Genomic DNA, 72089 nt, shown 5'->3' on the forward strand with positions numbered 1-72089 from the left:
CTTTTTAAAAAAAATAGCCAGAAGACCTAGACAGATGTTTCTCCAAAGAAGACATACAGATGGCCATATGTGAAATGGATCATCAGTCAAACTTCAATTCATGAAACAGGGCACTCAAAGCTGGTGCACTGGGAAAACCCTGAGGGATGGAATGGTGGGGGGGAATTGGGAGGGGGTGTTCAGGATGGGGAACACATGTACACCAATGGCTGATTCAAGTCAATGTATGCAAAAGCCATCACATATTGCAAAGTAATTACCCTCTAATGAAAATAAATTAATTAAACATAAAAGACCCATATATATGCTGTCTACAGAAAGCCAACTTCAGACCTAAATACACAAAATGACAGAAAATGGGATGATGGAAAAATATATTCCATGCAAATGGGAAACAAAAGAAAGATGGAATAGCATTCCTCGTATCAGAAAATATAGACATCAAACTAAAAAAAATTGCAAGAGATAAGGACAGACACTACATAATGATCAAGGAATTAATCCAAGAGGAAGATCCAACAATTGTAAATATCTATGCACCCAACATAGGACCTACTCAGTACATGAGAAAAACACTAACAGACATAAAAGAAGAAATTGACAGACAGTAATACAATCATAGCAGGAGGCATTAACACCCCATTCACACCAAAGGACAGATCAAAATCAGAAAATTAATAAGGAAACACAATTCTTAAATGATTATATAATATGAGATATATCTCATTGATATCTTAAGGCATTCTATCGGAATACAGAGTAAACCCTCTTCTTAAGTGCACTGGGAACATTTTCCTGGATAGACCACATCTTAGGTCAAAAATAAAACATCAGTAAAATTAAGAAACTTGAAATTGTATCAGGTATCTTCTCTGGCCACAACACTATGAAACTAAATGTCAGTTACAAGAAGGGTGCAGCATGCTTGGGGCTGGTGCATGGGGATGACCCAGAGAGATGTTGTGGGGAGGGAGGTGGGAGGGGAGTTCATGTTTGGGAACGCCTGTAAGAATTAAAGATTTTAAAATTTAAAAAATAAAAAAAAATTAAAAAAAAATAAAATAAAGCTCAACATTCAGAAAATGAAAAAAAAAAAAAAGAATAAAACTGCAAGAAGCACAAATACATTGATATAAAACAACATGTTTCTAAATAACCAACAGGTTATTGAGAAATCAAAAGGGAAATTTAAAAAAATTCTAGAAATAAATGACAATGAAAACACAACTCAAACCTATGGGATACAGAAAAAGTGGTTCTAAGAGGGAAGTTTATAGCCATAAATTCCTAACTCAAGAAAGAAGACAAGCATCAAATTGACAACCTCAATTTACACTTAACTGGAAATGAAGAACAAAACAAACCCAAAATTAGTAGAAGGAAAGGAATCATAAAAATCAGAGGAGAAATAAATGAAAATGAAAGGAAAGAAACAATAGTAAAGATTAATATAACTAAAAGCTGATTCTTTGAGAAGATAAACAAAGTTAACAAACCTTTAGCTGATTCATGAAGAAAAAAGGAGAAAAGAATAAAATTAACAGTTAGAAATGAAAATGAGGGGTTGCAACAGCTAATGCAGAAATACAAAGGAGTACAAGAGACTGGATAGATGGACTGAAGGGATGTAAGGGAGGAGATTGTGGTGGGGAATGACTATGTAGGTAAACCAGGCTGTCATGGAAGCAAAACGATACAACTGAGTCATATGTAGGATTGGCGCCATCACCATTGCCTCTCTCTCCCCACAGGCCAACATCAGCAGCTGATCAATAGAGGAGCTGGCCCATCAAGTGTCTGACTCACCTAACTACAGAGTAGGACTCCACTTAGGGTCCCCCTTCAAGTGCCTCATGCACCGAAATACAGAAGGACCTCAGTATTTGGTGCTCCTCTAAATGTCTGACTTGTTGAACAAGAAAGGACCCCAGACAAGGGAGACCTCTAACTATCTGAATAGGTGAAGTTACAGAGAAAGGCTAGGCATAGAGGCCTCCTGATTGCCAGATACTAGAGGGTGGAGAAGAGACTATGATAGGGCCATAACTCCTGTGACAGAGGCAGTCTGAGTCCCTGCACACATGGTGATGCCAGGGTCCCCACAAGCCAAGAAGCTGCAGCAATTTCATGCTCAACTCTTACTGGGAAAAACTTGCCACAATCAAAAAAATCTTGCATCTGTGTGCCCAAGGTTGCATCAGTAGTGTCCAACTCTATCCTACCCAAGTAGGCTGTTGCCTGCCAGGCTTCTCTATCAGGGAGAGTGGTTCTCCAGGCAAGAAAACTGGAGTGTATTTGCCAATATTGAATGTCATACCACTAGGAGCACCATATATCCTTCTGCCCTGTTCACCAAACCCCTGAGTACCTGCCAGAGCACCTATGATCCCACCAGGTGCACCACCTCAACACCTGGCCCTCACAGGGGCAAACCCATGTCCTCCAGATCAGCTTCAGTAGCAAACCCAAGTGGATGAACCACATACAGACATGGAAATAAAATGACAATTGAAACCCAAGGGCAGTGTGGCTAAGGAAGAAGGCCCAAAACCTTCCTACCAGCTGTACATGTTGCACATTAAATCTACACAACTAGCTAGGCAAACTTACATTGAAAGTTCCAACAAAAGAAAATGCACTGGTTCTGATATCTGTGGACTTTGGAGGCAAGAACAAGCAGGAGTAGGACCAGATTAGAATCTGATCTGACCCCAGAGCAGGTCTAGAGATCAGCACAACATTGGAGAGTATCATCCTAGGGAGGTGAGGTGGACTGTTACTCAAGGTGAGGGAAAGGACTCTGACAGCAGTGACTCAAGAGAAATATGTATTATTATTATGCTTTGACTAGCTCTGTAGATTCTTTTTGATACCCTTTACCCTGCTCCTGTTGTAGCTGTCAATTTTATTGACACTATGAACTGTAATGAAGTTGTTGATCTTTTTCTTTTTTTCTTAGTCATACTTTTTATCGCTATTATAAACCTCTGCTTCTCCATTGGGCTTTTGCAGTTCTGTGGAGTTTTACTTTTATATTTTTCTAATTATAATTTTTAAAACTTATTATTTTTTCTACATGTATTCCATTGTTTGGTTTCCCTACTGTATTTTCCCCTTGCAGTTAATCTTTTATATATATATAAAAATCTTCTTTATCTAACTATGTTTAACTTTGCATATCTGTTCTTCTTCTTTTTTTTTTTTTTTCTTTCCTTTCCTCCCAAAATTTTTGTTAGTTTGATTTTCATTGCTTTATTCCCTAATTGGCACCTTGTTTCAGTTTTGTTTTCCAGTTTGTGCTTTAGTTAGTTTTCTTCTGGTAGACACAACTTTTGTTTTCCTGTGTTTGACGGGTCAATCTATTGTACCCTATTTTTTGTTGGATTATTTTGATTTGGCTTATGGATTATATGTTAATGTGTATATTCAGTCATAATTTTTATAGTTGCTATATATCTCTACCTCTATTTTGGGCTTTTGGAGTTCTGTGGAGATTCCCCACATTTTTTTTTCTTTTTTCTTTCTTCTTCACTCTTTTTCTATTTTTTTATATAATTTAAGCTAAAATTAGTTTTTAGCCTATTTTATTTTTCTATATTTATTCTTTTGTTTGTCTTTCCTACTGTTCTTTTCACCTTGCAGATAATTTTTAATGCATATGTCATCTTCATTTACCTCTATTTAACTTTGGTGTCTATTATTTCTTTCCTTTCCTTATTTCATTTTCTCTCAATATATTTGTTAGTTTTGCTTTCATTTCTCTATTACTCACATGGCACCTTGCTTTAGTTTTGTTTTCCAGTTTGTACTATACTTAGTTTATTCTTAACTGGTAAATTATATATATATATATATGTGTGTGTGTGTGTGTGTGTGTGTGTGTATGTGTATATATATATATATGTATATATATTTATTTATTTATTATTTGCTTTGTTTGCCACCAAATCTACTGCACTTAATTATGTTGGACTCTTTTCATTTATACATATTCCATTATTTTAATATTTACCTACCTGATTTTGTCTGGGTTTGGTTTATTATTTTCAGAGATTTCTTAGAATCTCACTTAATCCTATAACAATCCACTTGTGGAATCTTTGTTTCTGACCAGAGATCAAGCCCTGAGCCTTTGGTTCCAGTTTCATCCACTTCATTAGAACTAGTTCAAATGCATTCTTTCGAATAGCTGAGTCATAATCCATTCTGTATAAATACCAAATATTTCTTATTCATTCGTCTTCTCATGGACATCTAGGTTGCTTCCATGTCCTATCAACTGTAAACAGTGCTGCGATGAACATTGGGGTAGATGTGTCTCTTTAAGTTTTGGTTTCCTTGGTACATATGCCCAGCAGTGGGATTGCTGCTCATTATATGACATTTCTATTTCCAGCTTTTTAAGGAATCTCCACAGTGTTATATGACACTTCTATTGGGTCATATGACATTTCTATTTCCAAATTTTTAAGGAATCTCCAGTTTTATCCATACTGATTGTACTAGTTTGCACTCCCATCACTTTGGAGTCTCTTCAGCATTTATTGTTTGCAGGATTTTTGATAGCAGCCATTCCAAGGGGCATGAGATGGTATGTCATGATGGTTTGATATGCATTTCTGTGATCATGAGTGATGATGAGCATCTTGTGTTTGTTAACCTTCCGTATGTCGTCTTTGTAGAAATGTCTGTTTAGTTCTCTGGCCCATTTTTTGAATGGGTAATTTATTTTTCCTGAGCTTCCTGAGCTTCTTGTATATTTTTGAGATTCACTGTTTGTCAGTTGCTTTGTTTGCTATTATTTTCTCCCATTCTGATGGCTGTCTTCTCATCTTCCTTATTGATTTCTTCATTGCACACAAGTTTTTAAGTTTAATTAGTTTCTATTTGTTTATTTTTGCTTTTATTTGCATTTCTATTGGAGGGGGATCATAGAGGGTCCTGCTGCTATTTATGTTAAAGTATGTTCTGCCTATATTTTCCTCTAAGTTTTATAGTTGACAGCCTTTCATTTAGAAAGTGTTCTAGAGTCATTCTTTTCCAGGCGGCTGGGCAATTTTCCAGCACCACTTCTTAAAGAGATTTGTCTTTTCTCCATTGTATATTCTTCCCTCTTTTGTCAAAAATAAGTTATCCATAAGTGTATGGATATATCTCTGGACTTTCTATTTTGTTCAATTTTTCTATCTTTCTGTCTTTGTGTCAGTAACACACTGTGTTGAAGACTGGAGCTTTGCAGCATAGCCTGAAATCAGAAAGGTTGATTCCTCCAGTTCCATTCTTCTTTCTCAAGGTTTCTCTGGCTATTTGAGTTTTTTTTTTTTTTTTTTTTTTTTGATTTGTTTGTATTTCCGTACAAATTTTGAAATTATTTGTTCTAGTTCTGTGGAAATTACCTTTGGTAGGTTGATAATTACTTTAAGTGGAAATTATTAAATGTTTCAACCAAAACACACAGACTGGCTGCATGAATAAAAACAAGACCCATTTATATTCTGTCTACAAGAAACCCACTTCAGATGCAAAGACACATATAGACTGAAAGTGAGAGAACAGAAAATTAAAGTCTATGCAAATGGAGAGCAAAATAAAACTGGAACAGCAATCCTCATATCAGAAAAAAAAAAAATCCCTTAAAAAGAAGAATATAAAATATATGGAAAGACACTACATTATGATCAAAGGATCAGTAGAAGAAGAAGACATAATAATCTTAAATATCTATGCAATGAATATCATATTACCAACTTGTAACTTAAACTGAAGAAGAAACTATTGAATACGACTAGATGATTCAGGTATAAACTAAATCAAATCCTTTACAGTTATAGAGTTGAGGTGACAAATAGACTTAAGATAGCATTTTGAAGATTCAAGACAGACTCGAGATTTACAGAATGCCTGAAAAACTATGAACGGAGATCTGTGACATTGTACAGGAGGCAGTGAACAAGATCATCCCCAAGAAAACCAAATGCAAAAACGCAAAATGGTTCTCTGAGGAGGCCTTACAAATAGCTGAGAAAAGAAAAGAAGCGAAGCAAATGCAAAGGGGAAAAGGAAAGACATACCCATTTGAATGCAGAGTTTCAAAGAATTGCAAGAGAGATAAGAAAGCCTTCTTCAGCAATCAATGCAAATAAACAGAGAAAACAAGAGGCTAGGAAAGACAAGACATCACTTCAAGAAAATTAGAGATAAAGGAGCATTTCATGTGAAGCTGGGCACAACAATGGACATAAATAATATGGACCAAAGAGAAGCAAAATATATTAAGAAGTGATGGCAATAATGCACAGAAGTATACCACCATCCTCCCCGCCCCCCCCCCAAAATGATGCAGGTAAAAAGGGTGATGTGGTCACTCACCTAGAGCCAGACATCCTAGAATGTGAAGTCAAGTGGGCCTTAGGAAGCATCACTATGAACAAAGCTAGTGAAGAAGATAGAATTCCAATTAAACTATTTCAAATCCTAAGAGAATATGCTGTTAAAGTGCTGTACTAAATATGCCAACAAAATTTGGAAAACTCAGCAGTGACCACAGGATTGGAAAAGATCAGTTTCCATTCCAATTCCAAAGAAAGGCAACGTCAAAGAATGCACAAACTACTGTGAAATTGCACTCATCTCACACGCTAGCAAAGTAATGCTCAAAATTCTCCAAGTCAGCCTTCAGCAATATGTGAACAAATGTTCATGCTAGATTTAGAAAAGTCACAGGAACCAAAGATCAAATTACAAACATCTGCTGGATCAACAAAAAAGCAAGCGAGTTCCATAAAAATATATCCATCTTCTTTTTTGACTAGGCCAAAGAGTTTGACTCTGTGGATCACAACAAACTGTGGAAAATTCTTAAAGAGATTTGAGTACTAGACCAGCTGACCGCCTCCTGAGAAATTTGTATGCAGGTCAAGAAGCAACAGTTAAAACTGGACATGGAACAACAGACCGGTTGCAATTTGGGAAAGGAGTACATAAAAGCTGTATTTCATCACCCTGTTTATTTAATTAATGAACAAAGGACACGATGTGAAATTCTGGGCTGAGTCAAGCACAAGCTGGAATCAAGACTGTCAAGAGAAATATCAATAGCTTCAGATATGCATATGACAATACTCTTATGGCAAAAAGTGAGGCACTAAAGAGCGTCTTGATGAAAATGAAAGAGCAGAGTGAAAATGTTGGCTTTAAACTCAACATTCAGGAAACAAAGACCATGGCAACCAGTCTCATTACTTCATGGTAAATAGATTAGGAAACAATGGAAACATTGTCAGACATTTTTTCGGGGTGGGGGGTTTGGAAAATCACTGAAAACAGTAAATTCAATCAAAAAGTAAAAGATGCCTACTCCTTGGAGGAAAAGCTATGACTTACCAAGACAGCTGAGTAAAGAGGAGAGACATGACTTTGCCAACCAATAGCTAACTTGTCAAAGCAATGTTTTTTTTTCCCAGTAGTCATGTATGGATGTGATAGCTGGAGTATAAAGAAAGCTGAATGCCTAAGAATTGATGCTTTTGAACTGTGGTGTGGTTTTGAATTCTGCATCAGAGGTAAGGAGTAGTTGCTACGCTTTGCTGGAGTTGCTGTGAAGAGAGACCCCATGCCCAAGGTGAGAGAAACCCAGGTAAGACAGTTCACACTGAGAAAAGGGATCAGAGGGCAGACAGACTGAAACTACAATCACAGACAAATAGCCAATCTGTTTACACAGACTACACCCTTGCTAACTCAATGAAACTAAGCCATGCCTTATGGGGCCACCTAAGACAGCCAGGTCATGATGGAGAGTTCAGACAGAATGTGGTCCACTGGAGAAGGAAATGGCAAACAATGTCAGTATTCTTGCCTTGAGAAATTCATGGACAGTATGAAAAGGCAAACAGATAGGACACTGAAAGACGAACTTCCAGGTCAGTAGGTTTCTCTATATGCTGGACTTCTCTGGTGGCTCAGGTGGTAAAGTGTCTGTCTACAATGCGGGAGACCCAGGTTCAAGCCCTGGGATGGGAAGATTCCCTGGAGAAGGACATGGCAATCCACTCCAGTACTATTGCCTGGAAAATCCCATGGACAGAGGAGCCTGGTAGGCTACATGGATCACAGAGTCTGGAGATCAATGGAGAAATAACTCCAGAAAGAATGAAGAGATGGAGCCAAAGCAAAAACAATGCACAATTGTAAATGGAAATGGTGATGGAACCAGGGTTTGATGCTGCAAACTGCATTATTGCATAGGAACCTGGAATTTATGTTCATGAATCAAGGCAAAGCGGAATTGGTCAAACAGGAGATGACAAGAGTGAACATCAACATTCTATGAACCAGCGAACTAAGATGGACTGGAATGGGTGAATTTAACTCATATGACCATTAGATCTACCATTGTGGGCAGGAATCCCTTGGAAGAAATGGAGTAGCCATTATAGTCAACTAGAGTCCGAAATGCATTACTTCAAAAATGACAATGCTCTCAGCTCATTTCCAAGGCAAATCATTCAATATCACGATAATCCAAGTCTGTGCTCTGACCAGGAACACTGAAAAAGCTGAAGTTGAACAGTTCTATGAAGACATACATGATATCTTCAAGACACACAAAAGATGTCCTTTTCGTTATAGGGTACTCGAATGCAAAAGTAGGAAGTAAAGAAACACCTGGAATAACAAGAAAATTTAGCCTTGGAATATAGAATGAAGCAGGGAAAGAGTTGTTAGAGTTCTGCAAAGAGAACACACAAGTCATAGAAAACACCCTCTTCCAACAACATAAGAGAAGACTCTACACAAGGACATCACCACATGGTCGACACTGAAATCAGACTGATTATAGTCTTAGCAGTCAAAATGCATAGGCTCCATACAGTTAGCAAAAACAAGACGAAAAGCTGACTGTGGCTCGGATCATGAACTCCTTATTGCCAAATTCAGACTGAAATTGAAGAAAGTGGAGAAAACCACTAGATCCTTCAGGTATAACCTAAATCAAATCCCTTATTACTATACAGTGGTAGTGAGAAATAGATTTAAGGGACTATATCTTATAGACAGAGTGCCTGATGAACTATAGATGGAGGTTCTTGACATTGTACAGGAGATAGGAATCAAGACTATCTCCAAGAAAAAGAAATGCAGAAAAGCAAAATGGCTGTCTGAAGAGGTATTTCAAATAGCTGAGAAAAGAAAAGAAGGGAAAAGCAAAGGAGAAAGTAAAGATATACCAACTTGAATTCAGAGTTCCAAAGAATATCAAGGAGAGATAAGAAAGCCTTCCTCAGCAAACAATGCAAAGAAATAGTGGAAACTAATAGAATGGGAAAGACTAGAGATCTCTTCAAGAAAATCAGAGATACCAAGGGAACATTTCATGCAAAGATGGGCTCAATAAAATGGCAGGGACCTAACAAGCAGAAGATATTAAGAAGAGGTGGCAGAAATACACAGAAGAACTATACAAAAAATATTTTCACAACCCAGACAATCATGATGGTGTGATCTCTTACCTAGAATCAGGTATCCTGGAATGTGAAGTTAATTGAGCCTTAGGAAGCATCTCTATGAACAAAGTTAGTGGAAGTGATGGAATACCAACTGAGCTATTTCAAATCCTGAAAGATGATGCTGTGAAAGTGCTGCACTCAATATCCCAACAAATTTGGAAAACTCAGTAGTGGCCACAGGACAGGAAAAAGGTCAGTTTTCATTCCAGTCCCAAAGACAGGCAATGCCAAAGAATGCTCAAACTACAGCACAATTGCACTCATCTCACATGCTTGTAAAGCAATGCTCAAAATTGTCCAAACCAGGCTTCAGCAATATGTGAACCATGAACTTCCACATGTTCAAGCTGGTTTTAGGAAAGGCAGAGGAACCAGAGATCAAATTGCCAACATTCTCTGGGTCATTAAAAAAGCAAGAGGTTTCCAGAAAAAAAAAAAATATATATATATATATATATATATATATATATATATATATATATATATATATATTTCTGCTTTGTTTGCTATGCCAAAGCCTTTGACTGTATGGGTCACATTAAACTGCGGAGAATTCTGAAAGAAATGGGAATACCAGACCACCTGACATGCCTCTTGAGAACCCTGTATGCAGTTCAGGAAGCATCAGTTAGAACTGGACATGAAAAAACAGACTGGTTCCAAATAGGAAAAGTAGTACACTAAGGCTGTATATTGTCACCATGCATATTTAACTTATATGCAGAGTACATCATGAGAAAACCTGGGCTGGAGGAAGCACAGCTGAAATCATGATTGCTGGGAGAAATTTCAATAAGCTCATATACGCAGATGACACCAACCTTATGGCAGAAGGTGAAGAAGAACTAAAGAGCCTCTTGTTGAAAGTGAAAGTGGAGAGTGAAAAATTTGGCTTCTAGCTCAACCTTCAGAAAAGTAAGATCACAGTAATCAGTTCCATCACTTCATGGGAAATAGATTGGGAAACAGCGGAAACAGTGTCATACTTTATTTTTCTGGGCTCCGATATCATTGCAGGTGGCAATTGCAGCCATGAAATTAAAAGACACTTACTCCTTGGAAGGAAAGTTGTAACCATCCTAGTTGCATATTAAAAAGCAAGGACATTAATTAGCCAACAAAGGTCTTACTAACATGGCCATAGTTTTTCCAGTAGTTATATATGGATATGAGAGTTGAACTATAAAGAAAGCTGAGCAGCAAAGAATTGATGCTTTTGAATGTCTTGTTGGATAAGATATTTTACAGTCCCTTGGACTGTAAGGAGATCCAACCCCTCCATCTTAAAGGAGATCAATCCTGGATGTTTATTGGAAGGACTGATGTTGAAGCTGAATCTCCAATACTTTGACCACCTGACTCATTTGAAAAGACCATGATGCTGGGAAAGATTGAGAGCAAGAGGAGAAGGGGTCAACAGTGGATGAGATGTTTGGATGGCATCAGTGACTCGATGGACTTGAGTTTGTGTGGACTCCAGGAATAATGATGGACAGGGAGGCCTAGCATGCTGCTGTTTATGGGGTTGCAAAGAGTCGGACATGACTGAGGGACTGAACTGAACTGAACTGAACTGAACTGCGGTTTTGGAGAAAACTCTTGAGATTCCCTTGGACTGCAAGGATCTTTTGTTCATCAAGAAAATCAGTCCTGAATATATATTGAAAGAACTCACACTGAAGCTGAAGCTCCAATACTTTGGCCACCTAATGCAAATAACTAACTCATTTGAAAAGGCCCTGATGCTGGGAAAGATTGAATGCCAGAAGAGAAGGTGATAACAGAAAATGAGATGATTCAATGGCGTCACCAACTCCATTCAAATGAGTTTTAGCAAGCTCCAGGAGTGGTGATGGACAGGGACGGGGAAACATGATGTTCTGTACTACCGTAAAGTTATACAGTTTATTATCATCATTCCGTTGATGAACTTTTCTATTTCTCATTTGCGTAGGGTTTTTATACAGAATGTGCCCAGTTGCTCAGTTGTGTCCAGCTCATTGTGTCTCCATAGAGTGTAAGCCCAACAGGCTCCTCTGGCTTTGGTGATTCTCCAGGCAAGAATACTGGAGTGGGTTGCCATGCCCACCTCCAGGGGATCTTCTCAAACCAGTTATAGATATTAGATTTTATCAAATTATTTTTCAGCCTTTATCTAGATGACCTCGCTGTGTTTCATTTTTAGCTGTTTAGTAATTTGAATTGCTCTGATTGATTTTCAAAAGTTTCACCAATGCTGCATGTTTAGGGGACACAAACTAATAGGTTATGCTGTGTCATCTTATATATATTGGTGTAGTCTTTGGTTCATTCTGAAAAGTTTGTATTGCTACCTCATCAAGCAAACAATTTTCTCCTATTGCTCTGTCTAATCTGTCATTTACTCTATCCACTTTGTTTGTCATCTGACAGTATAGTTTTCATACGTTTAAGAAGAAAATGAGTCTATTTTATCATTTACATGTCTCTACTTAATTTTATAAAAATGGAAAACACATTTATTCCAAGTATTTTAATGTCTCTGTCTGCAGTTTTTAAAACCTATGTCACATTTGGGTCAGTTTGATTTCTCAAGGGAATTTTAGTATTTTCTTTCTTACCTTAGTGAGATTAAATATATATTTTTAGGTGTTTAGGGTCTAGTCCTATATCTTTCTTGTCAATGGCTGCTCATGTCCTCTAAACATCTCTTAATAAGTCAATGACCAGTGCTACATCTTTCTTAGAAACTGTTGATTCATGTCTTTTTCAAATTTTTTCATCAGGTTTTCAGTTCAGTTCAGTTCAGTTCAGTCGCTCAGTCATATCCGACTCTTTGCGACCCCATGAATCGCAGCACTCCAGGACTCCCTGTCCATCACCAAGTCCCAGAGTTCACTCACACTCGCGTCCATCGAGTCAGTGAAGCCATCCAGTCATCTCGACCTCTGTCATCCCTTTCTCCTCCTCCTCCCAATCCCTCCCTGCATCAGAGTCTTCTCCAATGAGTGAACTCTTCGCATGAGGTGGCCAAAGTACTGGAGTTTCAGCTTTAGCATCATTCTTTCCAAATAAATTCCATGGCTGATCTCCTTCAGAATGGACTGGTTAGAACTCCTTGCAGCTCAAGGGACTCTCAAGAGTCTTCTCCAACACCACAGCTCAAAAGCACAATTATTCGGCACTCAGCTTTCTTTACAGGGCAACTCTCACATCCATACATGAATGCAGGAAAAACCATAGTCTTGACTAGACAGACCTTTGTTGGCAAAGTAATGTCTCTGCTTTCCAACATGCTATCAGGTTTTTGGTTCTTCTAAAAATTTCAGGAGTCATCTTTTGTGTTTGTTGATGGTGTGCTTACTTCTACCTCTTAAAATCTAAGCAGTGTGATGCATCCTAGGTGAATAAGCAACCAGTGGACATCAGTTCAGTTAACTTCAGTCTCTCAGTTGTGCCTGATTCTTTGCGACCCCATGAATCACAGCATGCCAGGCCTCCCTGTCCACCACCAACTCCCAGAGTTCATCAGACTCACGTCCATCGAGTCAGTGATGCCATCCAGCCATCTCGTCCTCTGTCATCCCCTTCTTCTGCTACCCCCTATCCCTCTCTGCATCAGAGTCTTCTCCAATGACTCAACTCTTCGCATGAGGTGGCCAAAGTACTGGAGTTTCAGCTTTAGCATCATTCCTTCCTAAGAAATCCCAGCGCTGATCTCCTTCAGAATGGACTGGTTGGATCTCCTTGCAGTCCAAGGGACTCTCAAGAGTCTTCCCCAACACCACAGTTCAAAAGCATCAATTCTTTGGGGCTCAGCCTTCTTCACAGTCCAACTCTCACATCCATACATGACTACTGGAAAAACCATAGCCTTGACTAGACAGACCTTAGTAGGCAAAGTAATGTCTCTGCTTTTGAATATGCTATCTAGGTTGGTCATAACTTTTCTTCCAAGGAGTAAGCGTCCTTTAATTTCATGGCTGCAGTCACCATCTGCAGTGATTTTGGAGCCCCAAAAAGTAAAGTCTGACACTGTTTCCACTCTTTCCCCATCTATTTCCCATGAAGTGATGGGACTAAATCTTTAATTTATTTGGGAATGAAAGTTTATAATGATGTTTCCTAGGTTTGCTTTCACATTCATTTCAGTGGCTTTTCATCAAACTTTACTTTAGCCTGTGTGTGTGTTTTTAATTGAGCTAGAATTCCAAGCGCTGTATATCTTTTTGTTGTTGTTGTTGTTATTTTCCAAAGATCAAGTTCTTTTTTAAAAAATAAACTTTATTTTAAAAATTTATTAATTTTGCTTTTTTTTGCATTATTCAGCAAGTTTATTGATTCTATTTCCCATTTGTAATAAATGTACATTCTATCTTCCCATTTTGCTTCATTTTAATTTTTAAAAATTATGTTTCTCTTATGACTTCCCTTATTTATTTAACTTGTTGAAGGTGGTGGTAGGAATTATGGCTTTTAAAATTTAACATGTGGCCTTTTTTAACCTTCTTTTCTTTCCTTCTTCTTTTCCTTCCTCCCTTCCTCCTTTCTTTTTCTCTTACCATTTCTAACAATATGTTTTTTCCATTAGTATAGCTTGTTGTAGCCTATAATAATAATAATATTCTCTTTTTTGTTATCCGTTAATTATATATATATGTGTATATATATATACATATATATATATACACATGTTGAATGTCCCCTTTGAACTAATGATAATTTATAGTAATTTATAGAAATATTTTATTTCTCAGCACTTGCATTTTTACTTAAAATTTTTCTTGATGACACTGTTAGAATGCGGTCTCCAGAATGTCTGTGCTAGGAGTACTGACGTCTCTTCCTAGTTAGTATTTGATCAATATTTATAAATATTCCATGGACACTGGAAAAGGTTGTGTATTTTTGTAAAATACAGCATTCAATAGATACCTTTTGATTAAATCTTATGTGCTTCAAATTATCAATTACCATGACATTCACTGAGTTATAGAAAAATTCTTCTTCAGTGTGTTTGAGATTACTTTTTCTTACAATTCTAGAAAGCTACTTTTTATATTTCAGAGATATGGCATTTATCACAGAGACTTTTATGATTCATATCTTTGTTTTGTGGACACCAGGAAGTAAGAACTTCACTGGAAAGCGAGAAAGTCTCACTAAGACAAAAAACTGTGTACCCAGGTGGACACCTCATGGTCGCTGACCCTGCTTGTCAATTAAGAACACAAGGACAGAAATGATGCCCACAGTTCTTTCCCCTTTCCTCCAGAGCCAACCACCTCATTGGGAGACATTGGGAACTAGATGGACATGACACGATTACTCAGTGTTTCTTCCCAGAAGCTGGAAGCTTGTGGTAGATCTTCATGAAGATGAATTCCACCATGGTCTTAATTCTGAGGTAAGCTTCAATGGAGCTGCCAAGGAAAACCAGATGAGAAAATAGATTTGTTAGGGCACATGTTGAGGAGACCTTTGCACACCAGGCTCACACACCTCTGGGAAAGCACCAAACCTTTCTGGGAGTATCAATGAGTAACAGGTGGTCATTTACTTCTTGGGATCATGTCACAATCTTTGTAGACTGGGATCTGGGGACTGGAGTCGATGAGAAGCAGGACTCAGGGGACCCAATTCTTGAGTGAAACAAGGATGCTTTATTTGCAGAAATGCACATTTATATATCTCAATACAAGGCAGCTTTAGGCAGTAAAAAATTTGAGCAAAAACAAAGCCAAGCAAATAACAAATTTTAAAGGGCCAAAAAGCATTCTACATCCTGAGTAGAAGGGGCATAACTGAATAGATTGCATTTAAGTAAGGTCACTGAAGGGAGTCACTGAAAGGAGTCAGTGGGAGTCATTGAAAGGAATCCAAGCAGGTGCCCCTTCTCATGATCTCAGTCCTGAGAACTGCGTGCAGCTCTGCTTCCTCCTGTTTTCCAGGAACTGATAAGGAATAGAGAGTCCTTGAGAAACAGCACACAAAAGAAGGATCCCTTAAACTTATACATATAGGATCCCTTAAACTTACTTATACATCCCCTGACAATCCCCCATTTTTATTTTTCATAATTGGAGGTGACTGTAGATACTTTTGTGAAAAAGGCTCTGACCAATTGAGTTGGTTTAGTTTGAACGATTTTAGTTGAAGGCATCAATATACTACAAATATAATCACCAGGACAATTATCAGCATTACAGTTTCATATCCAATGCTATGTATAATGTTATGAAACCATCTTTGAGGGTCCAGTCCAGATAATTGATCAGTTAGTTGATCAGCTAAGGTTTCCGAATTGTTGGAAGAGGGTAGACTCTTAGAGAAGGTTTCAAAAATTTTCTTTTGCAACAATTATACATTTAAGAAAGCATTATTATGTATATCTTGTAGATGAAATTTTATTTGCTCCCAATTGAAAGCACTATGGTTGAGTTGAAAAGGAGTGCTACAAAATTGAGTAGAATTCTAATCACAATGTAATAATATTTGTTTTTGTAAATCTACTAATTGATCTCCAACCCACTGGATAGCTGTTTTTAATCCCTGAATTTTATCTTGATCTTCTTCATCTATCTGAGCTTTAGTGGCCCACATAATATAAGCATCTTTAGTCCAATTTTGAATAAAGTTTTGTTTTTGAATTGAAGTTTGTAAAGTAATGTCTGTGACAGCAGCACAGGTACAAATGACTACTAATCTCAAAATGTCAAGGATTGGCCATCCAATGAATCACTTAGATTGTCAGAGTAATTTAATGAGTAACTGGGAGGAAAGGCCAGGCATGGAATCCTCTTCCCAGGGTCGTTGGAGATCTACTGGCAACCACAGACTACATCGAGATTGAAGAATCAAAAGGATTTTTTTTTTTTGGTAGAAATAAAGAAATTAAGACAAGTATGCAATTTGTCACTTATACAAGTCATAGAATGTAAAGTCTTATTAAATTGTAAGTTTTTAATGGCCATAACAAAAGGAACAGGAACACAAGCTTGTATAAAATATGAATGATTATAACAGAAGAAATAGTTACTATAATTACAACTGGTCTCTGTGAAATATCTAGTCCAAGTTTTTCAGTATTCCCAGCAAGTCTTCAGATGTCCCATTGTTTGGGCCCAATCTGTTTATTGAGGACTATTTGAGGCCAAGGAGGTGCAATTCTGCTGTCAAGCAAGCCAAGGAATTCTTTGCCATGGAAGGGTTTCATCAAACTGTTATAACCATCTATGTTACTTGAGGAACACAATCAAACATAGCACTGCTAAGATCATCTAAGCAGTTAGATAATCACATGCCCTAGGGTCCCCAATTAACAATGGTGTGATTGACCACAAACATTAATTTCCCTGATCTAGCTTGACATCTATCCCAATAAACAGGAGTATATTTAAAATCCTTATAAGTAAACCCCTTACATTCCAACTTTTGTCCTTTTCCTAGAGTTTTCATAATATTGACATGGTTCTCATAAAAGGATAAGGAAGTAAACAGCCCAAGCAATTTGCAGTTCTTTTTTAGGAGGCAGGATAAAAGTCCACGTTGGTTGACAAACATTAATACTTAATTTTGCTGGGCCCATGCATAAAGGAAGGATTTCATAGTGTAGAGAAATGTTAATTAGTCTTACTTTTTCCCAGGATGAGAAGGCCCCTCCAGGCTCCAAGGAGGAGGCATATGTACTGAGTCATTAGTGGATAGGACTGGTCCTATATCTGTCCACTCTACAACCTGCAATAAGGAGGGGTTAGGTATATAAGCTCAGAAAGTGTGATTAATCAAGTCAGCTTGAGCAGGGGAAGCAAAAGCAACTAAAGTAAGTGTAGCAGCAAAAATATTTTCAGGATTCCAAGGCATTCCCTGTTGAGAAACAATATTTTCAGCTTGATTAGTAGGGGTTTTTAATCTGTCTCCAAGTAGGGAGATCATAAGGTCAATGATGTCAAGTGAGGCATTTCTTGGAAAATTTTAAAACCACTGTGGCTTGTACAGGAAACTCTTCCTCCTGGGGATTTTGCCCTTTCTTTTCTGTCTTGAATGCTTGTGGCTCTTTCTGAAGACGTAGCCAACTGATTTCTTTGGATCCATCATACCCCTTTTCCCTGTAATATTAATTTTCCAGATTTCCATTGTTTAATCAACCCATCTAGATATCAAATGAACAGAGGAAGGGAGATATCCTTCAATGTCTTCAAACATTTTTATGCTTTTGGCAAAAATATCTCCCTGTGGTAAGTTAAAAAAAAAATAAAGCAGCTAAAGCTGCACTAACAATAGTTATAGGGTTAATTAATATATTGTATTGGACTCTAGTAAATTCTGCTCTGGATAAGGAAGATAAAAGCGTTCCTATGTTTATTCAGTTCAGTCGCTAAGTCGTGTCCGACTCTTTCCGACCCTATGAATCGCAGAACTCCAGGCCTCCCTGTCCATCACCAACTCCTGGAGTTCACCCAAGCTCATGTTCATTGAGTCGGTGATGCCATCCAGCCATCTCATCCTCTGTCATCCCCTTTTCCTCCTACCCCCTATCCCTCTCAACATCAGAGTCTTCTCCAATGAGTCAACTCTTCACATGAGGTGGCCAAAGTACTGGAGTTTCAACTTTATCATCATTCCTTCCAAAGAACACCCAGGGCTGATCTCCTTTAGAATTTTCTGGTTGGATCTCCTTGCAGTCCAATGGACTCTAAAGAGTCTTCTGCAACACCACAGCTCAAAAGCATCAATTCTTCCATGCTCAGCTTTCTTCATAGTCCATACATGACTACTGGAAAAACCATTGCCTTGACTAAACGGTCCTGTGTATTCCACCAGTGTGTGATGTGCTCATTTAACTCTGTCCAATGTTTGAGGCTTATACAGAATACCTTTAATACATTTAATAGAAAATGATAGTAAAAACTGTTTGAATTGTTTAGAAATAAAAGCAGGGCAATTATCTGTTTTACAGAACTAGGTGTTCTTATTATTGCAAAGTAAGCTAACAGGTAGGTTATAACATGTCATGTAGTTTCACCTCAGAGAGGTGTGGCCCATGTAAAAGAAGAATTTGTATTGATTAAGACATTTAAGGAGAAAGAGGGAGGAAGTTCAGGGCAATGAGTTATATCCATTTGTCATAGTTCATTGGGTTGTAATCTTTGATACCTATGTAATGGATCAAAGATGTAGGGGCCTACAAGTAGCGCAGTTATTAATTATTTTTTTAGCATGTTTGTTTGGAATTTCACAAATTTGATGTAATAAGCCAGCATTATTGTGTAACAGAGCATGTTGTTCTTCAGGAGTAGCAAAAGAGACAAATTTATCAGCTCGTTCATTGTCATGAGCCATAGGGCCAGGAAGAGAAGAATGTGTTCGAGTACATGTAATATAAATGGGGGAAGTCTGGTTCTTAACAACAGACTGTAGTTCAAGAAATCTTTCTGAATAATAGACTGATTAGAATTTATGGTGGAAGTTATTATATATTGTAACGCTGGACTGGAAGAAACACAAGCTGGAATCAAGATTGCCAGAAGAAATATCAATAACCTCAGATATGCAGATAACACCACCCTTATGCAGAAAGTGAAGAGGAGCTAAAAAGCCTCTTGATGAAAGTGAAAGAGGAGAGCGAAAAAGTTGGCGTAAAGCTCAACATTCAGAAAACGAAGATCATGGCATCCAGTCCCATCACTTCATGGGAAATAGATGAGGAAAGAGTGGAAACAGTGTCAGACTTTATTTTTTTGGGCTAAAGAATCAGTGCAGATGGTGACTGCAGCCATGAGGAATTAAAAGACACTTACTCCTTGGGAGAAAAGTTATGACCAACCTAGATATTCAAAAGCAGAGACATTACTTTGCCAACTAAGGTCTCTCGAGTCAAGGCTATGGTTTTTCCTGCAGTCATGTATGGATGTGAGAGTTGGACTGTGAAGAATGCTGAGCTCCGAAGAATTGATGCTTTTGAGCTGTGGTGTTGGAGAAGACTTTTGAGAGTCCCTTGGACTGCAAGGAGTTCCAACCAGTCCACTCTGAAGATCAACCCTGGGATTTCTTTGGAAGGAATGATGCTAAAGCTGAAACTCCAGTGCTTTGGCCACCTCATGAGAAGAATTGACTCATTGGAAAAAACTCTGATGCTGGGAGGTATTGGGGGCAGGAGGAGAAGGGGATGACAGAGAATGAGATGGTTGGATGGTATCACTGACTCGATGGACATGAGTCTGAGTGAACTCAGGGAGATGTTGATGAACAGGGAGGTCTGGTGTGCTGCGATTCATGGGGTCGCAGAGTTGGACACGACTGAGCGACTGAACTGAACTGAACTGAATACAAAAATGGAATATCAATAATTAGAAACTCTATTAATAGGTTAAGGATATAGGTGAATAACCTGAATGAGAGCATACAATTTATTTTGTTGAGCAGAATGAAATTTATCATAATTTTTTTATATATATTCTTTTAGAGACCAGAATGAGGCTTTAACATTTTTAGTTCCATTTATATAAAAAACATCAGCTGGAGGGATACATGAAAAATATGAGAGATAATAAATTTAGCATTTTTTAAGGAAATATCAGTGTTTTTAGAAGGATAATTGTATGAAATTTTTCTAAAATATTCTGGAAAGACTATTTGGAAGTTGGTAATATTTTCTTGAATTGAGATTTATTAATAGGTATTACAATTGTATGAGGATTGGAGCCAATTAGAACCCTGGCTCTATTTTTTCCATTGATAATGATTAGAGCAATCCAATCAGGATGGGGTGTGAGTGACCTTGCCCCTTAGATCTATTTTATTGAGTGTTTTTTTTTTTTTTTTGTAAGAAGTCCTGGGGAGAATGGAGAGAGGGGAGTGTAAATAATTATAGCAGTAAATCAAGTCTATTGTGAGTAAGAAACTGCTTTTTTAATTTATTTTGTATTAAATAGTTTTTACTGTGTCTTTTGTGAAAGTGAATGAGGGCTATTTAAATTGGGATCTCTTTTTAAAGTGTTAAATAACTTAGTCAGTTGATAATTTGTTGTGTCTAAAGAGGGTCTAATGCAATTTATATTGCCTAAAAGTTTTTGAAATTTACTTAAGGTTAATAATTTATGAATCTGTGTTAGTTGGGGAGTAATATGTTGTCTATTAACAATAAATTTTAAGTAATGGTAAGATGTAGAGGTTTGAATCTTTTCAGGGGCAATGATGAATACAGAATCTTTTTAGTATTGTTTAGCTATGTTAAACACCTGTTGAGTTCTTAAAATAAAGGGAGTTGAAAACAATATATCAGTTATATAGTGAATAACACGAAAGTTAGGAAATTGCTTTTTCATAGGTTGAAGAGCTTTGGCTACATAACATTGACATACGGTGGGTGAATTCATCATTTTTTTGAGGCAATAGTCTATTGATATCGTTTATGAGGCTTAAAGCTCAACATTCAGAAAATGAAGATAATGGCATTCAGTCCCATCACTTCATGGGAAGTAGATGGGGAAACAGTGGAAACAGTGTCAGACTTTATTTTGGGGGGCTCCAAAATCACTGCAGATGGAGATTGCCGCCATGAAATTAAAGGACGCTTACTCCTTGGAAGAAAAGTTATGACCAACCTAGATAGCATATTGAAAAGCAGTAAAATTAATTGAAATTACTTTGCCAACAGCGGCCCATCTAGTCAAGGCTATGGTTTTACCAGTGGTCATGTATGGATGTGAAAGTCAGACTATGAAGAAAGCTGAGTGCTGAGGAATTGGTGCTTTTGCACTGTAGTGTTGGAGAATACTCTTGAGAATCCCTTGGACTGCAAGGAGATCCAACCAGTCCATTCTGAAGGAGATCAGCCCTGGGATTTCTTTGGAAGGAATGATGCTGAAGCTGAAACTCCAGTACTCTGGCCACCTCATGTGAAGTGTTGACTCATTGGAAAAGACTCTGATTCTGGGAGGTGCCGGGAGCCAGCATGAGGAATCCCACCCATGACAAGATCATGTGGCAGAGATCTGATGGGCAAGGCAAGTCAAATCTCATGGCTTCCCCCTGGTATTTCCTGAGCATGTACCCAAAAATACCAAAGTCTGCCTGCCTTTGTACTCTTCTTTTCCACTCTTCTGACACACTCTGGAAAAAGTCAGCTCAGAGTTTTAATCTTCTGGTTTGAAAGTGTGTTTCAATCCCAAAACCCCTCTGATGGCTTTCTCTCCTGTCTACAGGACTTGTACAGCTTCCCATGTGATTGTTTGAGGCCTCCCGACAGCGGGAGGTGCAGGAAGCTTAAAATATCCTAGGATTGTAGAGGCTTCTGAGGAGTCAAAATCAGTAGAAGAGGACTAATTAAAGGTTTCATTTGTTGAGCCAATACTTGTTGCCAAATTTTCATATATTTTATTTTTAGATATAGTTGGTATATAGAAAAACAGGTAGTAGACCTGTTTTTGGCAACATTAGATCTTTGAGTTTAGTACTTTCTTTGTTTTAACCCATTGCACCTTTGTTCCACAGAAATGTAACTTTATTTAGTACTTTGAGGGTGATGGAGAGTAAAGAAAAAACACTTCTAGGGAAAAGGAGTCTCCTGGTTGATAGACAATTATCCAGGAAGAGAGCCATGAAAATGTTAATAGGCCTCTTGGCCAGAAGATAATGTAAACTGAGACCTTTTGTATATGGGAGGGTATGCAAAAAGAAAGCCTTGTTTGTCTCAGTGAGGGTCAGGACTGCTGCCCCTGAATAACTCTGCATATTCCACTATGTCTTTATGTACAACTTGGGGTATATAAGCTGATTTTGAAAAACAGTTTTTGGAGTCTTGCACCAATGCTGGGCTTCCCCATGTCGTTCTTTTCTCCCCTTTCTCAGCTGAATTCCCATCTGGAGCGGGGAGGCTCACCATGTCTACTTACTTGCCCTGGCTGCTAAGATCCACATGAAAGGGAGCCTGAGGCGGGGCAACCTTCAATATTCAAGTGGGCGCCGCTGGACCAATGTAGATGGTGTAAACCTCTTGTCTCGAGGTTTTATTGGTTTTCCCTGTAAACCAAGTTATTCGCCCTCTTTTTCTCACCTAAATTTCCTACTATACAATTTCTTTCTAATCTAATCTTATATTTTCTAAATACATAAGTTTTCCTCGCCTATCCATCTCCCCTTCGAATCACCCTGGATCCACCGGGGCTGGACCCCGGCAGGGAGGGATTTGGGGTAGGAGGAGAATGGGATGACAGAGGATGAGATGGCTGGATGGCATCACTCACTGACTCAATGAACATGAGTCTGAGTGAACTCCGGGAGTTGGTGATGGACAGGGAGGCCTGGTGTGCTGTGATTCATGGTATCACAAATTGTTGGACACGACTGAGCGACTTAACTGAACTGATGATTAGGATAAGGGAGAGATAAAGTGAATCTCTCTTGGAATACAGGATGTAAAGCTTTAGTATTTTTGAAGAGACTGCTTGAAGATAAAGAAGAAAATCATTTAAGGCTGGTATATTGATGGCAGCATTGCTGGATGTTGAGGGTTTGAGGGAAAAGACAGAATTTGCTCCTGGTTTTTGTTGATGGGAACCTAGGGAGTCCCCATGTTTAAGTTTTCTGAAATAGGAGTTCTCTAAGCATCATATTGAGATTGACATTTTTTTAGCCCAATATATCCCCTTAGGACAGTGAGGGCAGACTTTTGGAGCCTTTTAATAAGTTTAGTTTGTGTGTGTGTGTGTGTGTGTGTGTGTGTGTGCGTGTTAGGGCAATCTTTTTTTAAGTGGCTCTTATCTGCATAAACAAACATCCTTCATTTCTCTTTTTAAAGGTAGCAGCCATTGTTTCAGGTAACATTTGCATTTTCTGAGTTTTCAATCTTAAGCTGTGACAAGCCTTTAAATAATCAAAACATTTTTGGTCTCACGAATTGGAGCGATGGCTCTTTGACATTATGATTCACATTCTCATATGCAAGCAGTTTTTTAAATTGCACTCTGGCTTCCTCTCTAACAACACTATGAGAGATAGCAACTCCCAGCCTAGCTAAAAATTAGCATAGGCTTCACTGGGCCCTTGTAATATCTTTGTTATGGCTACCTTTAGGTTCTCCTTGAGGAGTAATTCAATCCCAAGTTTCAAGGGCAACTTTTTTCAATTGCTCATGTATCAAAGGAGGACACTGTATCTGAACATCCAATAAATCAAATTTTTCTCTACCACATTTCAAAAGTAATTTGATTTTGGGGAGTGCCAGTTCCAGCATTAGAACTGGCATAATCTTGGGCCACACCATGAAACCATATTGTCTATTGAAGACATTTTCTTGGTTTAAGAAGGGTTTTTATCGAAATTTGTCAATCATAAGGAATGAAATTTTCAATAGAAGATACCGTAAGGTTTAGAAGTTCTTTAGTAAAAGGTGAATGAGGGCCATACATAGTTACAGCATTTTTCATTTATTGCATATGAGAGAAATCAATGTCTTCATATTGAGGTATTAGTTTTATTGAGCATTATTATTACTTTTTTAACACAGGAAAGGCAAAAAAAAAATCATTGTCTTCAGAGACTCAAGATTACAAAGACAGGAAATCAGGAAGCCTTCATTGTGAAGGAGAATGAGTGGATCATCTTTATTCATAAATAGGAGTGTGTGTTAGGGGCTTATTATTGTCATCACATACAGACACACACAGTGGATTGTTTGCTTTAGTGTCAAAGAGCATAGCAGAAGAATCATAATCATCTTCATTTTGTCCTCTAATTGTAGGGACCTTCGGTTTCATGCCCATTGCTAGAGGAGGAGGAGTACTTGGGACAGCCGCAGCACGGATGGTGGGAAAGTTTGGAAACATATTATGATGTTCTATTTGGGCTTTTTGTAAAGTCTCACTACCTAATTTATATTCGTATCATGATCATTTTGCTTGCTGACAAATATCGGGGGAGGGGGTCTAGAGTTGCCTTGAAACAGCAAGATCATGATTTTCATGAGTGCCCATAAGGGCCAGAAAACTATTGGAATATTTTCTCCCTGTCTACTGGCTTGTTCAACATTCTCTTTAACCTGGTTTCAAATTTCTAAATCAAAACTGCCTTCATCAGGGAACCAGAGATTATATTCAACCACTGTTTGGAGACAAGCCTTTATCCATTTTCATGAAACAAAAAGTCCTTGAAGCTTAAATAAATGATGAAGTAAAGTAGAAAAGTGATGGGGGGTTTTCAGCCATTTGTCCCAAAACCCCGCACTTACTGACCTCTGTAGGTCCTAATAGTCACTTTGTCTGCTTGCCAAGGGCATTCACCAGGTCCCTGTTTTGGGCGCTAATTGTAATGGTCTTTGTAGACTGGGACCTGGGGACTGAAGTCAAACAGAAGAGGGATGCAGGGGACCCAAGTCTCAAGTGAACCAAGGGTGCTTTGCTTGCAGAAATGCGTGCTCATATATCTTCATATAAGGCAGATTTAGGAAGTTAAAAAAAAAAAGAGAGAGATTAATATGTGTCTTGGGGTGTTTCGCCTTGGGTTTATCCTATTTGGAACTCTCTGTGTTTCTTGGACTTGGGTGATTATTTCCTTCCCCATTTTAGGGAAGTTTTCAACTATTATCTCCTCAAGGATTTTCTCATGATCTTCCTTTCTGACTTCTTCTTCTGGGACTCCTATAATTCGAATGTTGGAGTGTTTCATATTGTCCTGGAGGTCTCTGAGATTGTCCTCATTTCTTTTAATTCGTTTCTCTTGTTTCCTCTCTGATTCATTTATTTCTACCATTCTGTCTTCTATTTCACTAATCCTATCTTCTGCCTCCATTATTCTACTATTTGTTGCCTCCAGAGTGTTTCTGATCTCATTTATTGCATTATTCATTATATTTTGACTCTTTTTTATTTCTTCTAGGTCCTTGTTAAACCTTTCTTTCATCTTCTCAATCCTTGTCTCTAGGCTATTTATCTGTGATTCCATTTTGATTTCAAGATTTTGGATCATTTTCACTATCAATATTCGGAATTACTTCTCCAGTATATTCCCTACTTCTTCCTCTTTTGTTTGGTTTGGTGCGCAACTCTCCTGTTCCCTATCAAGCTACCAGCCACATTTTTTACAGAACTAGAACAAAAAACTTCAAGATTTGTATGGAAATACAAAAAACCTCTAATTGCCAAAGCCATCTTGAGAAAGAAGAATGGAACTGGAGGAATCAACTTGCCTGATTTCAGGCTCTACTACAAAGCCACAGTCATCAAGACAGTATGGTACTGGCACAAAGAGAGACATATACATCAATGGAACAAAATAGAAAGCCCAGAGATAAATCCACACACATATGGACACCTTATCTTTGACAAAGGAGGCAAGAATATACAATGGAGTAAAGACAATCTCTTTAACAAGTGGTGCTGGGAAAACTGGTCAACCACTTGTAAAAGAATGAAACTAGATCACTTTCTAACACCCCACACAAAAATAAACTCAAAATGGATTAAAGATCTAAATGTAAGGCCAGAAACTATAAAACTCCTAGAGGAGAACATAGGCAAAACACTCTCTGACATAAATCACAGCAGGATCCTCTATGATCCACCTCCCAGAATTCTGGAAATAAAAGCAAAAATAAACAAATGGGATCTAATTAAAATTAAAAGCTTCTGCACAACAAAGGAAAATATAAGCAAGGTGAAAAGACAGCCTCCTGAATGGGAAAAAATAAGAGCAAATGAAGCAACTGACAAACAACTAATCTCAAAAATATACAAGCAACTTATGCAGCTCAAGTCCAGAAAAATAAACGACCCAATCAAAAAATGGGCCAAAGATCTAAATAGACATTTCTCCAAAGAAGACATACAGATGGCTAACAAACACATGAAAAGATGCTCAACATCACTCATTATTAGAGAAATGCAAATCAAAACCACAATGAGGTACCACTTCACACCAGTCAGAATGGCTGCAATCCAAAAATCTGCAAGCAATAAATGCTGGAGAGGGTGTGGAGAAAAGGGAACCCTCCTACACTGTTGGTGGGAATGCAAACTAGTACAGCTACTATGGAGAACAGTGTGGAGATTCCTTAAAAAATTGCAAATAGAACTACCTTATGACCCAGCAATGCTACTGCTGGGCATACACACCGAGGAAACCATAACTGAAAGAGACACATGTACCCCAATGTTTATCACAGCACTGTTTATAATAGCCAGGACAGGGGAACAACCTAGATGTCCATCAGCAGATGAATGGATAAGAAAGCTGTGGTACATATACACAATGGAGTATTACTCAGCCATTAAAAAGAATTCATTTGAATCAATTCTGATGAGATGGATGAAACTGGAGCCAATTATACAGAGTGAAGTAAGCCAGAAGGAAAAACACCAATACAGTATACTAACACATATATATGGAATTTAGGAAGATGGCAATGACGACCCTGTATGCAAGACAGGAAAAAGGACACAGATGTGTATAACGTACTTTTGGACTCAGAGGGAGAGGGAGAGGGTGGGATGATTTGGGAGAATGGGAATCTAACATGTATACTATCATGTAAGAATTGAATCGCCAGTCTATGTCTGATGCAGGGTGCAGCATGCTTGGGGCTGTTGCATGGGGATGACCCAGAGAGATGTTGTGGGGAGGGAGGTGGGAGGGGGGTTCATGGTTGGGAACACATGTAAGAATTAAAGATTTTAAAATTTAAAAAAATTAAAAAAAGAAGAGAGAGAGAGAGTGAGAGAAAACAAAGCCAAGCAAATAACAATCTTTAAAGGGCCAGAAAGTGTTCCATATCCTGTGTAGGAGTGGTATAACTGAATAGATTACATTTCAGTAAGGTCACTGAAGGGAATCACTGAAAGGAGTCCAAGCAGGTGCCACTTCTTATGATCTCATTCCTGAGAACTGTGTGCAGCTCTGCTCTCTCCTGTTTTCCTGTAACAGATAAGGAATAGCCCTTGAGAAATAGCACACACAAGAAGAAAATATAGGATCCCTTAAAGTTGAATGTCCCCTGACAGTATCATCCAGCACAACCTGCCTCATCCCCATAAATATGTTAAAACCAAATTATGGGTAGTACCCCTAGTCAGGTGAGCATGAGTCCCAGACTTGAAACAAGGCAGCTCCAAGTGGATCAAAAGCAAGTATATTCAGTTCATTCTCACAGACTGAAGACAGGGGATTCAGACTGGAAACTAGGAAATGAAGGAAAGCTATGTGAATATATACATATATATACACACACATTATTTAATTTAATCTAATTCATTTTTTTGGCCACACTGTGCAGATTGTGAGAGTAATTCTTTGAGCAGGATCTGAACATGTATTCACTTCAGGGGAAGTGTGGTGTCTTAACCACTGGACTTCCAGGGAACTCCCATATATATATATATATATTTCCATTATGAGTTATAAAATACCAAATATATTTATTTGTTCTCTATGGTAGGAGCTTGTCAATCCATTCCATATCGTCTAGTTTATATCTCTTAACCCCATTCCTTTACTCCATCTCCACCAATTTGCTCATCTTGGAAGCCTCAAGTCTGTTCTCTATGTCCATGACTGTGCTTCTCTTTCACACATATGTTCATTTGTGTCATACATTATATCTCACATTTAAATGATATCATTTGTTAATTGTCTTTCTCTGTGTGGCTCTCTTCATTTAGCATGATCATATGTCAGCCCATGCATGTTGACACAAATGACCTTATTGTAGCTGTACATATTCTTGTATCATTTTAACCATACATAGAGGTATTCATCTGTGGTTATTTTCCCATATGTATTATTGAAAAGTGTTTTGGAGAGCACTGTTGGGATAGTATGTTCATTTTACATCTGTGTTAGCATTTTATATGTATATGTCAGTCAGTTCCATTCAATTGCTCAGTCGTGTCTGATTCTTTGGGACCCCATCAACTGTAGCATGCCCTATTTCCTTCTCAGTCACTAACTCCTGGAGCTTGTGTCTCCTTCCTTTTCAGTTTTATTGTAGTTTGTATTTCTTGTTTGACGCAGATGATCTACAGATTTACCTTTGTCGAACCTGTACCGATTCTTGCTTCCTTACATTGATGCACAGAGGCATTTGGCAGTGGTTATTTCCTCCGACCTGCTCTCATAAAGTGTGTAGTATATCACTTTTGCTAAGTTGGTCCTGGTGGGTTATGTATTTGACAGGTATTTGTGGGAATCCCTGAATTTCAGCCTTCCACTGTAAGCCTTCCTCTCACCCATCCCCTGTGCTATCAGGGAGTTCCTAGCAGTAGGTGTCAATTTTATCTTACTCAGGGCACTCACTGCTGTCAATATTATCAGTTCCATTTAAAAGATAAATCATGACTTGTCTTTAATCTGCCCTTCTTCACTATCACCACACTTATCTGTACTTCTGACAATGACAGCATTTCTTTGTTTCAGTGCCTAAGTCATATTCCATCATGAACCCATATCACATTTGCTGATCCATTAATCTCTCCATCACTGAGTACTTTCTTTACTTTCATCTCTGGGCATTGGGAATGCTGCTTCAGTGCATGCTGTCTTGCATAGTTTTCAAAAATCTGTGTATTTCTGACTCATTCTAGGATTGGAGAGGCCATGTCATACTTTCTGTCTCTTTTTTCCTATAAAGGCAAGTAGACAGTGATGCTTATACTAGCTACTTCCACTGATATGCCCCCACTAATATAAAAAGACCCCCTGACTAATGCTAACCTACCATTTCTGGTCTGGACCATTTTCCACAGTGGCCTTTTCCAATGCTTAGAGTTAATGTCTTTTAGTACTTTAGATTTCATAGCTCCCAGAAGAAACCCTGTTTTTTACTATCCATGGTTGTTTTTTTTTTTTTTTTTTTTTTTTGAGGGGGGAGGTTTGAAAGCACTTTGAGTTGTATTTATCTGTTGATGGTTTCTTCCATGAATGTCAGGTTTTGTTTTGTGTGTCTCTGAATTTATTTATTTAATTTTGAGTGTGTGACCCCTGACTCATTCAGGGCTATGTGTCATGCTGAATTCATTGGCATTATGAATATCAGATGTCAATCAGTCACAGTTTGATGGCTATAGTTACAAAGAAGAGCCTCCACACAGAAAGGTTTCTTTATTTCCTCCTTTGTTAGAATGACCTGCATTGCCTGATAGCATTTGTCAAGCCTGGTTTTACATTAGAGTAGAACAAGCTGGAAGATGCCGCCAAACTATGTGTCTCCTCACTCTTGGATTATTTTAAGTAAATGTTCCTATTCAGTTTAAGTTGATTGACAAAGATGTATTTATTTTATGTGTACAGATACTTCTGTGATGCTGAGAGTACTTCAGCTGTGCTTGTGTTCACCTACATGTTATTAGAACATATTTCATCTACCACTCTTTGCAGTATTTTATATGAATTCTGTATTTTATATGTATCTGTGGGAAGACACAAATGCCAAGCTCCAGATGTATCCATTCCAACCACTAGGGTCCTCTGCTACCCATAAGTTTCTGGCCAGGTTGGATGTCCACATCACCTTTGTATGGGTGCTCACTGCTCTGGGTTTTTGTATCCCACCTGTTAGTTGCATCCCATAATGTTTCTTGAATCGACTCTCCTTCACTCAGTGTGATGATCTCTGGATTTATCTCTATCTCTGAAGACAGCTTAATTTCATATTTCAATTACTAATTCAAATTTAATTCCAGACCAATATCACATTTATTTATCCATTCCTCTGTCTAGGTACACTATCTCTATTTTCATCTCTTCATTGTTGTTAATGGTGCTGTGGGACCCAGTTTGGGGTATATGGTGTTCAAAGTCTGTTCATTTCTGAAATATTCCAGGAGAGGTCCTGATTTATCATACTATCTCCACCTCTTTGTTTATTAATTTTTCTCTCATGGGACTGCACTTTTCTAAGTCATGCTCTTATCAGGTTCATCCCATCAGTATCCTAAAGTGTCCATTGTACTAATGTTACTCTACCATTGATGTCACGTCCAACTTTTGACAGTGGTCTTTCTAAATGTTAAGTAGAGGTGATAACAGCCTTGCAGCTTAGATGTTTGTATCTCTTAGAATTCATCCTATGTGAAAATTGTCATTGCTTTTCTAAAGAAACACGGAATTGTGTTTACCTGTTCATATCCTCTTCCTCTTAGCTTCCTCTGTGTTTATTTTTTTCCCCCACATGAGCCCTGGCAATTTGTTAAAGTTGTTTATCGGTTGGTGTCAGCTCAGCACCCTTTTGAATAGTGTTGCCATCAGGAAGCATTTTAAGGTTGCTCTTAGAAAAAATGTCCATAAGGCGGCAGCATTTCTTCATTCCCTCCTGTTGTAACAGCAGCCTCTGAGGTTATCCTAGGCCTGGTTGTCAATGAGGGTAAAATGAGAAAGAGGAAGCTACCAAAAGCTTTTTTCTCTTTAGCGTTTGGGGTATTTTTCTTTATGTGAAACTTTTATTTCTTTTTTAAGACTGTTTACACCATTAATGCAGGTTAATAGTTTCTCCAACCCTTCCACAAATACCTAGAGGTACTCAGCTGCAGATATTATCATTGCTATGTTTTTAGAATCTGTTCAGGACATGTCTCTGAAATGGGAGGTCCATATGGATTGTGAATTGTATAGGTATATGTGGGAATAAGATTATTCCAGTCTTTACCTCATAGTCTCTCACCTACCAACACCATTTGATAACCATAATTTTCTTACTAGGAGGGTAAGTCTATTTCATTTTTGTTTGTATACTAACGTTAACATACCATTTCTGGTCTGGACCATTTTCTGTGGTGTCCTTTTCCACTTCTCAGAGTTGATGTTTCGTGTCAGTTTCAATTTTTTATCTCTGATAACAAACGAGTTGAACACTATTCATGGGGTTCTGTTTTTTGAATGCACTTTGAGTTATATTTACTTCGTGTTGTTTAATTCTTGAGTGTGTGCCTTTTCTTTCTTTCTTTCTTTCTTTCTTTTTCTTTTTTTTTTTCTTTTACTATATTTTGTGTGGGTGTTACCCCTGACATGTTTAAGGGTAGGGGTAGTATTGAGTCCAGCAACCTTGTGAATATCAGATGTTCGTCAGCAATAGTTTGAAGGCTGAGGTTACAGAGAAAAGCCTCCACGCTGCAAGATCTTTTTATTCCTTCCTCTTTTAGGATAGCCTGGTGGTGCAGAGGTTAAAGCTTCTGCCTGCAATATGAGAGAACTGGGTTCGATCCCTGGGTTGGGAGTATCCCCTGGAGAAGGAAATGGCAACCCATTCCAGTATTCTTGCCTGGAGAGTCCTATGGACAGAGGAGGTTAGTGGGCCACAGTCCACGTGTCACAGAGAGTCGGACACGACTGAGTGATTTCACTTCACTTCACTTCAGTTCACTGTTGTCTTAGAGTTTTTGTCACGCTTGGTTGTACATTAGAGTAGAATGAGCCAGCAAAGCCGCCAAACCGCGTGTCTCCTCACCTCCTTAAATAAACCCTCCTGAGCTCTCCTTAGTGTAGCCATCCTAGTAGAAGTCTCCTTACCTTAACTCTCCTTAGCTCAGCTTTCCATAGCTCTCCTTAGCTTAGCACTGCTAAACTCATACCTCATAGCTCTCCTTAGCATAGCCTTCCTTAGGATAGCTATCATTAGCTCAGCTCTCCTTCAGTCAATCAGTTCACTCAGTCTTGTTCGACTCTTTGTGACTCCATGGACTGCAGCGTGCTGGGCCTCCCTGTCCTTTGCCAACACCCAGAGTTTATTCAAACTCATATCCATTGAGTTGGTGATGCCATCCAACCATCTCATCCATTGTCTTCCCATTCTCCTCCCACTGTCAACCTTTTAAATTGGGCCTTTTAAATTGAGTTATTTCTTAGCATTAGGTGGCTAAACTATTGAAGTTTCAGCTTTAGCATCAGTTGTTCAAATGGATATTCAGAACTGATATGTTTTTGGAGAGACTGATTATATTTCCTTGCAGTTCAAGGGATTCTCAAGAGTCTTCTTCAACACCACAGTTCAAAATTATAAATTCTTTGGTGCTCAGTTTTATTTGTAGTCAAACTATCACATCCATATATGATTAGTGGAACATAACATGGCTTTGACTAGATAGACCTTTGCTGGCAAAGTAACATTTCTGATTTTTAATATGCTGTTTAGTTTGGTCATAACATTTCTTCCAAGGAGTAAACATCTTTTAATTTCATGGCTTCAGTCACCATATGCAGAAATTTTCAGTCAGTTTAGTCACTCAGTTGTGTCTGACTCTTTGCAACCCCATGAATTGCAGCACACGAGGCCTCCCTGGGCATCACCAACTCCCTGGCCATCACTAACTCCCGAACTTTACCTAAATTCATGTCCATCAAGTCGATGATGCTATCCAACCATCTCATCGTCTGTTGTCCCCTTCTCCTCCTGCCCGCAATCCGACCCAGATTCAGGGTCTTTTACAATAAGTCAACTCTTCACATGAGGTGTGAAGGGTTTATAGGGTAGCAGAGATGTGCCTGCAAACGGGTCTCTCTGCTCAGGCTGAGCATCCTTGCATACGAGGCATTCTGCCAAAGAGTCTGGACACAGCCTTGAGTTTAATGGTCCCTTGCAAACGAGGGAGCATTCCCTTCTTGAGATAAGAAGGAGATGAGGGCTTTGGGCAGACTCTTCAGTAGACAGAGATTTCACTCCCCTTTGCTATACGATAACATGTATGCACCTGTACTGTACTGAAAAGGCTTATTCTTACAGTCTGGAATTCTCCCTAAGGAGGGCTTTATAATAATAAACTACAAGTAGTTTGCCCAGTTGTTCCTCTGGCCAGAGTGGTGTCCTGTCTGTCTTTTGTATGTCTTGTATGTTTTATGTCATTTCACTCGTAATCTCCAGAAATCTACAAGGTGACTAAAGTTTTGGAATTTCAGCTTCAGCATCAGTCCTGCCAAAGAAAACCCAAGACTGATCTCCTTTAGGATGGACAGGTTGGGTCTCCTTTCAGTCCAAGGGTCTCTTAAGAGTCTTCTACAACACCATAGTTCAAAAGCATAAGTTTTTCCGTGCCCAGCTTTCTTCACAGTCCAACTCTCACGTCAATATATGACCATTAGAAAACTCATAACCTTTACTAGATGGACCTTTGTTGGCAAAGTAATGTCTCTGCTTTTGAATATGCTATCTAGGTTAGTCATAACTTTCCTTCAAAGGAGTAAGCATCTCTTAATTTCATGCCAGCAAGTGCCATTTGCAGTAATTTCAGAGACCCCCCCAAATAAAATCTGACACTGTTTTCATTGTTTCCCACCTAATTCCATGAAGTGATGGGACCAGATGCCATGATCTTCGTTTTCTGAATGTTGAGCTTTAAGCCATTTTCATTCTCCTCTTTCACTTTCATCAAGAGGTTTTTTAGTTTCTCTTCACTTTTTGTCATAAGGGCGGTGTCATCTGCATATCTGAGGTTACTGATATTTCTCCTGGAAATATTGATTCCAGTTTGTGTTTCCTCCAGCCCAGTGGTTCTCATGATGTACTCTGCATATAAATTAAATAAGCAGGGTAACAATATACAACTTTCATGTGTTCCTTTTCCTATTTGGAAACAGTTTGTTGTTCCATATCCAGTTCTAACTGTTGCTCCTTGACCTGCATATAGGTTTCTCAAGAGGCGGGTCAGGTGGTCTGGTATTTCCATCTTTTTTCAGAAGAAATTAAAGAAAGGAAATGATGAAAAAAAAATTGTAAAAATCAGTATCAGTAAAAGGGGTCTCTTGGAGCAGAGAAACAAAATAGATAAATCATGATTCAAACTTGTCAAGAAAAAAAGGACAAACAAATCAGTCAAATTTGACAAGACAAAGGAAGACAATATAACTTATACCAGAGAAATAACAAAGAATCGTAAGGGACTACAGAAAACAAATATAAGTCAATAAAACTTAGAATCTGATCCATGGACAAATGCTCAGAAATTCAACTAAGAAGAAACAGAAAATATGAAAAGAGCAATTGCAAGTACTAATATTTAAACTGTGATGAAAACTTTCCAGTTGACAAACTTAAAGCCAGATGTTTTCACATGGAAAGTTTATGAACCAGTAAGAGAACTGCTAGCACACACACTTCTGAAACGCTTCCAAAATTCTAGAGTATAAGAAAAACCCAAAATTCATCCTACAAGTTCACCATCACCCAGATACCAACACCAAGATAACACATAAAGAGAAAGTTAGAGTCCAATATCACATAGACGAACAGAGGCAAACATCCTTATCAAAATACGAGCAAAAAAATAATCCACCAATACGATAAAAGGATTGAACACCGTTATTAGGTGTGGGGTTTGTTTCAGATATGGACACCTTCTTCAGTAGCTGCATATCAATGTATAGTGAAGGATTAAACCATATAATCACCACAATAGTTGGTGAAAATTTTTTGATGTAATTCAACAAGTGTTTTTGAACCAGAGATCAAATTGCCAACATCTGCTGGATCATGGAAAAAGCAAGAGAGTTCCAGAAAAAGATCTATTTCTGCTTTATTGACTATGCCAAAGCCTTTGACTCTGTGGATCACAAGAAACTGTGGAAAATTCTGAAAGAGATGGGAATACCAGACCCCCTAACCTGCCTCTTGAGAAATTTGTATGCAGGTCAGGAAGCAACAGTTAGAACTGGGCATGGAACAACAGACTGGTTCCAAATGGGCAAAGGAGTACATCAAGGCTGTATATTGTCAGTCTGCTTATTTCACTTCTATGCAGAGTACATCATGAGAAACACTGGACTGGAAGAAACACAAACTGGGATCAAGATTGCGGGAGAAATTTCAATAACTTCAGATATGCAGATAATACCACCTTTATGGCAGGAAGTGAAGAAGAACTAAAAAGCCTCTTGATGAAAGTGAAAGAGGAGAGTGAAAAAGTTGGCTTAAAGCTCAACAGTCAGAAAATGAAGGTCATGGCATCTGGCCCCATCACTTCATGGGAAATAGATGGGGAAATAGTGGAAACAGCGTCAGACTTTTTTTTTTTTTGGCTCCAAAATCACTGCAGATGGTGACTGCAACCATGAAATTAAAAGACACTTACTCCTTGGAAGAAAAGTTATGACCAACCTAGATAGCATATTCAAAAGCAGAGACATTACTTTGCTGACTAAGGTCCGTCTAGTCAAGGCTATGGTTTTTCCAGTGGTCATGTATGGATGTGAGAGTTGGACTCTGAAGAAGGCTGAGTGCTGAAGAATTAATGCTTTTGAACTGTGGTGTTGGAGAAAACTCTTTTGGGTCCCTTGGACTGCAGGGAGATCCGACTTATCCATTCTGAAGGAGATAAGCCCTGGAATTCCTTTGGAAGGAATGATGCTACAGCTGAAACTCCAGTACTTTGGCCACCTCGTGTGAAGAGTTGATTCATTGGAAAAGGCTGATGCTGAGAGGGATTGTGGGATGGACAAGGAGGCCTGGCATACTGCAATTCATGTGGTCCCAGAGAGGTGGACACCACTGAGCGACTGAACTGAATTGAACAATGGTTTGTGATAGAAACTCACCAAAACCTGAGTGTAGCAAAATCTGGCTCAACTTATCAAAGGCACCCAGATGAAAACAAGAACAACATACCGCCTCGTACCATTCCAAATGACCATCATTTAAAAAACAAAACAAAACCATACAATAGGGACTGCCATTTTGGTCCAGTGGGTAAACACCATGATCCCTATACAGGGGTCTGGGGTTTGATTCCTGGTCATGGAACTTGATTCCACACACAGCCATTGAGGTTTGTGGCAACGAAATAAAAACATAGATGTATATGCGTGCATATTAATGCACTTAAATGGAATCCAGAAAACAAGTGCTGAATAACCCATTTGGAGTGTAGGAAGAGATGCAGTCATAGAAAACAGAGTTGTGGACACAGTGCAGGAAGGACATATATAACACACCAAGTATGTAGTAGTTAGCTATTCCTATGGATGCTCCAGTGGATTTGGTTTTGGAGTAGGAGAGGATGCCCAAGAGAGAGATGGGAGGACTGCCCAAAATAGAGGCTCAGGTACATTTACTAATAACTGATTTATTTGCTGGGCAGCAGACAGCAACACAAAATTGTAAAGAAAAAAAAAAAAAAAACCAGTCCTTGGCTAACATGTGCTACTGATAAGTAAAGCATCACAGTGCGTGTCAATTAAAATGTGTACCCAGAATGGCTTTAGTATGTACAGACAAAGCAAAAGAAAAAAAAAAAAAAAGACAAACATAAATGTAGAGTTATGTTAGCCAGAATAAATTCTGAATCTACACTTCTGTCCCTTCACTTCGCTAATTTGTTATTGTTTCTAAAAGTAAAGAACGGTTTTCTAAAAGTAAAGTAAACATATATGGTTATATGTTTTCAAAAAGCAAGGTCACCAATTTATGAGACCATGAATCACCTCGTTTTAATAAGTAATAGCTGACCTTTGACTTTCAGAACTATGCTAAGTAGGAATTAGTACAGATAGATTAACACTGAGGTGCTGCACAAGGATCCCTTAAATTGCAGTTTTAGAATGTGCGCTACTGACTGGGAAAAATGCATAGTACAAAAGTGGAGAATTATATTTTCTTCATCAGGCCTTTCATTCTAAGGAGGATTTAATCATGAGGAGCAACTTCTCATGTATTGTGTAAAGACTGCTCTGAAGAAGGACAGGAGGATCCAGGTTTTACAGAAGTTTTGCTACAACGATCAGATATGGAGAATGTCAAAATACTATGGATATCGAAAGAAAACCTGGACACCTCAAGTGCATGGATTCAGATATATTCTGCCTATGGGAAGATGCAAGAATCTGGGCTCCTTGAAATAATTCCTTTGATAAGCACCTTAACTAGGGCTAGTATCTAGTCTTTCTGTCTCAAGTCAGTTCTTCAGGTGGCAGGTGCAGTAACTAAGGACTTGATAATGGGCAACCTGATTTCATCAAGGATTCCCCCAGGTTTATGGATGGATGCAATGGCTTATGACTTGATGACTGCAGCATCCTATGTTTAATGATAAAGCTGGCAAATTTCTTGCTTAACAGTGTGCTCTATTCTCTACAACCTCAGAAAAACGTACTACCCTTAGAAAGATTCTTACACTCTCAAAGAATGTGATTGTGGGCTTCTTCCTCACAAGACATCAGTTCAGTTCAGTTCTGTCCATTTCAGTCTCTCAGTGGTGTCCGACTCTCTGCAACCCCATGAATCGCAGCACGCCAGGCCTCCCAGTCCATCACCAACTCTAGGAGTTCACTCTGACTCACGTTCATCAAGTCAGTGATGCCATCCAGCCATCTCATCTTCTGTCGTCCCCTTCTCCTCCTGCTCTTAATCCCTCCTGGCATCAGAGTCAGAGGACCTAAAATAATGTGAAAATACCTAATACAGGTTAAGCACAAATCCCAAAGAGACAGGAGACTGAAAGCAATTTGTAAATCTGAAAAACATGACTGAAACACTTCAAGATCAGGAAGGGTTTATATATATAAATTATGTATATATGTATAGACATATGTAGGTATACTGTGTATATCTTTATCTCTTAGTTCAGTTCAGTTCAGTCGCTAAGTCATGTCCCAATCTTTTCAATCCCATGAATCGCAGCACGCCAGGTCTCCCTGTCCATCACCAACTGCCGGAGTACACTCAGACTCACGTCCATCGAGTCGGTGATGCCATCCAGCCATCTCATCCTCTGTCATCCCCTTCTCCTCCTGCCCCCAAATCCCTCCCAGCATCATAGTCTTTTCCAATGAGTCAACTCTTCTCATGAGGTGGCCAAAGTACTGGAGTTTCAGCTTTAGCATCATTCCTTCTTCCACAGTTTATAGTGATCCACAAAGTCAAAGGCTTTGGCATAGTCAATAAAGCAGAAATAGATGTTGGTTTTTTTTTTTTTTTTTTTTCTGGAACCGTCTTGCTTTTTCAATGATCCAAGATTGTTGGCATTTGGATTTCTTTTTTCTCTGCCTTTTCTAAAACCAGTTTGAACATCTGGAAGTTCACAGTTCACGTATTACTGAAGCCTGATTTGGAGAACTTTCAACATTACTAGAATGTGAGATGAGTTTATTTGTGTGGTAGTTTGAGCATTATTTGGTATTTTGTTTCTTTGGAATTGGAATGAAAAGTCACCTTTTCCAGTCCCGTGACCACTGATACGTTTTCCAATTTGCTGGGATAATGAGTGCAGCACTTTCACAGCATCTTTTTTTCAGGATTTGAAATAGCTCAACTAGAATTCCATCATCTCCATTAGCTTTGTTTGTAGTGATACCTTATAAGGCCCACTTGACGTAATATTTCAGGATGTCTGGCTCTGGGTGAGCGATCACTCTATCATGAATATCTGGATGGGAAGATCTTCTTTATACAATTCTACCTTGTATTCTTGCCACTTGTTCTTAATACCTTATGCATCTCTTAGGCCCGTACAATTTCTGTCCTTTATCGAGCCCATCTTTGCATGAAATGTTACCTCGGTATCTCTAATTTTCCTGAGGGGTCTCTAGTCTTTCCCATTCTTTTGTGTTCCTCTATTTCTTTGCATTAATGGCTGAGGAAGGCTTTCTTATCTCTCCTTGCTAATATTTAGAACTCTGTAGTCAGATGCTTATATCATTCCTTTTCTTGTTTCCTTTTCACTTATCTTCTTTTCTCTTCTCTTCTTTTCACAGCTATTTCAAAGGCCTCCCAAGACAAGTATTTTGCTGTTTTGCGTTTCTTTTCCATGAAGATGCTCTTGATTCCTGTCTCCTGTATAATGTCACAAACTTCATCCATAGTTCATCATGCACTCTACTTATCAGATCTAGGCCCTTAAATCTATTTCTCACTTCCATTGTATAATCATAAACGATTGAATTTAGGTCATACCAGAAAAAGTTGGCTTAAAGGTCAACATTCAGAAAATGAAGATCATTGCATCTGATCCCATCATTTCATGAGAAGTAGATGGGGAAACAGTGGAAACAGTGTCATACTTTACTTTTGGTGGGGCTCCAAAGTCACTGGAGATAGTGATTGCAGCCATGAAATTAAAAGATGCTTACTTCTTGAAAGGAAAGTTATGACCAACCTAGATAGCATATTCAAAAGCAGAGACATTACTTTGCCAAAAAAGGACCGTCTAGTCAAGGCTATGGGTTTTCCAGTAGTCATGTATGGCTGTGAGATTTGGACTGTGAAGAAAGCTGAAAGCCGAAGAATTGATGTTTTTTAACTGTGGTGTTGGAGAAGACTCTTGAGAGTGTCATAGACTGTAAGGAGATCCAACCAGTCAATTCTAAAGGAGATCAGTCCCAGATGTTCTTTGGAAGGAATGATGCTAAAGCTGAAACTCCATGACTTTGGCTACCTCATGAAAGAGCTGACTCATTGAAAAAGTCTCTGATGATGAGAGGGATTAGGGGCAGGAACAAAAGGTCCCAACAGTAGATGAGATGGTTGGATGGCATCACCAACTTGATGGATAGGAGTCTGAGTGAACTCCTGGATTTGGTGATGGACAGGGAGGCATGGCTTGCTGCAATTCATGGGGTCACAAAGAGTCAGACATGACTAAGTGACTGAACTGAACTACATGTGTGCAAAATTAAACAGCACATTCTGAAGGGCTCAATGAGGCAAATAAATACTCACAGGGGAAATGAGAACATATTCTGAGGTGATCCAAAATGAAAGCACAATGTAGAAAGTCATCAGATACAGCAGAAGAAGAACCCATATATATTTAAGCTTACATTTAAAAATAATAATAATAAAAAGTAAAAGCTCTCCAGTCCTGGGAAGAAGATAATGCCTTCTTCTAAAGCTGAGAAAAAACTCTAATTTTACAGCAGAAAGAAAGTGGAAACAAACAAATATTAGTATGGGTATACGTTAATATAAATAGAAAAAAATACAGAAAGTTGAACACAGAACAAAAATAGTAAAATTATTAGGTAAACTAAACAATAAAAAGAGCAGATTTAGTTACAGAAATTAAAATGAATAAGATATCATTGCTGCTAAAAATACTAAGAAAGGAGAAATTTGTGTATTTATGACAGGTATATCTGTCAACAAAAGTCTATCTCAAACTATGTGAAGCAGTCAAATTGCTAGAATAAGAGTGACTAAAACAGTTTTAAATACTCAATAAAAACGAACAGATTCATAAAAATAGAAGTTGAATTGGTTATTACATTGTTTGTCAATAAGCCCTTAGAAGAAGATTTTAATGCTCTACTATTCAGGTCGGTAGGTGCCCAATATGCTACCGGAGACCAGTGGAGAAAGAACTACAGAAAGAATGAAGAAATGAAGGTAATGCAAAACAATACCCAGTTTTGGATGTGACTGGTGATAGAAGCAAGGCTTGATGCTTAAAAGAGCATTATTACATAGGAACCTGGAATGTCATGTCCGTGAGTCAAGGCAAATTGGAAGTAGTCAAACAGGAGATGGCAAGAGTGGTCAACATTCTAGGAATCAGAAAATTAAAATGGACTGGAAATGGTGAATTTAACTCAGATGACCATTATATCTTCTACTGTGGTCAGGATTCCCTTAAAATAATTGGAGTAGCCAACATGATCAACAAAAGAGTCTTAAATGCAGTAATTGGATGCAATCGCAAAAATGGAAGACTGATCTCTGTTTCCAAGGCAAATCATTCAATATCACGGTAATTCAAGCCTTTGCCCCAACCAGAAATGCTGACGAAGTGAAGTTGAACGTTTATATGAAGAACCACAAGACCTTTTACAACTAACAATCAAAAATATATTATTTTTTCATTATGCTGCTAAGTCCCTTCAGTCGTGTCCGACTCTGTGCGACCCCATAGACAGAAGCCCACCAGGCTACCCGGTCCCTGGGATTCTCCAGGCAAGAACACTGGAGTAGGTTGCAATTTCCTGCTCCAAAGCATGAAACTAAAAAATTAAAATATAGTCTCTCAGTCATGTCCGACTCTTAGCGACCCCATGGACTGCAGCCTACCAGGCTCCTATGTCCATGGGATTTTCCAGGCAAGAGTACTGGAGTGAGGCGCAATTGCCTTCTCCACTTTTCATTATAGGGGACTGGAATGCAAAAGTAGAAAGTCAAGAAACACCTGGGATAACAGGCAAATTTGGCCTTTAATACAGAATGAAACATTGAAAAGTCTAACAGAGTTTGGCCATGAGAATGCAGTGGTCATAGCAAACACCCTTTTTCAACAACACAAGAGAAGACTCTACACATGGACATAACCAGATGGTCAACACTGAAATAAGACTGATTCTATTCTTTCCAGTCAAAGATGGAGAAGCTCTTCATGGTCAGCAAAAACAAGATCAGGAGCTGACTGTGGCTCAGATCATGAACTCCTTATTACCAAATGTATCCTATGTTGTCCCCTTGTCTTCCTGCCCTCAATTGTTCCCAGCATCAGGATCTTTTTCAAAAGTCAGCTCTTCTCAGCAGTTGGCCAGAGAATTGAGTTTCAGCTTCAACATCAGTTTTTCAAATGAACACCCAGGACTGATCTCTCTAAGATGGATTGCTTGGATCTCCTGCAGTTCAAGGGTTTCTCAAGAGTATTCTCCAAATTCACATTTCAAAAATATTAACTCTTCTTCTTCTCAGCTTTCTATATAATCCAACTCTCACACCCACATAAGTACTGGAAAAACAATAGCCTTGACTAGACAGAGTTTTGTTGGCAAAGTAATGTCTCTGCTTTTTAATAGGCAGTATTCATTTCAGTTAAGTCACTCAATCGTGTCTGACTCTTTGCGACCCTATGAAGTGCAGTACACCAGGCCTCCCTGTCCATCACCATCTCCTGGAGTTCACTCAGACTCACGTCCATCAAGTCATTGATGACATCCAGCCATCTCATCCTCTGTAGTCCACTTCTCCTCCTGCCCTCAATCCCTCCCAGCATCAGAGTCTTTTCCAATGAATTAACACTTCACATGAGGTGGCAAAAGTACTGGAGTTTCAGCTGTAGCATCATTCCTTCCAAAGGAATCCCAGGGCTGATCTTCAGAATGGACAGGTTGTATTTCCTTGCAGTCCAAGGGACTCTCAAGAGTCTTCTACAACACCGCAGTTCAAAAGCATTAAATCTTCGGTGCTCAGCCTTCTTCACAGTCCAACTCTTATATCCATACATGACCACAGGAAAAAACCATGCCTTGACTAGACGGACCTAAGTTGGTAAAGTAATGTCTCTGCTTTTGAATATGCTATCTAGGCTGTTTATAACTTTTCTTCCAAAGAGTAAGCATCTTTTAATTTCATGGCTGCAATCACCATCTGCAGTGATTTTGGAGCCCCCCAAAATAAAGTCTGACACTGTTTCCAGTGTTTCCCCATCTATTTCCCATGTAGTGAGGGAAACGGATTCCATGATCTTTGTTTTCTGAATGTTGAGCTTTAAGCCAAATTTTTCCACTCTCCACTTTCAGCTTCATCAAGAGGCTTTTCAGTTCCTCTTTACTATTTGCCATAAGAGTACTGTCATCTGCATATCTGATGTTATTGATATTTCTCCTGACAATCTTGATTCCAGCTTGTGTTTCTTCCAGTCCGGTGTTTCTCATGATGTACTCTGCATCCGATCCGATCAGTTCAAGGGAAATAGATGGAGAAACAGTAGAAACAGTGTCAGAGTTTGCTGGGAGCCAGCGTGAGGAATTCCGCCCCTGGCAAATGTCATGAGGAAGGAAGCCTGACAAAACGCAAAGGTGGGGATCAGTCTTCAGGGGTTCCTCCTGGACTTTCCAGAGCATCTAACCCCCAAATCAGAGTCTGCCTGCTTTGCTCTATTATACTTTTCACCTACTCTTCTGACATTAACAGGGGCCTGTCCCCCCACCACCTTTTTGTAGGAAAGAGTTAATTTAACAGTTTTTAATTAGCTTAAGAGCTTTTTAGATAATAAGTCTCCTGGGCATAATAAGAGTGTTTCAATCCAAAAACCCCTTTGATGACTCTCTAACTTGCCTGACAGTTAGAGACTTTTACAACTATGCATGTGATTTTTAACAGCCCCCCGACTGTGAGAGGCATGAGAAGCCTAAAACATAAAGCATTTCAAAGAGTTAAAAGTTATTAGAAGAGTGCTGGTGTAAGATTTCCCTGTTGAGCTAATGCTGTTACTAAGTTCCTATATCTCTTATGCACTGTACACCTGGGAACACATTCGTTAACATAGGTAGAATGTAAGAAAAATCAAGTGTAGCCTTGAAACTGACCACATCAGACTTTAGAGCTAATTGGTTCTTTCTTTGTTGCAACTTACTGCATCTTTGCTTGTGAAAATGTAACTTTGTTTGATACTTTCTGAGGCTGACATAGATTAGAAATATAAAGAAAAAACACTTCAAGGGAAAATAAGTTTTCTGGTTGAGCAGGCTTTATCAAAAGAGGGTCTTAAAATGTTTCACAGGCCTCCAAGGCCAGAAGATAATGTACACAACATCATTGGTGGGAAAGGTATAAAAGTCCTTTTAAAAAAATAAAGTTATTGGGGCCTTGCTCACTGAATCAGCTTGGTCTCCCCATGTCTTCTCTATTTTCTAGCTGAATTCCCATCTGGGGCTTGGAGGCTCGACATATCTACTTACTTGCCCTGGCTTCTAAGACCCACGTGAAAAAGAGCCCAATGTGGGGCACCCTCCAATATTCAAACAGGCGCTGGTAGCCTAATATAGATGGTGTAAACCTATTGTCTTGAGGCTTTATTAATTCTCCATGTAAACCAAGATATTTCTCTACTAATTTTCCTACTACACTATTTTTTCTAATCTAATCTTACATTTCTAATTAAATACATCTCTCCTCACTGACTCCGTCCATCCTTCAAATTCCCTAGATCCACCGGGGCTGGACCCTGGCAAGGCTTTATTTTTGGGGGCTCCAAAATCACTGCAGATGGTGATTGCAAAAATGAAATTAAAAGATGCTTAACTCCTTGGAAGAAAAGTTATAAGCAACCTAGATAGCATATTCAAAAGCAGAGACATTACTTTGCCAACTAAGATCCATTTAGTCAAGGCTATGGTTTTTCCAGTAGTCATTTATGGATGTGAGAGTTGGACTGTGAAGAAGGCTGAGCACTGAAAAATTGATGCTTTTGAACTGTGGTGCTGGAGAAGATTCTTGACAGTCCCTTGGATGGCCTGGAGATCCGACTTGTCCATCCTGAAGGAGATCAGCCCAGGGATTATTTTGGAAGGAATGATGCTAAAGCTGAAACTCCAGTCCTTTGGCCACCTCATTCGAAAGAGTTGACTCATTGGAAAAGACTCTGATGCTAGGAGGGATTGGGGGCAGGAGGAGAAGGGGACGACAGAGAATGAGATGACTGAATGGCATCACTGACTCAATGGATGCGAGTCTGAGTGAAATCCAGGAGTTAGTGATGGACATAGAGGCCTGGCGTGCTGCAATTCATGGGGTCGCAAATAGTCAGACACGACTGAGAAAATGAACTGAACTGAACTGAAATCTTCATATAAGTTAAATAAGCAGGGTGACAATATACAGGCTTGACATACTCCTTTGTCCATTTGAAACCAGTCTGTTGTTCCATGTCCAGTTCTAACTGTTGCTTCCTGACCTGCATACAGATTTCTCAAGAAGCAGTTGATGTAGTCTGGTATTCCTATCTCTTTCAGAATTTTCCAGTTTACTGTGATCCACACTGTCAAAGATTTTGGCATAGTCCATAAAGCAGAAATAGATGTTTTTCTGGAAATCTTTTCCTTTTTCCATGATCCAGTGGCTGTTGGTGATTTGTTCTCTTGTTCCTCTGCCTTTTCTAAAACCAGGTTGAACATCACGAAGTTCATGGTTCGCATATTGTTGAAGCCTTGCTTGGAGAATTTTGAATATTCCTTTACTAGCATGTGAGATGAATGCAATTGTGAGGTAGTTTGAACATTTTTTGGCATTGCTTTTCTTTTGGGTTGGAATGAACACTGACCTTTTCCAGTCCTGTGGCCACTGTTGAGTTTTCCAAATTTGATGGCATAATGAGTGCAGCACTTTCCCAGCATCATCATTCAGGATATGAAAGACCTCAACTGGAATTCCATCACCTCCACTAGCTCTGTTCATAGTGATATTTTCTAAAGCCCAATTGACTTTACATTCCAGGATGTCTGGCTCTCTATGAGTGATCACACCATCGTGATTATCCGGGTCATGAAGATCTTTTTTGTACAATTCTTCTGTGTATTCTTGCTACCTCTTCTTAATATCTTCTGCTTCTGTTAGGTCCATACAATTTCGGTCCACTGTTGAGCTATCATCTTTGCATGAAACGTTTTCTTGGTATCTCTAATTTTCTTGAATAGATCTCTAGTCTTTCCCATTCTGTTCTTGTCCTCTATATCTTTGTCTTGATCACTGAAGAAGGCTTTCTTATTTCTTCTTGCTATTCTTTGGAACTCTGCATTCAGATGCTTATATCTTTCCTTTCCTCCTTTGTTTTTCACCTCTCTTCTTTTCACAGCTATTTGTAAGGCCTCCCGAGACACCCATTTTGTTTTTTTACATTTATTTTCCATGGAGATGGTCTTGGTCCCTGTCTCCTGTACAATGTCACGAACCTCATTCCATAGTTCATCAAGCATTCTATTTATCAGATCTAGGCCCTTAAATCTATTTCTCACTCCCCCTGTATAATCATAAGGGATTTGATTAAGGTCATACCTGAATGGTCTAGCGATTTTCCCTACTTTCTTCATTCTAAGTCTGAATTTAGTAATAATGTGTGCATGATCTGAGCCACATTTGGCTCCTGGTCTCACTTTTATTGATTGTATAGAGCTTCTCCATCTTTGGCTGCAAAGAATATGATCAATCTGATTTCAGTGTAGACCATCTGGTGATGTCCATGTGTAGAGGCTTCTCTTGTATTGTTGGAAAAGGGTGTTTGCTATGACCAGTGAATTTTCTTGGCAAAACTCTATTAGTCTTTGCCATGCTTCATTCCACATTCCAAGGCCAAATTTGCCAGTTAGTCCAGGTGTTTCTTTACTTCTTAGTTTTGCATTCCACTCCTCTATAATGAAAAGGACATCTTTTTTGGGTGTTAGGCAGTGTAGGTTGTCATAACGTTCCTTTCAAAGAGGAAACATCTTATAATTTCATAGCTACGGTTACCATCTACAGTGATTTGGACCCACCCTCCACCAACAAAATAAATAAAGTTTAACATTGTTTCCCAGTCTATTTGCCATGAATTGATTGGACAAGATACCATGATCTTAGTTTCTGAATGTTGAATTTTAAGTCATTTTTTCTCTTTCTCTTTCACTTTCATCAAGAGGACTTTAGATCTTCTGGGTTTTCTTCCATAAGGGTAGTGTCATCTGCATATTTGCTGTTATTTGTATTTCTTCATGCAATCCTGATTCCAGGTTCTACTTTATACAACCCAGTGTTTCTCATGAGGTATTCTGCATACAAGTTAAATAAGCAGGGTGACAATACAGCCTTGACCTCCTCTGTTTCCTACTTGGAATCAGTCTGTTCTTCCATGCCTTGTTGTAACTGTTGCTTACTGATGTGCATCCAGATTTCTCAAGAGATGGGTCAGGTGGTCAGATCTTCCTATCTCTTGTAGAATTTTCTACAGTTTATTGTGATCCATCGAAGTCTTTGGCATAGTTAATAAAGCAGAAATATATATATATATGTGTGTGTGTATATATACACATATATATATGTGTATATATATATATATATTTTTTTTTTTCTGGAACTCTCTTGCTTTTTCAGAGATGCAGTGGATGTTTGCACCTTGATGACTTGTTCTTCTGCCTTTTCCAAAACCAGCTTTAACATCTGGAAGTTCAAGGTTCACACATTGTTGAAGCCTGGCTTGGAGAATTTTGAGTATTACTTTACTAGTGCATGAGTTGAAGTCAATTGTGTAGTAGTTTGAGTATTGTTTGGAATTGCCTCTCTTTAGGACTGGAATGAAAACTGACACTTTGCATTCCTGTGGCCATTATTGAGTTTTCCCAATTCGGTAGAGCAGCGTGCTGTGTGGCTTTGTGACACCGGAGCAGCCAGCACTCAAGAGGAGATTTCTCACATCCAAGGTAAGGAGCAGCAGCTGCATTTTGCCATGGCAGCAGTGAAGAGATACTCCACATCGAAGGATATAGAAATCCCAGTAAGATGGCAGGTGCTAAGAGAGGGCATTAGAGGGCCTTAGAGTGCATGGATCCCCGCTTGTCTAACTCAGTGAAACTAAGCCATGCTTTGTAATGCCACACAAGATGGACATCCATACATATCCCCAGGAGGAGGGTGGGGGGGGGAAACTAGCTTTGCCTACATGGACCTTTGTCGACAAATGATGTTTCTGCTTCTCAGCACATTGTGGCTAGATTTGTCATAGGTTTTCTTCCTTAGAGTGACAGTGTTTTATTTTCATGGTGGTAATCACTGTCCACAGTGATTTTGGAGCGCAAGAACACTGTCTCTGTTTCCATGTTTAACCTTGGAATTTGCAAAACTCTGCATTTAGCCTTTGTTCTGCATTGTTTTGTATGCCAAGTACAAACTTGCCTTTTACCCACATATTTCCTGACTTCCTGTTTTTACATCACAGTCAGCTATCATGAAAAGGGCATCTCTTTTGAGTGTTAATTTTAGAAAATCTTGGAGGTTTTCCTAAAATTATTAAAGTTCCCTGGTAGTTTCAATGGTAATGGTTTGAAATACAGAAATTTGCAGTGTTCATTTATAAAATCTACATCCAGATTTGCATACAAATTTGGGGAATTCCACATTTGCAGTAGGAAGTATAATCATCCAAATTTCAAATGTGAATTATAGAGAATACCAAGTTTCAAATAGAATCACCTATATTTTCACCTATATAGACACCTATATTTTCATACCAAAACATATATGAAGTATAGAGAATTTATATTTCATTAAGGAATAGTGTCCTATATATTTATATTTGTTCAAGCAGTCAATTCAACATCTGGATATACAATGAAATACCGAAATTTCATATTACATGGGAAATTTTTTTTTATATTTGTCTTATCTTTTGTGCATTTTTTAAATTTTTTTTTAATTTTAATTTTTACTTTATTTTACTTTACAATACTGTATTGGTTTTGCTATACATTGACTTGAATCCACCACGGGTGTACATGCGTTCCCAAACATGAACCCCCTCTCCCACCTCCCTTCCCATAACATCTCTCTGGGTCATCCCTGTGCACCAGCCCCAAGCATGCTGTAGCCTGCATCGGACGTAGACTGGCGATTCGACTCTCATGATAGTATACGAGTTTCAATGTCATTCTTCCAAATCATCCCACCCTCTCCCTCTCCCTTTGAGTCCAAAAGTCCGTTATACACGTCTGTGTTTTTTTGCTGTCTTGCATACAGGGTCAACACTGATATCTTTCTAAATTTCATATATATGTGTTAGTATACTGTATTGGTGTTTTTCTTTCTAGCTTACTTCACTCTGTATAATCGGCTCCAGTTTCATCCATCTCATCAGAACTGATTCAAATGTATTCTTCTTAATGGCTGAGTAATACTTCATTGTGTATATGTACCACAGCTTGCTTATCCATTCATCTGCTGATGGACGTCTAGGTTGTTTCCATGTCCTGGCTATTATAAACAGTGCTGTGATGAACATTGGGGTACATGTGTCTCTTTCAATTCTGGTTTCCTCGGTGTGTATGTCCAGAAGTGGGATTGCTGTGTCATAAGGCAGTTCTATTTGCAATTTTTTAAGGAATCTCTACACTGTTCTCCATAGTGGCTGTACTAGTTTGCATTCAAACCAACAGTGTAGGAGGGTTCCCTTTTCTCCACACCCTCCTCACACCTGCAGATTTTTGGACCGCAGACATTCTGACTGGTGTGAAGTGGTACCTCATTGTGGTTTTGATTTACATTTCTCTGATAATGAGTGATGTTGAGCATCTTTTCATGTGTTTGTTAGCCATCCGTATGTCTTCTTTGGAGAAATGTCTGTTTAGTTCTTTGGCCCATTTTTTGATTGGGTCGTTTATTTTTCTGGAATTGAGCTGCATAAGTTGCTTGTATATTTTTGAGATTAGTTGTTTTCAGTTGCTTCATTTGCTCTTATTTTCTCCCATTCAGAAGGCTGTCTTTTCACCTTGCTTATATTTTCCTTTGTTGTGCAGAAGCTTTTAATTTTAATTAGATCCCATTTGTTCATTTTTGCTTTTATTTCCAGAATTCTGGGAGGTGTGGCATAGAGGATCCTGCTGTGATTTATGTCGGAGAGTGTTTTGCCTATGTTCTCCTCTAGGAGATTTATAGTTTCTGGCCTTACATTTAGATCTTTAATCCATTTTGAGTTTATTTTTGTGTGATGGGAAAATTTTAAAAATTTAGAATTTATTTATTTATACTTTTCAGAATTTACTTATTTATTTATGGACGCACTTTCATCATTGCTTTGCACAAAGTTTCTCAAGTTGCAGTAAGTTGGGACTAGTCTTCATTGCAATGAGTTAACTTCTCATGGTACTCCCTTCTATTGAAAAGCAGAAGCCCTAGGTCACCCAAGTTAGTTAGTTGGGGCAAAAATGGACATCTACTTTGGTAGCATGTGCCATCCCCACAGACCAAGGATCGAACTCATGTCCCCTGCATTGACAGGGAAATTCTAAAGCTGCTGGATCACTGGGGAAGCCCAGCAGGCTTTTTAAAAAATTATTATTTTAAGTATTTTTTTTAATTATTTATTTTAATTTGGGGCTAATTACTTTAAAATATTGTAGTGGCTTTTCCATACATTGACATAAATCAGCCATGGGTTTACATGTGTTCCTCATGCTGAACATTCCTTCAACATCGCTTCCCATCCCATCCCTCAGGATCATCCCAGTGCACCAGCTCTGAACACCTTCTCTCAGGTATTGAACCAAGCTGGAGATCTGTTTCACTTATGATAATATACATGTTTCAATGTTATCCTCTTAAATCATCCCACCCTCTCTTTCTCTTCCAGAGTCCAAAGGGCTGTTCTGTACATTCATGTCTATATTACTGTCTCACATATAGGGTCTTTATTACCATCTTTCTAAATTCCTTGCAGGGGTCCAGCTCCAGTGGATCCAGGGTAATTCGAAGGGGGGATGGTGTGGTGAGGAAAAACTTATTCATTTAGAAATATAAAAGAGAGATTAGGAAAGAATAGTGTAGTAGGAAAATTTAGTGGAGAAAAGAGGCTGGATAACTTGGGTTACAGGGAAAGCCAATAGAACTTCAGGACAAGAAGTTTGCACAATCTATCTTAGGTCACTGGTCTCGTTTGAATAGTGGAGAGTATCCCATCTTGGGCTCCCTCTCTCATTGAACTTAAAAGCCAGGGCAAGTAAGTATACATGGTGAGCCTCCCCGCTCCAGATGGGAATTCAGCCAGAAAGTAGAGTAAAGAGAACACTGGGGAAACCTGTCTTTCCAGTGACTGGCCCATCCTTTATTGCCCAGAACGGCCTTTTATACCTTTTCTTGTACAAGAGATCAATGGATAATATAAAATTATGCGGCATCAGCAGCCTTGATTCTTATCGAGACCAGGCTTTCTCTCTGCATACCTAGTTGTATACACAAGTCTTAGGTGATTTACATTATCTTATGGCCAGAAGGCCAATTAATATTTTATGGCTCTTTTTTGTTAAGGGCTTGTCAACCAGAAGACTTATTTGTGTTGTTCTTCCCAAAGGCTGGTGCCACTCTCAGAAAGCACTATATAAAGTTACATTCTTACATAGCAAGGATACAACAATTTATAACAATTAAAAGTAGTACAGTGATTTATAACGAGGAGAAAAGTAATTAACTCAAAAGTCTACTGTTGCTAACATCAAAATTACTATATTCCTTTTTCTATATCCCAATTAGATTGATTAATGTCCTTCAGGTGCCTAAAAGATAAAGAATATGGAGGCCTGGCAGCAGTCATTGACTCAACAGTGAAAACCCATTACCAATACAATTTTTAGCACTTTATAAAAGGCTCTGTATGTTTAAGACGGTTTAAGCTTTGTGCCTCTCGCAGTTGCGGGGCTGCAAGCAATTCATAAACTGTAAAAGTCCGGGGGAACCTGTCAGGCAAGTTAGAGAGCCATCAAAGGGGTTTGAGCTGAAACATTCTTTTTATATGCAAAAGACTGTTAACTGAAGTTCTGAGTTAACTTTTTCCAGAGAATGTCAGAAGAGTGAAAAGCACAGTAAAATAAGGAAGGCAGACTCTGGTTTTGGGGGGTAGTTGTTCAGGAAAACCCAGGGGGAACCCCTGAAGCCAGATCATGCCTTTGCATTTTGTTGGGCTTCCTTCCACATGACCTTTGTCATGGGCAGGATTCCTCACGCTGGCTCTCGGCACTTATATATGCATTAGTGTACTGTATTGGTGGGTTTTTTTTGTTGTTGTTGTTGTTCTGACTTACTTCAGTCGGTATAATAGGCTCCAGTTTAATCCACCTCATTAGAAAGGATTCAAATGTATTCTTTTTAAGGGTTAAGTAATATTCCATTGTGCATATGTACCAAAGATTTTTTAACAATTCGTCTTCCAATGGACATCTAGGCTGCACCGATATCCAGGCTATTAGAAACAGTGTGGTGATGAACACTGGGGTACACGTGTTTCTTTCAGTCCTGGTTTCCTTGGTGTGTATGCCCACCAGTGAAGCTTCTAGGTCATGTGGACATTCTGTTTCCTTTTTTAATTAATCTCCACACTGTTGTCCATAGTTCCTGTGCTATTTTGCAGTCCCACCAACAGTGTAAAATGCTTCCCTTTTCTCCACATCCTCTCCAGAATTTATTGTTTGTATACTTTTGGATAGTATCCATTCTGACTGGTATGACATTGTACTTCATTGCTAGTTTAATTCTTTCATACATAGTTGGTTTTCTGAGCACAACTTGTTAAAGATATTGTATTTTTTTCCATTGTATATACTTGCCTCCCTTGTCAAAGAGAGGTTGTCCATAGGTGTGTATCTTTATCTCTGGGTGTTCTTTTTTGTTCCAATTATCTATTTCTGTCTTTGTTCCAGTGCCATACTGGATTGATGATGACAACTTTGTAGTAAAGCTTGTCAAGCAGATTGATTCCTTCTGGTCCAGTCTTCTTTCTAAAGATTGCTTTGATTATTCGAGGCTTTTTGCTATTTCCATACAAATTGTGAAATTATTTGTTATATTTCTGTGAAAAATACCATTGGTAGCTTGATAGTGATTACTTTGAATCTATAGATTCCTTTAGGCTGTATACAGTTTCACTATATTGATACTTCCAATCCATGAACATGGTATATTTCTCCATCTATTTATGTCCTCTTTGATTTATTTCATCAGTGTTTTATAGTTTTCTATACATAGGTCTTTTGTTTCCTTGGGTAGATTTATACATAATTATTTTATTTTTTCTGTTACAATGGTGAAAGGGAATGTTCCCTTATTGTCTTTCTGTTTTCTAATTGTTAGTGTATAGGTATGCGAGGGACTTCTGGGTGTTAATTTTATATCCTGAAACTACTATATTCATTGATTAGCTCTAGTAATTTTTCTGGTGGAGTCTTTACGGTTTTCTATGTAGAGGATTATGATATCAGCAAAGACTGAGACTTTTAATTCTTCTTTTACAATGTGGATTCCTTTTGTTTCTTTTTCTTCTCTGATTACTATGGTTAAAATTTCCAAAACTATGTTGTGACATAGTGGTGATAGTGGGAACTGTTTTCTTCTTCTTCACTGTATGGGACATCCTTTCAATTTTTCACCACTGAGGGTCATTTTGTTGTGATTATGTCATATATAGCTTTTATTATATTGAAGTCTATTCATTCTATTCCTTCTTTCTGGAGGGTTGTTATCATAAAGGGATGTTGAGTTTTGTCAAAGGCCTTCTCTGAATCTATTGAGATAAACATGATTTTTATCTTTCAATTTGTTAACGTGGTGCATTACATTGATTGAGGTGAATAATAAAGAATCCTTACAACCCTGTGATAAAGGCCATTTGGTCATGATGTATAATCTTTTTAATATGACTTTGGATTATATTTGCTAGGGTTTGCTTAAGGATATTTGCATTCATCAGTGTTATTGACCTATAACTTTCTTTTAGTGTGTCATCTTTGTTTGGTTTTGGTGTTAGCATGATGGCTGCCTCATAGAATGAGTTTGGAAGTTTCCCTTCCTCTGCAATTTTCTGGAAGATTTAGAGTATAATAGGTGTTAGCTATTCTTGAAATAGTAGGTAGAATTCAGCTGTGAAACTTTCTGGTCTTGGGGTTTTGTTTGCTGTAAAATTTCTGATTACAGTCTTGATTTCTCTGTGGGTGACATGTCTGTTAAGACTTTCCATTTTCTCCTGCTTCAGTTTGGGAAAGTTATATCCTTCTAAGAATTTGTCCATATCTTCCAACTCGTCCATTTTGTTGGCATAGAGTTCCTGATAATAGACTCATATGATCCTTTGTATTTCTGTATTGCCAGTTCAAATTCCTAAATTTTCATTTCTGATTTTGATTTGATTCTTCTCCCTTTGTTTCTTGATGACTCTGGCTAATGGTTTTCCAACTTATTCATCTTCTCAAAGAACCAGCTTTACAGTCAGTTCAGTCACTCAGTCGTCTCTGACTCTTTGCGACCCCATGAATTGTAGCACACCAGGCCTCCCTGTTATCACCATCTCCCAGAATTCACTCAGACTCATGTCCATCGAGTTCATGATGCCATCCAGCCATCTCATCCTCGATGGTCCCTTTCTCCTACTGCCCCCAATCCTTCCCAGCATCAAAGTCTTTTCCAATGAGTTGACTCTTCGCATGAGGTGGCCAAAGTACTGGAGTTTCAGCTTTAGCATCATTCCTCCCAAAGAAATCCCAGGGCTGATCTTCTTCAGAATGGACTGGTTGGATCCCCTTGCAGTCCAAGGGACTCTCAAGAGTCTTCTCCAAAACCACAGTTCAAACGAATCAATTCTTCGGCATTCAGCCTTCTTCACAGTCCAACTCTCACATCCATACATGACCACAGGAAAAACCATGCCTTGGCTAGACGGACCTTAGTTGGCAAAGTAATGCCTCTGCTTTTGAATATACTATCTAGGTTGGTCATAACTTTTCTTCCAAGGAGTAAGTGTCTTTTAATTTCATGGCTGCAATCACCATCTGTGGTGACTTTGGAGCCAAAAAATTAAAGTCTGCCACTGTTTCCACTGTTTCCTCCATAAGTTGGTTTTCCAACTTATTCATCTTCTCAAAGAACCAGCTTTTAGCTTAGTTAAAAATTTTGGTTGGTCTATTTATTCATTTTGAATTTATTTCTGTCCTAATTTTTCTTTTAGAGTTGTTGTTGTTGCTGTTGTTGTTTTTTACTTTATTTTACTTTACAATACTGTATTTGTTTTGCCATACATCAACATGAATCTGCTATGGATGTACACGTGTTCCCAATCCTGAACACTCCTCCCACCTCCCTCCCCATACCATCTCTCTGGGTCATACCTGTGCAACAGCCCCAAGCATCCTGTATCCTGCCTCAGAGCTAGACTGGCAATTCATTTCTTATATGATATTATACATGTTTCAATGGCATACATGTTTCAAATCATCCCACCCTCTCCCTTTCCCACAGAGCCCCAAAGACTGTTCTATACATCTGTGCCTCTTTTGCTGCCTTGCATACAGGATTATCGTTACCCTCTTTCTAAATTCCATATATATGTGTTAGTATACTCTATTGGTGTTTTTCTTTCTGGCTTATTTCACTCTGTATAATCAGCTCCAGTTTCATCCACCTCATTAGAACTGATTCAAATGCATTCTTTTTAATGGCTGAGTAATACTCCATTGTGCATAAGTACCACAGCTTTCTTATCCATTCGTCTGCTGATGGACATCTAGGTTGCCTCCATGTCCTGGCTATTATAAACAGTACTGCGATGAACATTGGGATACATGTGTCTCTTTCAATTCTAGTTTCCTTGTGTATGCCCAGAACTGGGATTGCTGGGTCATAAAGCAGTTCTATTTCCAGTTATTTTAAGGAATCACCACACTATTCCCCATAGTGGCTGTACTAGTTTGCATTCCCACCAAAAGTGTAAGAGGGGTCCCTTTTCTCCACACTCTCTCCAGCATTTATTGCTTGTAGACTTTTGTAAAGCAGCCATTCTGACTGGCATGAAATGGTACCTCATTGTGGTTTTGATTTGCATTTCTCTGATAATGAGTGATGTTGAGCATCTTTTCATGTGTTTGTTAGCTACCTATATGTCTTCTTGGGAGAAATGTCTGTTTAGTTCTTTGGACCATTTTTTGATTGGGTCATTTATTTTTCTGGACTTGAGCTGCATCAGTTACTTGTATATTTTTGAGATTAGTTGCTTGTCAGTTGCTTCATTTGCTATTATTTTCTCCCATTCAGAAGGCTGTCTTTTCACCTTGCTTATAGTTTCCTTTGTTGTGCAGAAGCTTTTAATTTTAGTTAGACTCCATTTGTTTATTTTTGCTTTTATTTCCAGTATTCTGGGAGGTGGGGCATAGAGGATCCTGCTGTGATTTATGTCTTAGAGTGTTTTGCCTATGTTCTCCTCTAGGAGATTTATAGTTTCTGGTCTTACATTTAGATCCTTAATCCATTTTGAGTTTATTTTTGTGTATGGTGTTAAAAAGTGTTCTATTTCATTCATTTACAAGTGGTTAACCAGTTTTCCCAGCACCACTTGTTAAAGAGATTGTCTTCAATCCATTGTATATTCTTGTCTCCTTTGTCAAAGATAAGGTGTCCATATGTGTGGATTTATCTCTGGGCTTTCTATTTTGTTCCATTTATCTATATTTCTGTCTTTGTGTGAGTACCATACTGTCTTGATGACTGTGGCTTTGTAGTAGAGCCTAAAGTTTGGCAGATTGATTCCCCCAATTCCATTCTTCTTTCTCAAGATTGCTTTGTCTATTCGAGCTTTTTTGTATTTCTATACAAATTGTGAAATTATTTGTTCTAGCTCTGTGAAAAATACCGCTGATAGCTTGATAGTGGTTACATTGAATCTGTAGATTGCTTTCGGTATTATACTGATTTTCACTATATTGACTCTTCCGATCCATGAACATGGTATATTTCTCCATCTATTAGTGTCCTCTTTGATTTCTTTCTGTCCTAATTTTTACAAATTATTTCCTTCTCCTTGCCCTGGTGTTCTTAATTTCTTCCCTTTCTAGTTGCTTTATTTGTATGGTTAGTTAATTTATTTGACTTATTTCCTGTTTCTGCAGGTAAGCCTGTATTGCTATGATCCTTCCACTTAGCACTGCTTTTAGAGTGTTCCATAGGTTTGGGGTTATTATGTTTTCATTTTCATTCATTTCTATGCATATGTTTTCTAATCTTCTGTGATTTGCTGGTTATACAGAAGTTTGTTTTTCACCCTACATATATTGGGATTTTTAGCGGGTTTGTTGTTGTTGTTTGTTTGTTTCCTGTAATTGATATCTAATCTTGCTGCAAAGTGGTCAGAAAAGATGTTTGGAATGATTTCAAACTTTTTTTTTTTTTTAATTTTCCAAGGCTAGATTTATGGTCCAGGATGTGATCTATCCTGGAGTGACTAGAGTTTAAAAGGTCAAATTTAGAGAAATACGTATTTCATGTAGCAAAATCTATGCTATGAGTTTCACTTTTGAAATATGGAGAAGTGAATATTTCATGTAGGAAAATCATGACCTACATTTTCCTGAATGATATATTGAAAATTCGATATTTGATGGGTTAAATCTCTGCTTAAATTTTCATACATTAATATAGAAAGTGTGAAAGTGAAGTGAAAGTGAAGTCGTTCAGTCGTGTCTGACCCTTTGTGACCTATGGAGTGTAGCCCACCAAGCTCCTCCATTCGTGGGATTCTCCAGGCAAGAATACTGGAGTGTGTTGCCATTTCCTTCTCCAGGGTATCTTCCCGACCCAGGGATTGAACCCAAATCTCCCACATTGCAGGCAGATACATTAACCTGTGCACAACCAGGGAAGAATTCTATATTTAGTAGAGGAATATCAGTGCCCCAATTTACGTATGTGAAAAAATAAAATTCAGTCTTTTATGTGCTAAAATCAATAGCCAGATGTTCATAAGGGAAACAAGCAAATTTTCACAAAACATAGATGAAACATAAGATCCAGTTGTCACATGACTAAAACACAAAATTTCTAATTTCAAGTGTGAAAACATGCACACAGATTTTCATGTGAAATATAGAGAATTCCAATTTTGTTTTCACAAGGTTTTACTGTCATTTTCCAAGATGAAATTTGGAGAATTTCATATTTCTGAAAGGAAAATTATATACATATATTCATATGTGAAATATTGAGTTCTATGCTTCATGTAGCAAAATTTTGCCCACTTTTCATTATGTGACATTCAGAGGATTCATGGAATTCTCTCTATGGAGAGAAATTTACAGATGAAGCATCACTAAATATGACGATTCAAAGGGACAGCGTCATGCTAAATGCCCTAACTCACTGGTGCTATTTACTGTACAGAGGCCCTTTCAAAGTGGTTCTCTTTCCTTCCAGCCTACAGGTGAGAACACATCCTAGTCTATCCTGTCACCATAACACTGTGCGGCCAAGAGCAGTGAGAAGATCAACTGAAGCCATCCTCTGTAGAGACCTGATACCCAAGCCAAGATTTAAGGGACTAGATCTGATTGACAGAGTGTTGATGAACTATGGATGGAAGTTCGTGATATTGTAGAGCAGACAAGAATCAAGACCACCCCTAAGAAAAAGAAATGCAAGAAAGCAAAATGCCTGTCGGGGGAGCATTTAATCTATTTTGAGTTTAATTTGCATATGGTGTTAGGAACGGTTCTGGTTTCATTCTTCTACAGCTGGTTGATCATTTTTTTCCCAGCACCACTTGCTAAAGAGATTGTCTTTTTCCCTTGTATATTCTTGATTTCTTTGTCAAAATTAAGATGTCCATAGGTGCATGGACTTATCTCTAGGCTTTCTATTTTGTTCCATTGATCTAGATTTCTGTCTTTGAGCTACTGTCTTAAGGACTGTAGTTTTGTAGTATATTGTTAGTCAGGCAGGTTGATTCTGGAATTTCCATTCTTCTTTCTCAAGATTGCTTTTGCTATTAGAGGTTTCCTTGTGTTTCTATACTTACTGTGAAAGTATACATACTGTAAAACTATTTGTTCTAGTTCTCTGAAGAATACCATTAGTAACTTGATAAGGGCTGTGTTGTACCTATAGATTTTTTGGTATACATTATAGATTAATTTTCACTATAATATTTCTTCAAGTCCATCAGCCTGGTAAAATTGTCCATCTGTTTATCTCATCTTTCATTTCTGTCATCGTTGTTTTCTAGTTTTCTATGTATACATATAATTCTTTTTGTTTCTTTATGTAAATTTACCCCTAATTATACTATTCTTTCACTGCAATTGTGACCCAGATTGTTTGCATAATTTCTCTTTCTGTTATCTTATTTTTCATGTATAGCAATGCAAGGGGCTTCTGTGTAATAATTTATAACCCACAACATTTTCATATTCATCAACTTGCTCTAGTAATATCCTCCTGATGTCTTTAGGGCTTTCTATGTAGTGGATCATATCATCTGGAAACAGTGAGGAATTCCTTTCTTCTTCTTTTTTTTTTTTAATATCCTGGATTCCTTTTTATTTCGTTTTCCTCTCTGACTACTATGGCTAGGACTTTCAAATCAATGTTGAATAGTTGTCATGAGAATGGGCACCCTTGTCTTGTTCCTGATTTTAGAGGAAATGCTTTCAGTTTTTCACTACCGTAGATACTGTTTGCCATGATTTTCTCACATATGGCTTTTACTCTGTTGAGATATGTTCCTTTTATACCGGCTTCCTGGAGAGTTATCATAAGTATATGTTGAACTTTGTCAAAGAATTTCTCTCCATCTATTGAGATAATTATATGGGTTTTAATATTTTATTTTAATATGTTGTATCATATTGTTTGCTTGATTTGCAAATATTAAAGAATATTTTCACCCCTGGGATGAAGCCAACTTGCGTTTAAGGTGATGATGCATGTCTTTTTCAATACGTTGATAGATTCTTTTTGCTAGAAGTTGTAGGAAAATTTCTATACCCAAGTTTACCAATATGGTTAGTGATATTGGCCTGTAGTTTGCTTTCTTTGTTGCATCTTTGTCTATTTTTGATATTAGGATGATGGTAGCCTCATAGATTGAATTAAAATCTTACCTTCCCCAGTCCCCTGCAATTTTCCTGAAGTGTTTGAGTTGATTAAGTGTTTGTTCTTACATAAAACTTAGGTGTTTTTTTTGTAAATTCTAACAAACAGACAAAAAACAAAAACAAACAAACAAACAAAACAAAAACAAAAAAAACCCACTCAGGATTCATGTGTGAAACCATCATCTGGTCCTGGTGTTTTGATTGCTGAAATATTTTTGGTCTGAGCTTTAATTTCCATGATTCTGATGCATCTCTTAAGATTTTCTACTTCTTACTCCTTCAGTAATGAACTGTTATTCTTTCTTAAGAATTTTTTCATGTCTTCAACGTTGTCCATTTTAGTGACATATAATTGTTCACAGTGATCTCTTATGATCTTATTTCTGTGTTGTCTCTTGTGATTTATCCATTTTCATTTCTAAGTTTATTATTCATGAGTCTTCTCCACTCCTCTCTCTCTTTATTTTTCTTGATCACTCTGACTAATACTTTGTCTTTGTTTTTTGTTTTTAAGAAGCAGATACTTGTTTTACTTAATTTTCCCATGGCCACCTTTGTTTCTTTTTCACTTATTTCCACTCTGATTTAAGATTCCTTTCATTCTACTAATTTTGGGGTAATCATTTTCTTCTTTTTCTCTGTGCTTTAGATGTAAATGTAGGCTGTTTCTTTGATGTTCTTCTTCCTTGAGGCAGGCTTATTTATATTCTATGCATCTATTTCTTAACACTGCTAATTATGAATCCACAGCTTTTGGGTTGTCATATTTTTATTTTCATTTGTTTGTATTTAAGTTTGATTTCCATTATGATTTATTTTGTGATCTATTGGTTATTCAGATGTGTGTGATTTAGCCTTCATATGTTTGGATTTTTTATTTTATTTTCCTCTGCAGTTGACACCTAATCTTTCTTCATTGTGAATGGAAAAGATGCTTGAATTTTTTTTTTCTTTTCTTATTTTTTGAATTTACCAAGGGTAGTTTCATGGGACAGGATTCAATCTATCCTGGAGGATGTTCTGTGTGCACTGGAGAAAAGGTGATTCCATTACTAATGAGTGTAATGCTTATATGTAACAACTAGATGTAACTAATCCATTGTGCAAGGATATCCAACCAGTCCATTCTGAAGGAGATCAACCCTGGGAGTTCTTTGGAAGGAATGACGCTACAGCTGAAACGCCAGTACTTTGGCCACCTCATGTGAAGAGTTGACTCATTGGAAAAGATTCTGATGCTGGGAGGTGTTGTGGGCAAGAGGAGAAGGGGATGGCAGAGGATGAGATGTCTCAATGGCATCACTGACTCAATAGGCGTGAGTAAGTGTGAACTCCAGGAGTTGGTGATGGACAGGGAGGCCTGGCATTCTGCAATTCATGGGGTCACAAAGAGTTGGACATGACTGAGTGTCTGAACTTAACTAAATCCATTGTGCCATTTAGGAGCACCTCAATATATAAGGCAAATTCAAGCAAGTCAGAAAGGGGAAATTAACAGCAATAAAATTATAATGAGGGACAATTATACTCCACTCAAAAAAATTATATACTTTTCAAGCTAGAATTGTGGTTTTGGGGTTCTCTCAACTCCAGAGGACTGGTGGCAATAGATGAGAACTTTCATCATGAAAAAGGTGACCTCATCACTACTGACCACCTCTCTGTGGGAACGGCCCAGGTGGATGCAACCGTTGTGAGAGACCTTGTGATCCTCTAAGCTCCCCAATGGCTCCTGCAGCCTATTGTCTTGATTAGGGGAGGTTAACGGAGGCATGATAACCATGATGAGCTTGCTTTGTGTCATCACTAAAGCAATAGGGAGCAATGTCTTGATCATTGCCCTTTGCAAAGACCAGTACTCAGGACTGTTCAGGTCTTTCCTTCTGGATTTAGAAGGAAATCAGTGGGAAGAATTAAAGGAGAGTCCTGTGTGTTTTTGACGAGGTCATTCTACCTTCCTGACAAGGTCCATGCTACTTTCTTCTACCACTTTCTGCAAATTATGCCCCTTCCATTGTTTCCCTAGGGGATCTTTAAACATATAATAGAAAAAATGTTCATCCTGGCTGAATCTCTGAGGTAATGGTGAAAACTCTTAGTGGGCATTAGGAAATATGAGGATAATCAGCTGATGGGTAAGAGAGTTTTTACCACTTTCTTTTCTCTGACAACCTAAGTATTTAAGCTGAGTTCTATTAAGTCACTCAGTCATGTCCGATTCTTTCTGATGCCATGGATTGCAGTATGCCAAGCTTCCGCTTCCATCACCAATGCATAGAGCCTGCTCAAACTCATGCCCTTCAAGTTAGTGATGTTGAACAAGAATTTCATCTTCTGTCTTTGCACTCTCCTTCAGCTTTCAATCTTTCTCAGCATCAGGCTATTTTCCAACGAGTCAGTCCTTCACAATCAGTCGTGTCCAACTCTTTGCGACCCCATGAATCACAGCATGCCAGGCATCCCTGTCCGTCAACAACTCCTGTAGTTCACTCACACTCATGTCCATTAAATTAGTGATGCCATCGAGCCATCTCATATTCTGTTATCCCCTTCTCCTCCTGCCCCCAATCCCTCCCAGCATCAGAGTGTTTTCCAATGAGTCAACACTTTACATGTGATGGCTAAAGTACTGTAGTTTTAGCTTTAGCATCATTCCTTCCAAAGAAATCCCAGGGCTGATATCCTTCAGAATGGACTGGTTGGATCTCCTTGCAGTCCAAGGGACTCTCAAGAGTCTTCTCCAGCACCACAGTTCAAAAGTATCAATTCTTCTGTGCTCAGACTTCAAAGTCCAACTCTCACATCCATACATGACCGCAGGAAAAAACATAGCCTTGACTAACTGGACCTTAGTTGGCAAAGTAATGTCTCTGCTTTTGAATATACTATCTAAATTGGTCTAAACTTTTCTTCCAAGGAGTAAGTGTCTTTTAATTTCATGGCTACAGTCACAATCTGCAGTGATTTTGGAGCCCCAAAAAATAAAGTCTGGCACTGTTTCCTCTGTTTCCCCATCTATTTCCCATGAAGTGTTGGGACCAGATGCCATGATCTTCGTTTTCTGAATGTTAAGCTTCAAGCCAACATTTTCACTCTCCACTTTCACTTTCATCAAGAGGCTTTTTAGTTCATCTTCACTTTCTGCCTTAAGGGTGGTGTCATTTGCATATCTGAGGTATTGATATTTCTCCTGGCAATCTTGATTCCAGCTTGTGTTTCTTCTAGTCCAACATTTCTCATGATGTTCTACATATAAGTTAAATAGGCAGGGTGACAATATGCAGTCTTGACATACTCCTTTTCCTTTTTGGAACCAGTTTGTTGTTCCATGTCCAGTACTAAATGTTGCTTCCTGATCTGCATACCGATTTCTCAAGAGGCAGATCAGGTGGCCGGGTATTCCCATCGCTTTCAGAATTTTCCAAAGTTTATTGTGATCCACACAGTCAAAGGCTTTGGCATAGTCAATAAAGCAGAAATAGATGTTTTTCTGGAACTCTTCTGCTTTTTTGACGATCCAGCAGATGTTGACAATTTGATTTCTGGTTCCTCTGACTTTTCTAAAACCAGCTTGAACATAACGGAGTTCACAGTTCACGTATTGCTGAATCCTGGCTTGGAGAATTTTAAGCTTTATTTTACTAGCATGTGAGATGAGTGCAATCACGCGGTAGTTTGAACATTCTTTGTCATTGCCTTTCTTTGGGGTTGGAATGAAAACTGATCTTTTCCAGTCCTATGGCCACTGCTTAGTTTTCCAAATTTGCTGGCATATTGAGTGCAGCACTTTCACAGCATCATCGTTCAGGATTTGAAAGAGATCAACTGGAATTCCATCACCTCCACTAGCTTTGTTGGTAGTGATGCTTTCTAAGGCCCACTTGACTTCACATTTCAGGATGTCTGGCTCTAGATGATCACACCTTCGTGACTATCTGGGTCATGAAGATCTTTTTTTGTACAGTTATTTTGTGTATTCTTGCCGTCTCTTCTTAATATCTTTTGTTTTTGTTAGGTCCATATCATTTCTTTCCATTATTGAGCCCATCTTTGCATGAAATTTTCCATTGTTATCTCAGTGGCCAATTATTCAAGTTCCAGTTTTAGCATCAGACCTTCAAATCAATATTCAGGACTGATTTCCTTTGGAATTGACTCCTTTGATCTCCTTACAGTCCAAGGGACTTTCAAGCGTTTTTTCCAACACCACATTTCAATAGTGTTGAATCTTTGAAGGTCAACATTTTTAATAATCAAATTCTCACTTCTGTACATAGCTTTGACTAGACTGACCTTTGTCTGCTTTATAATATGCTGTCTAACCTGGTCATAACTTCCCTTCTAAGGAGAAAGCATATTTTATTTTCATGACCACAGTTAACATCTGCAGTGATATTGGGAACCCTCCCAAAAAAATTTTCTCACTGTTTCCATTGTTTCCCCATATTTATGCCATGAAGTGATGGGACCGGGTGCCATGATTTTCATTTGAATGTTAAGTTTTCAGTCAGCCTTTCTGCTCTCCTCTTTCACTTTCCTCAAGAGGGTCTGTAGTTCTTTTCATGTTCTGCTATATGAATCATGTTATCTTCATATCTGAGGTTACTGACACTTCTCCTAGCACCCTTGATTGCAAACCCTTTTTCACCCAGTGTAGCTTTTTATATGATGAACTCTACATGTAAATTCAATAAGGAGGGTGACAATATATAGCCTTGAAATACTCTTTTCCCAACTCGGAACCAGACAGTTGTTTCATGTCCTTTTCTTACTGTTGCTTCTTGACCTGCATATAGATTTCTCGGGAGGCATCTAACATGTTCTAGTTGTCAGGCCCATGTTTTTAAGAATTTTCCAAGTTTTGTTGTGACCTACACAATCAAATTTTTTGCCATAGTCCATTAGGAGTAGTTGCTATCCTGGTATTCTCTTGTTTTTGAGACCAAATGGGTGTTAGAAATTTGATCTCGGATTCCTCTTCCCTTTCTAAATCCAACTTCAACCTCTGAAAGCTTATGGTTCACATTCTCTTGAAGCTTGATTGGGGAATTTTGACCAGTACTTTGTGAGTGTGAGAGATGTGTGCTATTAAGCGTTCATTTGTACATTCTTTGGGTTGTTATTATTTATTTATTTATTTATTTATTTATTTATTTATTATTTATTTTTTGCAGTTGGAATGAAAAGTGGCATTCCAGTCCTCCGGCCACAGCAGAGTCTTCCAAATTTGCTGGCATATGGAGGGCAGCACATTCACACCATCATCTTTTAAAGTTGGCAATAGCTCAAGTGAATTCCATCACCTCCACGAGCTTTTTACTTACCCTAAGTCCCGCTTGACTTCTCATTCCGGGACGTCCGGCTCTATGTGCGTGATCACACCGTTGTGCTTAACTGAGTCATGAAGATCTTTTGTACATAGTTCATCTACGTATTCCTGCCACCTCTTCTTAATAGCTTCTGCTTCTGTTAAGTCTGTACCATTTCTCTCCTTTATTGTACCCCTCTTTGCATGAAAATTTCCTTTGGTGTCCCTGATTTTCTTGAAGAGATCTGTGCGCTTTCTCATTCAATTAATTTCCTCTGTTTTTTTTTTTTTTTTTTTTTTTGGCATTGATAACTGAGGAAGGTTTTATCTCTCCTTGTTATTCCTTGGGACTCTTCATACAAATGTGTATAATTTTCCTTTTCCCCTTTCCACTTAGCTTCTCTTCTCCTCTCTTTGTAAGCCTTTGTCACTTTGCCATTTTGCATTTCTTCTTCATGCAGAATGTCTTGATCACTGCTTCCTATGCAATATCACAAACCTACACCCATTCTTCTTCAGCCTCTCTGTCATCAGATAGAATCTTTTGAATATATTTATCACTTCCACTGTATAATCATAAGGGCTTAGATTTTACATGTGTAAAATATATTAATGCACTATTTCATTGGTGAAATCTTTACCCAGACCATCATCAAAGAAATACAGAATACTCTATATGTTATATGGGAAATACATGAAATATAGCTGTTTGATGTTTGCCTGTTTAGCTCAGATCTTAATTTTGGAATCCTTGAAAATTCTCTATTTTATGTGTACAAATCTAGAAATATTTCATATGTGACAAATTGAGATTTCATATTTCATATGAGAACATTTCACCATAGATTTTCAAATGTGAAGTAACACAAAATTCCAAGTCTCATATAAGAAGACCTTCATTAAAACTTTCTTGATGGAAATATAGTGAATTTCATGGCTCAAGCATGAAAATCTGTGGGCAGATTCAACCTTTCTTGCAGGAAAATTAATGAAAGTTCTTCAAATATTAAATAGAAAGTATACAGTATTTTATGAATGAAAGACAACACACAGATTTTCAAATGAGGAATATGAAAAAAAATCATATTTCATGTGAGAAAACTTGTGACCATGCTTTGATATGTTAAATAAACATTTTCATATTTCCTGTCTGTCAGGGTCCTTCCCCAGTGGATCCAGGGAATTAGAAGGGGAGACAGTGTAGTCAAGGAAAACTTATTTATTTAATTAGAAATATAAAGAGAGATTAGGAAAGAATAGTGTAGTAGGAAAATTTAGTGGAGAATAGATGCTGAATAACTTGGTTTAGAGGAAAGCCAATAAAACTTCAGGACAAGAAGTTTGCACCATCTACACTAGGCCACTGGTGTCCATTTGAATAGCAGAGAGTGCCCCGCCTTGGGCTCCCTTTCTCATGGATCTTAAAAGCTGGGACAAGCAAGTAGACATGACAAGCCTCCTCTCTCCAGATGGGAATTCAGCCTGAAAAAGAGAGAAGGAGAATAGACCACATGGGGGAAACCAGTCTAGTAACTGGCCCATCCTCTATTGTCCAGAACAGCTTTTTACACCTTTTTGTTGTACATAGAGATCAATGGATAATATAAAATTATACAACGTCAGCAGCCCTGATTCTTATCAAGATCGGGCTTTCTCTCTGCATACCTAGTTGTATACACAAGTCTTAGGTGATTTACATTATCTTATGATCAGAAGGCCAATTAACATTTTATGGCCCTTTTTTGTTAAGGGTTTGTCAACCAGAAGACTTATTTGTGTTGTTCTTCCCAAAGTCTGGTGCCACTCCCAGAAAGCACTAAATAAAGTTACATTCTTATATAGCAAGGATACAACAATTTATGACAAGTAAATGGAGTACAGTGATTAATAACAAAGAGAAAAGTAATTAACTCAAAAGTCTAGTGTTGCTAACATCAAAATTACTATATTCCTATTTCTGTGTCCCTATTACATTGATTAATATCCTTCAGGTGCCTAAAAGATAAAGAATATGGAGGCCTGGCAGCAGTCATTGACTCAACAGTGAAACCTATCACCAGTATAATTTTTAGCCTTTTAGAAAAGCTCTGTATCTTTAAGATGCTTTAAGCTTTGTGCCTCTTGCGATTGGGGGCTGTAAACCATTCACAAGTTGTAAAAAGTCCAAAGCATTCACAAGTTGTAAAAAGTCCAGGGGAACCTGTCAGGCAAGTTAGAGAGCCATCAGAGGGGTTTGAGGTGAAACATTCGTTTCATATGCAGGAGACTGGAGCCCTGAGTTAATTTTTTTTCCCAGAGAATGTCAGAAGAGTGGAAAGCACATTACAATATAATCAGGCCGAGTCTGGTTTTTGGGAGTAGATGTTCAGGAAAATCCAGGGAGAACCCTGAAGCCGGATCACACCTTTGCGTTTTGTTGGGCTTCCTTCCTCATGACCATTGCCATGGGCAGGATTCCTCACGCTGGCTCCCAGCACCTGTCAAAGAATCTGTATCCAGATTATCATAATTCTAACATGAAAAATTCCACATTATATGCAGAAAATGTTGTATCTATACTTTCATGTGGATGTACAGAGAATTCTATATTTCAAGTTGGACCATCTCTCCCCAAATTTGTATATGTGAATAATAGAGAATTTTATATGCCAAATTCTGAAATCTGCATCTAGGTTTTCATATGTGAAACTTAGAATTTCATCTTTTATATAGGACTATCTTATTTTCAGATTTCTATACTTGAAACAGATAATACCTTCATCAAGAGGTACCTTTAGTTCCTCTTGTTTTTCTGTCATTTGGATGTTTTCTTCTTGATAACTAAGGTTATTCATATCTCCCACATAAATTTTGTTTCTAGCTTGTGCTTCATCTAAGATTTTATTTTATCATGATATTCTCTGCACAGAAGTTAAATAAACAAACAATATATAGCATTGACTTATTCCTTTCTCGATTTTGAACTAGTCCATTGTACCATGTCCAATTCTAACTGTTGCAGCTTTACTAGCGTACATGTTTCCCAGGAGACAGGTAAGGAATTCTAGTATTCTGATTTCTAAGAATTATCCAAAATTATTTTTCTTTTCTTCTTCTTATTATTATTTTTTGGTTACTGTGTGATTCACAGTGTCCAAGTCATTAGCAGAGACAATTAAGCAGATATAGATGATTGTATGGTATTCCTCTGCTTTTTCTATGAAGCAAATGTCAATTCATATGCAACCCTTATTAAATCACTAACTATACATTACTGTGCTTGTTTGATTTTTATTTTATTTTTTGGTCATTGTTGCAGTTGTTTTCTCTCTTTATCAAGTAGTCAACTACCAATTGGTAAAATTTCCTATGAACTTGCCATCTTATTCTGCAAGAATTAAATTATATCCATGGTAGTCTCTGACCTTTGACACCAGCTGAATAGAGTTAAGCCTCGAAATTTGAAATCAGATATCTGTATTCTGGGAAAATAATAGGCATGTTCAAACTATAGCTAGGTATATTCAAGTGCTGACTTTTTGAGCCCAATTATGTTATTATATTTTATGTGGAAAGTTCTTCATTTCTTCATGCTGATGACAATTACTCATTCAGAGACATTTCCAAGAGGGAAGGTAAAACAAAAACAATACAATGTGCTTGATTGCATGTTGGAAGTCAAAAGAGTACCAGTTATGTGTGTATGTATGCAACCTGCTACCAAACAGATTAATTCATCTCAACTAATGTTTCTGTTTTACTATCAAGGAAAAAAGAATAATCAAGCTTGCCAGGCAAACCTGAGAAGTTTCAAGAAGACCAAAATGTGGGAGGATATGAAACTCACCACTTTCAATGAATGGATCCCAAATAATACTTCTACACTGACAATAGTTCTCCAGGAGCATCAGACAAATACTAGGAGTTGACCCAGGTCACCACAGTCCCCCATGTGGGTTTCAGAGACACTTGGGTGGAAAAGAATTAAGACGGGAGAAGGAGAATAAGGGGAAGCAAGATAAAACCTGTGCCTTGTGGTGGGAGATGGAGAAGCAGGGAAGAGATTTCCAGAATGAGGTAAGCCCCTTCACTAAAGGGCAAATTACTTTGAATACAAGAAAGCAAGGTAAAACAGCTGATGAAGTATAATTTGTATAAAGTGAGATTCACACAGACAATGTGTGTCATGGCCCTTTAGGGCCCAAACTGCAATGTAGCTCAACCAGTGTGCACGTGGTCTGGAAGTGGACACAGGATTTAGAGAGCCCTCCTGGGAGAAGACTGCTATTGGTTATGTGGAGATGGCCTGACGGAGCATGTAAGATTCATAGTGCAGCAGAAAATGACTTTTGACAATTCACAAACTGCCAAAGAGGCAGGACCTTACTGCTGTGTCACACTCAGGAGGTAGAGATACCTTTATAGCCCCTCGTCTTCCCGCCGTTTAACATCTACTACAAGAGAATAGAGAAAGACCAGCCAAAACTACCACTCATGCTCCTGCAAATACAGGCTAGAAAAGGATCCCATTAAGGCCAAATCTCTTCTGCCCATGACTAGCTCCTATTCACAATTGTCACTGCTGGGAGCCAGCACAGGAGATCCCACCCATGACAAGGTCATGCGGAGAGACCTGATGGGCAAGGTGAGTCAGGTCTCAAGGGGTCCTCTGTCTGAGCATCTATCTCAAAACCAAAATCTTTCTGTTTACTGTATGCTATACTATACTCTTCTGACATAACAGGGGGCTATCCCTGAAAAGAGTTAATTCAGAGCTCCAGTTAACAGCTTCCTGCATATGAAAAGAATGTCTTGGCTTAAAACCCTTTGATGGCTTTCTAACTTACATGACTGGCCTGCCCAGACTTTTACAACTTGTAATTGTTTACAGCTCCCCAACCGTGAGAGGCACGAACCTTAAAACATCTTAAAGATATAGAACCTTAAAACATCTTGAAGATATAGAACGTTTTAGAGTTAAGAATTAGTTTGGTGAAGAGTTTGTTGAGTTAATGTTTGCCACCAGGCCTCCATATCCTTTATCTTTTAGGCATCTGGGAAGATATTAATCAATGTAATCGGGATGCAGAAATAGAAATATAGCAGTTTGGATGTTAGCAATAATAAACTGCTGAGTTAATGAATTTTCTCTTCGTTATAAATCACTGTACTTCTTTCATTGTTTGAAATTGTTGTGTCCTTTCTATGTAAGAATGTAACCTTATTTAGTGCTTTCTGAGAGTGGCACCAGACTTTGGGAAGAACAACACTATTACCATTATCAAAAAATGGCTGTAAAATGTTAATTGGCCCTCTGGCCAGAAGAAGATGTAAATCACCTAAGACTTGTGTACACAACTAGGTATGCAAAGAGAAAACCTGGTCTTGATAAGAGTCAGGGCTGCTGACTCTGCATAATTTTGTATTATCCATTGTTCTCTACATAAAATCAAAAGTGTAAAAGGCTTTTCAAGACAATAGAGATCGGCCAGTCAATGGAAAGACTGGTTTCCCCCGTGTCAAATCTCTCTCTTTCTTCCTCTCCCTCCCTCTCCTTTTCAGGCTGAATTCCCATCTGGGGAATGGAGGATCTCCAAGTCTACTTACTTGCCCTGGCTTATAAGGCCCACATGAGAGGGAGCCTAAGGTGGAGCACCCTCTGTTATTCAAGTGGGTGCCAGTGGCCTAATGCAGACAGTGCAAGTTCCTTGTCTGGAACTTTATTGTTTTTCCACATAAACCAAGTTATTCAGCCTCTTTGCTCCACTAAATTTTCCTACTATACTATTCTTTCCTAATATCTCTTTTTATATTTCTAAATAAGTTTTTCCTCACCTACACTGTTTCTGCTTCAAATTACCCTGGATCCCCAGGGGCAGGACCCTGGCAGCCACCATCAGGGTTCCAGCACTCCAAGCAGCTGTACTCACCAAGGCAGACCCCAGTGCTCCACAAGTTTCTCAGAGCAGACTCATTTGATGACCGTATATGAGGAAGGATGAAAACTACACCTGAGACCCAGGGATGAGCCATTAAAGAAGAGGACTGGAAAATTTCCAACCAGTTGGGCATGCTGCAGATTAAATACATATGATTAATGACACAGAACCTGTATCTATTGAATACATCAAAAGATGAGAAGAGGCCAAATGAAAGGAAGTGCCCAGGCTCAGGCAGCTGTAAAAATCCACCGGAATTATGGGACTTATGAGTCTCAGCTTTCCTTAAATCCAGAGTCCAGTTCACTCCATCTTTGGAGAGCTTCCCAAAGAGGGGTAGTTGTCCTCTGCCTCATGTTGGGACTAGGACACTGACAGATGAGACTAGGAAATATGTATTAGTCTTTTGATGCATTGAATACTGTATTGTTCATGAAGTATTTCTTATCTGTTGTAGGCTACTTTGTTACTACAATTAATGTGATCTTTGAAGATTATTTCAAATACATATATATATATATATATATTTTTTTTTGTATAGCTATTTCTACTTTTAGTTTGGTTTCCTATTTTCTGTGCCTTTTGTTGCTATTGCATTTCTTCATTTTTGGTAACAGGTATGCATTTTGATATTAACTTGGATTTTATGTTATTCTGTGGAAGCTGTATATGATCTTCTTTTCAGAATTGTATTCTATATTTTTTAGTTGACACTCTGCTCTGATTTTGTTTATTTATTTAGACGAGATTTACTTCATTGCTTTGTTTTATTAAACTGTTATCTTGTCTCTAATGTTTGTGGTACCTTTGTGTTTTTTTCTTTTTCTTTCTTTTTTTTTTTTTTTTGCCATTTATCTTGTTAATTTTTTAATCTCCTTGATCTCTTACTATGTCATCTCTTACTGTGGCTCTCTGAGCATAAGTTGGGCCTGATCTTCTCAGTGTCAGCACTGAGACCAGATTCATGGGACGCCAGAGAATCCCTCTCTATAGTGCATATAAACTGTAACATTCTCCATGTAGACCTCCTCCTTAATCTAAGTTTCACTCCTAACTGCCTGCACGAACCAGGGCTGAAGCTTACCACCACACAACAAGCAAGACAGAAAC

The sequence above is a fragment of the Capra hircus genome, unplaced genomic scaffold (genome assembly GCF_001704415.2).
Source record: "Capra hircus breed San Clemente unplaced genomic scaffold, ASM170441v1, whole genome shotgun sequence".
Classification (NCBI taxonomy): Eukaryota; Metazoa; Chordata; class Mammalia; order Artiodactyla; family Bovidae; genus Capra; species Capra hircus.